Raw genomic sequence first — 72,089 nt, 5'->3', positions numbered from 1 at the left:
AAAGATTTTTTGTTCTACATTAAAAAAAGGACGAAGAGTTCTTTCCAATAATGCCACACAGAAAGAAGTTCAGTGAAAAGTTTGCATGCAAGATTGGTTAAGAAAATGCGAACGTATGAACTGTTGCATGAACCGTAAGATAACGGGGAAGTTCGGAGCCGAAACTCTTCTTGGGGGAGGGGGTGGTTTGGAAAACATCTTGCGCTAACACATGTATAAGGGGTGACGACAAGTGGTTTGCGTTCTTGCGAAACAATGTCGCCACAGGTATTAAAATTGTATGAGCCGTTCGAAAATTGTAACGCGTCGAACTCTTCGACTAGGCTCCAGAGTGTGTTCAAATCTCTATACAAAATGTAAAAAAAGTGTGGGCACGCGAGGTGAGCTTGTGCATGGCGTACAGCCAAGAAAGTTAACCTGGGCTGAAGGAAGGAAGGAAGGAAGGAAGCAACAAAAGGGAGAAGGCAGGAAGGTTGACCAGAAAGAAATCCGGTTGGCTACCTTACACTGGGGGATTAGGGAAGGGGACAAGAAAGATGAGAAAGAGGGAAGAGAGGGAAAAGAAAAAGAAGAGACGGACAATAATTTAACTGCAGTATGTAGAACCCCTCCGCATGTCAGAAGCGTTCACGTAAGCCCGTCTTTCTCAGGAAACACAACAGGAATTTCACTGCCATGTGGGCTGTCGAGGGATGTGGTCGTTGCTGTAATAGCACCTGCACAGAAAGAGGCCGATCATCCAGTCACCGCATTGCGTTGACAAGTACTTGTCTGTCTGAGGCAAATAAAAGACAGTGGCACAACAGGTGTTCGATATTTTGATCGGTGCTGCAAACAACGCATGCCGCATGCGCTATCAGTCATTCCGATTACGTTGTATAAGCTTTCGTGAAAGCAAGTCCCTGTCAAAGGCGATAGAGAAGCGAAGGTTCACGTCGATGTAGGTCGGGTGGAGTCCGCAGTTGTAGTGAAGGGTCAAGCTCGTGAAGTGTTGTACGTCGTGCGCGTGGTGTGTTCCACTCAGAGAGTGTGAGACTGCGGGACAGTTGACGAATCTGCCTCGCTGCGTCCGCTCTTGAAAGCGGAATCGGAACGCTGTTCGATTCATCATGCGACGTGCGAGCAGCATGATCTGCAGAATCATTTACGCTTATACTACAATGCCTAGGTAACCATTCAAAGACAATGTCGTGGCCTTTTTGTATTGCGAGCGTGTTCATCTATATCATTCAACATTTGTTTGGGTTTACTGTAGCGCGGAGTCACCTTTGTTTCACACATACATACATACATACATACATACATACATACATACATACATACATACATAAGTACGTACGTACATACATACATACATACATACATACATACATACATACATACATACATACATACATACATACATACATACATACATACATACATACATACATACATACATACATACATACATACATACATACATACATACATACATACATACATACATACATACATACATACATACATACATACATACATACATAGTGTCATGGACTAGAGACACAGCGCCTGTTCCTGAGGCTGGCTGTTAACTTTGACTTCAAATTTGAAAAGGTACACAAACCAACGCATTGAAATTAAAAACCGATATTTCATTTCATAGGATAGATGCCAGCGCTTCGGCTTCAACTTGTACCGTACGTCAGGGTTGACTGTGTGTCTCCTGGGAGAAACAGATGTTATAACACCTTCCCCTCGAGGGGAGGGGTCACGTTTGTTTGGACCGATGTGCCGTAGTTCATTTTAATTCATACTCAGGAGTGCAAACGCAGACTGGATCACCTTTCTAGGTGTTGCTCGAATATACCACCACTCTACAAGAAGCAGCTTGTGGAAAGGAACCTCCAAATGAATTACGCCAGAGATGTCAAAGCCGATGTCAAGATCGCTGAGCTCGCTGTGCTCAGCCATTGCACTCTTTTGCCTGTTGTCCTTGTGGACATCATTCCAGTGCTGTCGCAGTCTCTCTGGAAGTTTTTACTTTTTTCTCACGTAGGACGCACCACAATCCAATCAACAGTAAAGAATATCATTCCTTGTGTTTTTTTAAATGCGAAGCATTTCTTAGCGAACTTCGGCGAATTTCAGCGTATCTATCTATCTATCTATCTATCTATCTATCTATCTATCTATCTATCTATCTATCTATCTATCTATCTATCTATCTATCTATCTATCTATCTATCTATCTATCTATCTAGCCACCTACGATATTTAGCTCCCCTGTCTGTTGCGATAATGATATCGATACCAAACTTGGTATAGCATAACATGACTGTATGACGAGCATACTGGACTAGTCATAACGTGAAAATCATAACGTGTATGTCATGAATGTCATGATTAATATTTCATGGTCCTGCTGCTCCTGTGGTGGTTTCGTTTCGATGACATGTTGCAAAACTGGTGTGGTATGACATGGTTGCGTGGCGAACACAAACGACAGAACCTAACATGAAAATCATGACATGCATGTCATGTAACTACATTACTGCACGCCACACTCATGATGCGCTCGTGGCCGTTTCGTTAGCTTCACATGTACCACATTCGGCATTACATGACACCAACGTACGGCATAGCGAAACGACACATCCAAACATGGCAATCACCACGTGCGTGTCATGTAACAGCATTGCTACATGCCACACTCATGACGCGCTCGCGGCCGTTTTGTTAACTTCAAATATTCCAAATTTGGTATTACGTGGCGTCAATGGGTGATGAAGGTATGTGACTGGTGCAAACATGATAATCATGAAATGTGTGTCATGTTAGATCATCACTACACACCACATTCAAGGCGCCAACACATTTCGACGTTCGTTTTGTTGCGTCACGCTGGCGTTGCGACGGCAGGCGCCGGTCCTGCCATATACTTGCATACGTGCGCTGCGCTGCGCCGCTTTGATGCCTGCGCGTTTCAGCGCGTCCGGTATTTCTCCATCACGAAAAGAGGCAGACGCAATGCTGTCTTGGTAACGCATCGGGACGAAATGCAGCATGTCGCATTTTGCGTCGTACGCCATCGGGCCGCGCCAATGGACGCTAGTCACACCGGTCGCGCCTGCCGACAGACTATAGAGTGTTCACGTTTTGCTAACGTAGCATCGCTGTAGCCAGAGTTCGCGCACGTCAACGTTACGATGTAGTATATTGGGCCCTTTTTGATGCGCTTTCGGCAATTTCGCTAGCTCAACATATACAGAATTTGCTGCTACGTGACGTTAATGAATGACGAAGTAGCTCCATATTGTTACGAAGGCGCGACGCCAACACGGTCCCGAAGGCATTACTGCTACGGACTCCGCCGTCAAGGTGACCAGCTGTTTGGTAGCCTGTGTTACTCAGCTCGCGACTGCTTCTGCGGACAGCTCATAGACGAGCGGACGAGACGACGATGAGTTAAACCTTTATGTACAGCACGGAAATAGAGGCGCTACGAATTCGGCACTGGGGCCGACAGCTTAGGGACTCTAAGAGCCGAGATGTCTTCTCTCGCACACATCCGTCAGCTTCTCTCTGCTGCATAGGGCAACTGCTGGCGGCGCACCACTGGACTTTTTTATAGGCACTGAGTGGACTTTTTGAGTCACAACGTCCAACCAGAAGCGCCGCTGGCCGTGATGTCAGAATCTTCCAATAGGGACCCGCAACTGCGTGTGGTTGCACCGAAGGACGAGGGATGTTGCCACGCATTTCGTGAGACTCGCCAGACAGGAAGGCGCCGATTGCTTCATCAGGCTCGTGGGCTGAGGTAGTTCGCTGTGAGTTGCGTGACATACCTTCGTCGCCGCTCGATGACGTCGTCAAGTTGATCGCGTCAGGTGGGCTTGATCGCTGGCCTTGACACAGATTGCATTTGCAGAGGCATTGACGTTCGGTGTGGACTCCCAGGCGTAACAGCCACCTCTCCGCCACCAGACAATACGCCGGTAAGATGAGCTGCTTCCATGTGGCTCGGATGACGGGCGTGCTCGTTCGCCAGGTCCCTCCAGGTTTGCCTCCAGGGCCAAGGGGAGAATGTAACTTTAGTTTCAGTTTCGTTAACACATATCATTCTTAAGGACGGATCCCAGCTTCACTGCTTCTCGCCTCAACTTGCTGGCCAGCTTCGCTCGTCTCTTCTGACGATTTTCGGTCTCCGCACTTGTCGAGAGTTCTGCATTTTGTCAAGAACGGTTCGACAACAGACAACACACGACACAAGCAAGTGCCCTCAGATACCAGACAGAACACAAGACAAAGTATTGTACAACATATACCTAGCTACGTGTCTATCGGAATTTCTTTCCCTCCACATCAAGAGGCACATGTGGGACACAAGATTTCTAAAACGAGAACTCAGCTTTTTACACGTACAACAACGTAATGAAAGAGAATGCAACTCAAAGTTGGCCCCTTGAGATCACTCTGGACCAGAGCACTCAGCTAAGGCCGTGATAAGGACAAAAGTTTGCCCCAAATTGCCAGCGAGAGACCGAAAGGTGGAGAAGGTACTAACAAAAAAGCCCGGCTCAATGCATCTGCATTAGCGTTCAACTTTCCTTTTTTTGTAGCAAACGTCAAAGTTGTGCTGTTGGAGTATCATGCTCCACCTCAGTAGCCGGCCACTTTTAGGCACATGTTATTTAATCGGGTTAGTGGACAGTGGTCTGTTTCGACCACAAACCTCGAACCGCAGGCATAACAGGCTAGCTTTTGAACGGCCCACACGAGACAAGCACATTCCTTTTCAGAAGTACTGTCTGCTTCTTCCCAGTAGCTGTTTTCGACCTAAATACAAAACTGGCCTTTAGTTACCAGCACTGTCTTTCTTACACAATATACCTCCCATTCCGCGATCACTCGCGTCGCATTGAACGACAAACCTCTTAAAGAAATCGGGTTTCATGAGAACGGGCTTATCGCTTAGTGCCTGTTTCAGCTTGCAAAACGCATTTTCCTTTTCTGAGTCTCATACTACTGTAACCGGCTTGGACTTTCGATATGCCTCAGTTGGAGAGCTGGCAATGCTAGGGTAGGTTTGCAAGTAATGCTGATAGTATCCAGCTGGGCCCAAGAATGCCCTTATCTCAGATTTTGTAGTTGGTCATGGATAGTTCACGACGTTAGCTACCGTAATTTCTGGAGATCTACGCAGGCAATGCCAAACAACGTGTCCTAGGTACGACACCTCGCCGCACCCTAGGTCACATTTAGTAGGTTTCACGTTAAGACCAGCTTCTTTCAACCTGTTCAGCACGACGCGTAAATGCTCGACGTGTTTTCTCGGGTTGTTCGAGAAGTTGGTGACATCGTCCAGATACGGCAGAGCGAATTTAGAGACGCCATTAAAAACGTGGTCCGTTAAGCCTGAAAACCAAAAGGTTGCTTTTTCAATCCACAGCTCAGCTTGGGTGGACGATACGCTTCGAATGGAGAAACGAATGTGGTATAGGGGCTACCATGCTCCGTAAGGGGGACTTGCCAATACCCTCGCACGAGGTCTAATGTGGAAATATAGCTGTGCTGTGACACAGTTTCTACCCTCTTCTCTAGGTTTGGTATACCCTCGCACGAGGTCTAATGTGAATATAAAGCTGGACTGTGACACAGTTTTTACCCTCTACTCTAGGTTTGGTATCGGGTACGTTTGGTCTCGAGTTATGGCGTTAAGACGCCGATAATCGATGCATGGCTTCGGATCTTTTCTCGGCACTTGAACCAATATTAGAGGAGATGTATAGTCACTTTCGCCCAGTACTCTGACTCCCAACTCCAGCATTTTATCGATATCCTCTTTCATGATCTGCTTTTTCACAGGGGACATCCACACGGCTTGCTACGGATTGGCTCCTCACAAGTTAGCTCGATATCGTGTTCAATCACTGTCGTGCTTCCAGGATTGTCCGAAAACACGTCTTTAAACATGGAAACAATCCTTCTCAGGTCCTCTTTCTGGACTTCACTTAAGCTAGGCTCTAGGTTCAACTGGTTCAAGATTACCTACAATCCCCTGTCCATTACATCACTAGAGATCGAAATTTCTGCTCCATCTTCCTCTGAAGTATTCAAAAGCAGGTTTACGACCGCTTGACGTTGAACGTATGGTTTCATCAAGTTACTGTTGTAAACTTTGTTTGGCCGACTTGCTAATTTCACTTCATAATTGGTATTAGAAAGCTTCAATATTTTTTGGCGGGCACTTCCTAATGAACCTAAAGCTTGTTCTTTTTAGACGGCCGGAGCAGCATTACCTGACTACCTACTTCAAATGTGCGCTTCTCGCCGATTTGTTGTAGTAGTCCTTCGACAACACTTGTGCATCCTTCATGTGTCTTTGCACGAGACCTTTCGTTTTTCCAAGCCTCTGAAGGAGAACTAGAACATACGCAACTACATTAGGGTCTCTACCAATTTCTCCCATGCCTCGCGTAGCCTTCACAATGGTAATCTCAAGCTCCTACCGTACACAAGCTCTGAAGGGCTAAAACCAGTGCTCTCATCAGCTGATCTCAAAGCGAACATAGCGGGAGGAATACACGCTTCCCAGTCGCATTTGTGCTCATAGCAAAGAGCTGTCAGTATCCGTTTCAGAACGGAATGCATACGCCCTACCGGATTAGATTGCGGGTGATGGATTGAGCTGTGCACTACTTTTATTCCACATTTATCCGAAAAGGTAGAGGTAAGGCAGCTGGTGAAGACACTGTTAGTGGCGCATTGAATTTCAGCGGGATATCCGACGCGTGGACATACAGATAGCAGTGCATCGACGACGTGAGAGGAATTGAGCTCGTTAAAAGATATCGCTTCCGCAAATTTTGTGGCTACACAGAGGGCTGTCAGGATGTACCGAAAACCTTGCCTTGACTCCGGCAATGACCCGACAATATCAATTACTAGGCGCCGAAAAGGTTTTGTGATCATTGGCCCAAGCTTCTTGGGTGCCTTCCACTTGTCCGTGGATTTTCCCGCTCTCGGAAAAGTGTCGCATGAGCGTGCAAAGTCTTCGGCATCCTTCCAGCATTTCGGCAAATAAAACTCAAAGGAAACTCCAGCATTGGTCCTTTTTATGCCGAGATGCCCTGCCCACGCGTTTTTATGTGCCAGTTCCAACAATAGTTGGCGAAGACACGTTTGTGGCACCAAGAATTGCTCAAACTTGTGACCTTGCGCATTTGTGTAACTCAGATACAAGAATCCTGCTTTCTCAAAAAAGGTAACATTATTTTTCTTTTTTCTCAAGTTTACGCTTTTCATTAGCGCTTTATTTAGGAGGTTCTCACACTGCTTCCGATTGACCGTTTCTCGATCAACCCTCGACAGCACACTCCAACTTTCCGCTAAAGGTGAGAGCGTTGCACCCCTCTACATCTGACTCAATGGCGCCATGTCGTCTCCTCCACCTACAGAGACCGCGCCAGTCGCTACAGCAACGGGCCGCTGGAGTGATTTCTCAACTAACTCACACAGAGAATTTCCTCTTTGACTCACACAGAGAATTTCCTCTGAGACTCACACAGAGAATTTTCTGTCGACTCACCGCCAAGGTCACACAGATCAGCAGTATTTGCAGGTAGTGTTTCACCACATTGAACAAAATGAAGTTCCTGCGAAAGCTTCCGCACCTGCGATCGCGTGAGGGCCATGTACGTTAAGTTGGTGAAGGATTTACCCTCCTCTTTGAGAAGCTGCTCTGAGTTAATGAAAAATTGATAAGAAAAACAATCGGGAAGCGCGGCAGACACAGCCGCTTCGGTGCGAAGCTTACCAAACGGGCCTTCAATGACAACCGTAGCGATTGGTAAGCAAGCACTTTGCTCATTCGGTGATTTGTCTGATCTTCGCGCATTCTCCTGTAAATTCATCCGCAGACACCAACGAAGGCTGGACAACGTCAATGGTTAAAGCTGAGTCTCAAAGTGCTCGACATGTTTTCCCATTTACACTGATTTTTTGAAGATACGGCTCTAACAACCGTGTGTTCTTTTCTGATTGTCGGATTGTTGCGAAAGCAAGCTTTAGCTTACAGTTTATCGCAATGTGCCCTTCCGTTTTGCAGTTGTAGCATATAAGCGGCTTCCGTGATTCAAACGTCCTTGTGGTATCAGTGCGTTGTTTAGAAACCTCACTCAATTTTTCTGCTTCCATTTGCCCTTCCCCTACAGTGTCCTTCGTGAGAGACGGGTCCTTGCTGAAATTACGGTGCGGAGCGGGTTTCCGTTGATCAGGTCTCTTTGAAAAGCCCTCTTTCCTTTCATCCTTTTGAACGCGCACTGCCCTGCTATGAATCTTTTGGCGAGTATGATACTTCTCCGCTATCTCTGCTGCCTTGTTTAGCTGCACTTCACCAAGTTTGTCCTGCAGCCAGAGCTTGACATCCCACTCGATGCAGCGCTAGAATTGCTCCAATGCAATGCATTCTGCCACTTTATCGGAATTGTCATAAACACATTCGCCCTTGAGCCATTCAATTGTATCGGCTTTAAGACGAAACGCGAAGTCCACGTGTGACTCACTCCCCTTTTTAAAAATACCGGAAACTTTGCCGGAAAGCCTCGGGTGACAACTTATAACGTCTCACGAGCACTTCTTTAACCTCGTCATAGCTCTCAAACGCTTCCCTCGACAAGCAAGTTATCGCGTCGGACACTTCGCCGGGAAGAAGAGCTAGCAGGTTCCGCGCCCAAAGAGACTGCTCCAAAGCATTTCGCTCACAGACGTGTTCAAACTTGACGAGATACTTCGCCATGTCCTCGCCTACTACGAACGGTGGCAGTTGATCCCGAATTCTAATACCGCTGACCTGAATCGTCGAAGAAGCTGCGCTAGGCGCCTGCGAACACTGTAGGGTTGCCAATTCTATTCGTTTCAACTCGAGGCGCTCCTTTCTCGGCCTCCTCACGCTCGCGACGGTCGCACTTTTATGCTTATTTATGCTAACTTCTACTTCTCGCCTTTTAGCCTCCTCGTGGCGTGCTTTGATATCCGCCCAGGCCTCATCGACTTCCTCAGCTGACACTTCTTAATCCTTCATGATCTCAGGGATCGCTTGCTTTCATTTTCGACAGCCCAAAGTAATGCCAAGTTCCTCACAAATTTCGATAAGTTCCTTCACTTTAAGGCTATCCATCGTTCACACTACCCTCTTGCTGTTTGCCCCTGTTAAAAATCTACTTGCTGTACCCACTATAAAACTACTAGCAAGACACGCAAGCAATTTTAAATACTGGCGTGTTTACACCCTCAGCATTAACGTTGGTTTCAAAGCGCTTTGACTTGGCTTGAAACGATCAAAGCTCCTTTTAATGATTCACACAGCCCTTCTTCAAACTACTATAACCTGTGCTCGAGTAGTCTGTTGAACATAGGGGAAAACATCACGCACTCACCACATCGATGTCGCATACGCTGACCGATCCCGCAGCTGCCATCCACTCTTACGAAGCGCTCCGCCGACAAGTTTACGATGGGCCACAAGGACACCAGCCATGCCAACAGTGAAAGGGCTCGAAGCAACGAGATGTGTTCTCTCGCACACATCCTTCGGCTTTTCTCTGCTCTATAGGGCAACTGCTGGCGGTGCACCACTGGACTTTTTTATAGCCACCGAGTGGACCGTTTGAGTCCCAACGTTCAACCAGAAGCGCCGCTGGCCGTGATGTCAGAATTCTCCAATGGGGACCCGCCGCTGCACGTAGTTGCACCCAAGAACGAGGAATGTTGCAACGCATTGCGTAGGACTCGCCAGACTGCAAGGCACCGATTGCTTCATAGGGCTCAACGGCTGAAAGAGCTCACTCTGCGTTGCGTGACAGACCGGCGCCACCGCTCGATGACGTCGTTGAGTCGATCGCGTCAGGTGGGCTTCAACACAAGCCTTGACACAGATTGCCTCTGCAGAGGCATTGATGTTCTGCGTGGACTCCCAGACGTAACAACATATACTAAATTTGGTACCACGTGGCGTGAATGGATGAACAAGGTAAACGACGCATCCAAATATCATAATCATGACACGGGAATTTTGTATGGCATATTTTACCTCCACCTCGTAACGTTGTGCTGATTTTAAAGTGGCATATCTACCTTCCGCATTCGTGCTTCGCATATCATATTCGACAACACTGCGTCTTCCTCTTTTCGTGACGAAGTGACGCCTGATGCGATGACACGCGCATGCGTCAAAGCAACGCAGCGCGGAGCGCGCCTGCGAGTATATGGCAGGACCAGTGCATGGCGTCATGTTGTTACACGACATGCATCCCATGAATATCATGTTTGCACTAGTCGCATACCTTTGTCATCCATTAACCTACCATAACACCAAATTGTGTATATGTAACGCTAGCGAAACGGCCGTGAGCGCATCATGAGCGTGGCATGTTGTCATACGGTTACATGACATGCATGTCATGATTTTCATGTTAGGGTCTGTCGTTTGTGTTTGCCATGCCATCATGCCAGACCATTCCGGTTCTAAAACATGCCATGTGAACAAAACTACCGCAAGAGCTACAGCACCATGAAAAGTAAATAATGACAATAATGACATGCATTTTATGATTGTGTTGATATGACTAGTCATATATGTTCTTCATACAGTCATGTTATGCCATACCAAGTTTGGTATTGATACAAGTATTGAAATGGCCAGTAGAGTTAAAAGTCGTAGGCGAATAGATAGATAGATAGATAGATAGATAGATAGATAGATAGATAGATAGATAGATAGATAGATAGATAGATAGATAGATAGATATGCTCAAAATCGCCGAAGGTCTCTAAGAAATGCTTCGCATTAAAAAATTAACTTGAACCATATCCGTGAAGGACACCTTGACGGGATGCGAAGCAGGAGCGGTGCGCACGCCGTTGACCTGGCTGAAACTGGCGTCGATGCAGGTAGTGGAAGAACAATTTGAAGCGAAACTCAGTGTGGCCTTTACTCGAGTAAACGTTCCTTTTAAACGCAAAGCCGTAGTATGCAGGTGGGGTTTTGTGTGAGTTTCATCGCAAGTAAACGAGCCGAAAGAGTGTTTCCACTCAACGTGCGGTCGAGTATTGCGCGTGATGGAGTGGGTGAAGCGAAAGAGAATTGTTTCGCAAAGAGGTGGAGGAGCGCGCACCTGCTGCGGGTGAGAAAGAGAGTGACAACGCGCAGCTGCGTCTTGACCTACTTGGCATTGTTCCAACAACTGCGCGGGTTGGGGGGGGGAGAAATTGCGGTGCCTTTGTTCTAAACAGGCTAATAATAGGCTTGCTTGGCATCTAAAAAACGAAAAGAAAGAATTCCATCACCGGGCGTCAAACCTACGTCTCATGCTCCGCACAGTGCGGTGCAAAAACGCTACACGAAACCAAAAGGAGTGTGTTGCCACGCTTGCTAACGGCAAGCTATTTATGCTCACGGTAAACCGTGTTGCGGTCCTCAGAGCCGCAAAAACTCAACGAATTTCCGTCATCAATGGTGATATGGCAGGAAGGGCTCGCGTTGGCCACGCTCTAACCTCTCGCGTTTCGATGACCGTGTGCCTCCATGGAGCATGATCTCTCTTGCGGGTGCGCTTATCCCACTCGTGGCTCGGGTGAGCACGAAGTTCAGTTGGCTCGTTTTCGCAGCCGTGTTTACGAATAGATCATGCTGCTCACAAACGGTGAAGTAAGAATTGTGACAGTTTGCGGTTGTTTTGTGTACGCTTGTCTGTTCGTTTCTCGCATCATTTTTTCTGTTAGGGCAGCGCACTTTAAAAGCCGAGCTGCGATGATTAGTTCCCGCTCGTGCGGACTTTCTGCTTGAGCTGCGCGCTACAAAATTTCAGCTGCTTGGCTTTCTACGCACTACAGTACATTTTTAGGTGCGAAACATTTCTTAGCAAACTTCGGTGACTTTGGACGTATCTGTCTATCTATCTATCTATCTATCTATCTATATCTATCTATCTATCTATCTATCTATCTACTATCATTGTATCTATCTATCTATCTATCTATCTATCATCTATCTATCTTTCTGTCTATCTATCTATCTATCTATCTATCTATCTATCTATCTATCTATCTAGCAGCCTACGACTTTTAGCTGTTCTGGCTGTTCCGTTAATGGTATCAATACCAAATTTGGTATGGCATAACATGACTGTATGAAAAGCATAACAAACAAGTCATAACATGACTATCAAGGCATGTATGTGATGAATGTCATGATTTAAATTTCGTGGTCTTGCTGCTCTTGCAGTGGTTTCGTTAACATGATATGTTGCGAAATTGGCATGGTTTGACATGACTGCATGGCGAACACAAGTGTCACACCCAAACATGGAAATCATAATATACAAGTCATGTGTGTCATGAGTCATGACTACGCGCCACGTTCATGATACGCTCGCAGTCGTTTCGCTAGCTTCGCATATGCAACATTTGCTAATACTTGATATGAATGGATGACGAAGGTATGTGACTTGTTCAAACATGATAATCTTGAGACGCATGACATGTAACGACATGGCTACATGCTACGCTCATGATGCACTCATGGCTATTTTGCTAGCGTCACATGTACCAAATTCGGCATTACGTGAAGCTAACGGATGACATATGCAAATGACACGTCCAAACATGATAATCATGACATGCATGTCATGTAAATACATGTTACATGCTACGCTAATGGTGTGCTCGTAGCCGTTTCTCTAGTTTCACATGTACTGAGTTCGGTATTACGTGGCGCGAACTGATGACGCATTACTACTTGGCGCCACGGATAACTCGAAACTCGATAAGGAAGAAGATGATGTCGAAGCTCTCGTGCAGACTGTGTTCCATCTTGTATGCCTGCTTGTTGAATCGATAGTAAGCATATTTCTGCGACGCATTTTCCCCGTAACATTTTGGTGGAGAGTGCGGGTCCTTCTAGAATCAACATTCACGATGATTTTACGAAGCGGGCTATCCTTGTCTGCCTCTACGATGGCTATTCACGACGAAAACGAGGATTCGTTGGTACCTTCCCCAAGCGTGCCTCGTCAGACCATGCAGCGTCAAACAGCGTCGCATTCAGCCGTCACGAACCGCACAGTCGTTTTGATGACTCCACATGACCCAGGCACCTTTGCCGGCAACGACGACAAGGATGTCGAAAAACGGCTTCAGCTATACGAACGGGTGAGTTCAATATACAACTAGGACCCGACGCTCATGTTGGCCAATATTATATTTTACCTTGAGGGCCCGGCCAAAGTCTGGTTTTCCAACCATGAGGAAGAAATCACGAGTTGGGATATTTGCAAACACAAACTCATCCACCTCTTTGGCAAGCCCATTGGACGTCGTCGTTCGGCGCCGAAAGAACTCACGTGCCGACTGCAGTCCTGCACCGAGTCATACGGGACATATATTCAAGATGTGCTCGCCCTCTGCCGCACTGTTGACGACAAAATGCCGGAATCTGAAAAGGTCACGCACATCCTCAAAGGAATCGCGGATGATGCCTTCACTCTCTTTGTGTTTCACAACTCGTCTACAGTGGACGACATCATTAACGAATGCCGGCGCTTTGTAGAAGCGAAGCGTCGTCGTATTATTCCACAATTTTCGCGTCTTCTTAAAGCGACTGCCACGTCTACCTGCGAAGACGCCCGTCTTCCTTCAGCCGCAGCTACTTCCGACGATATTGTGCGCATCGTCCACCGTGAAATCGAGGCCACATCTCCTATTGTTGACCATGCTCGTGCCACTGACGACTCTCATGCAACCATTTCTTTAATAAAGTCCGTTGTCCGCCAGGAACTGGCCAACGCCAAAGCACAGATGCTCTGCCAAGTTAACAGACCTGACAAACTACTTAGTGTACCTGATATGCCCCGTGGTCCGTACAACCGTCCGCGTTACCGGAACTCGGCGGAATAGCGAACCTCCGATGATAGACCTATCTGCTTCTGCTGCAGACGAGCCGGCCACATTTCACGTCATTGCCGTAATTCCTGGAATTGGCAGCCATGGCCGCACTACGCCAACACCCGGCGCGCACCTAATGGTTCCCGCATGCCCATATACGTCGATCACGACAATGCTTCGCTACCCATGGCCGCTTGACCAAACCGCTCGCCTTCGCCATCCGGATGCCTGTCCCACTCACTTAACCGTCGCCGCTATCCCTCTCCCTCCTACCACCACCAGTCTTCAGAAAACTAGCGGGCGCAGCTCCTAGAGGGGAGTCTACCTTCACGATCTAACCTCAATTCTTCTGCGCATGCTACCCGGACACAAGAACCTGATCAACGTAAATGTAGACGGCACACCTGCAATAACACTCATGCTTACCAAAACTTAACAAAGCACAAGCTCTAACTCTAAGAAGATTACAAACAAGTAAATACATAACACTATTGTCCTCACACAGAGTCGACCCCGACACACCACCCACATGCCCCCTTTGCAACCATCCCTTTTGCAATTTCGAACACATGCTTTGGCTGTGCCCTACCCACAGCGCAGCACAACTAAATACCCAAGAGGCTTGGCAGGAAACCCTCAAAAGCCACGAATACAAGCAGCAACTACAGGTTGTCCAGAGGGTTCGGAACATCGTTAACAGCCTTCGGATACCAGCGCCATCCTGGGCAGAGCCTCCAGGTTGGAATAAGGGTCGCAATGATTCTTTCTCAGCCTCCTCAGGATATGTTTGAATGAAGTCATTCTCTCTCTCTCTCTGCATTAGCACTCGTTGACTCTGGCGCTCATATATCTGTAACGAACTCTAGTCTTCAAGCTCGGCTAAAGAAAGTGCTTACGCCTGCTTCTATCACTGCAGTCCGAGTAGCTGATGGAGCAACGTCCACTGTCACTGGAATACGTGCCGCCCGCGTCACTGGGGCTGGATGTCATACTTCTGTTTTGTTTTACGTCCTGGACCACTGCCCACATGAAATCATTCTGGGATTAGATTTTCTGTCGGAGCATTCCGCCCTAATTGACTATTCAGCTGGTGTTGTTCAACTTGCTTTGCCAGACGCCGTTAACCATCCTGCTCCTGCGCCGCCAAGGCTGTGCTCCGTCGAGTACATTCGCCTACAATGTCAAGCTGTGACGTATATAGACGTCTCTTCCGATCCGCCTGTGGTCGACGGAGATTAGGTGGTGTCACCTAACGCTATACCGTCCTCTCCACGTTCAATGTAACGTTGCCGCACACGATTACCACTATGAAAGACAACGTAGCACGTCTCTCTACTGTGAACTTTTGAATTTGTGCGCAAGCACTTCCCCGGGGAATATGCCTAGCAACACTTGCCTCGTCCAGCGACTACAACATTTCCGCTTTAACAGATACATTCTCACCTCCCAGTCTTGAGTTGGGCACTACCCGAGATGGCATGACAAAAATGAGCGCATCTGTACTCCCTGCTGAGCATGTGCATGCGCTTCGTGGCCTTCTTGCGTCGTATGAAGACGTCTTTAGTCTCTACGACCGATCAAAAGGCCAAACGACCATCATAAAGCATCAGATTAGCACCGGCGATGCAAATCTGGTACGTCAGTGGCCCTATTGAGTATCCTGTACCAAATGCCACGTGATCCAGAAAGAAGTCGGCAAGATGCTTGCTCGGAACATTATTGAGCCTTCTTCGAGCCCCTGGGCTTCGCCTGTCACCCTCGTCAAAAAAAAAAGATAACAGCTGGCGTTTCTATGTCGGCTACCGGTATCTTAACAAGGTAACGAAAAAAGACGTTTATCCCCTGCCACGAATAGATGACGCCCTTGACTGCCTTAGTGGAGCAAATTATTTTTCTTCCATGAACCTCCGTTGCGGCTACTGGCAGATAGCAGTTGATGATATGGACCATGAAAAGACAGCATTAATTACTCGCGATGGACTCTATCAGTTTAATGTAATGGCGTTAGGTTTATGCAATGCCCCAGCTACATTCGAACAAATGATGGACGCTTGCCTTCACAGTTTTAAATTGTCAATCTGGTTGTGTTACTTTCATGACGTCATTGCCTTCTCACCGACTTTTAAAACACACCTCGAGCGTCTTTCGACTATTCTTTCTGCCTTCCACAAGGCAGGGCTTTAGTTGAACTCGTTGAAATGTTACTTCGGCCGCTGCCAACTCATTGTCCTCGGTCACCTTGTTGAGTCTTCTGGTGTGCCTTCCGACCCTAAAAAAACCGCGCATTCAAAGATTTCCCTTTGCCGACCTCCACGAATGACGTTTGGAGCTTTCTGGGCATCTTCTCATACTTTCGCAGATTTGTGCAAAATTTCGCTCGCGCCGCGCGCCCTCTCACGGAACTACGGAGGAAAGATGTGACTTTTGTGCAAAAACCTGAACAAGCTAGAGTATTTGCTGAGCTGACCACCAGACTTATGACGCCACCGATTCTCGGCCACTTTGATATGTCCTCTTCAACCAAAGTGCACACCGACGCTAGTGGCCATGGAATCGGAGCAGTTTTGGCACGAAGACAGCATGGCTGCGAGCGTGTCATTGCATAAGCTAGCCGTCTCTTATCGTCAGCAGAACAAAATTACTCAATCACTGAACGTGAACGCCTTGCGCTCATCTGGGCAGTGGGTAAATTTCTGCCATATTTGTATAGATGGCCATTCACAGTTGTCACTAACCATCACGTCTTTTGCTGGCTGTTGTCCTTAAAAATTCTAGTGGACGTCCTGCCCGGTGGGCTCTATGGCTACAAGAATATACGTGCACAGTCGTTTACAAATCGGGCCGCCACCATGAAGATGCGACTGCTTGTCGCATCATCCATTCGACCCACCGGACGTTCCTGAGAGCGGCGAGTCTACTTGCGTGCGGGCACTTTCCGCCTTCGGACATCGGTGATATGCAACGTCGTGATCCTCGCTTGAGAGATATCATCCTTCGGCTGACTGATCCCACAACTCCTCCGTCTCTCCGTATGTTCCTGCTACGACACGGCGTATTATATCGCTACAGAATGCATCCTGACGAACCTGAGCTGCTACTGGTCATACCCAAACACATCCGTCAGACTGTCCTCGCGCAGTTACATGACATCCCAATGGCTGGTCACTTAGAAGTCTCTAGAACTTATGACCATGTTTGACGTCGCTTCTTTTGGCATGATACGTACTGATCCGTCCATCGTTATATCGCTTCTTGCAAATTTTGTCAACACCCCAAAAAGCCAACAATTCCAGCAGGACGCCTTCAGCCCACTCAGATACCATTAGAACTATTTTATAGGGTAGATCTTCACCAACTTGGACCTTTCCCTTTATCAGTCAGTGTGAACGGGTGGACAGCAGTCGCTACGGACTGCACCACTCGGTATGCCATCACGCGGGCCCTTTCTACCAGTTGTGCAACTGACGTCACCAACTTTCTCTTAGAAGACGTCATACTACATCACGGCACACCTCGACAACTACTTACCGATCGGTGTCGCTACTTCTATCACAGGTTATACAAGAAATATGGCATTCTTGCGCTACAAGACACAAGTGCACAACAGCCTATCATCCTCAAACCAACGGGCTCACAGAACGGCTAAATCGAACTATCACAGAAATGCTCGCCATGTACGTTTCCACTGACCATCGTGACTGGGACTTGTTCCTGTCATTTGTGACATTTGCCTGTAATACGTCCCGGCATGATACTGCAGCTTTCTCGACTTTTTTCTCATGTATGAACGAGAACCACGCTACGTTTTCACAAGCTCCTTTCTACCGTTGCCCACACATCGGACTACGCCCACTATGTTATTTCTAGAGCTCTACAGGCACGTAAAATTACTCGTTTGCGTCTTAGTGATTCACAAGACCACCAACGACTGGTGTACAATGCCCGCCACCGCGATGTCAACTTCCAGCGTGGTGACATGGTCCCTCTCAGCACGCCATCACGGTAAGGGCAAGTGGGCCTGTGCGAAAAGCTGACTTCACCATACTTGGGTCCGTTTCCTGTCGTGCGCCAAGTTACCGACGTGCCCTATGAAATTGAACCATTTCACAGCACCAGCGGCCGCTCGAGTTCTGACGTCGTGCACGTCTCTCGGCTGAATCGATATCACTCGGATCAACCCAGCACTGAGACGGTGTCTTCGCCGCCGGGCGTGATGCTACGTGGCGCCACGGATAACTCAAAACTTGATAGGAAGACGAGGATGTCGGAGATCTCGAGCAGACTGGATTCCATCTGGTATGCCTGCTTGGTGAAACGATAGTAAGGATATCTCTCCCACGCCTTTTCCCCGTAACAATATGTAAATGACACATCCAAACAAGTTAACCTCCCTACCTTTCCTACATTTTTTTCTCTCTCTCTCTCTCTCTCACGTCCAAACATGATAATCTTGACATGCGTGCCATGTAGCAACAAGACTGCATGCTACACTCATGGTGCGCTCGTGGCCGTTTCGCTGGGTTCACATAATCCAAATTTGATATTACGTCACGTGAATGGATGGCGAAGGTATTTGACTGGTACAAACATGATAATAATAAGATGTGTGTCATGCAAGATCGTGATTACGTGCCACACTTAAGGCGCCAAAACACTTCGCGTAAACTGGCGTTCGTTTCGTTGCATCACGCCGACGATGCCATGACAGGCGCCAATTTGCCTGGCATATACTCGCAAGCGCACGGTGCGCTGCGTAGCTCTGACGCATGCGCGTTTGACCGCGCCTGGCGACCTTCAGTCACAAAGCTAAGCAGACGCGGTGCTATCAAGGTAACGTCGTTGGCACAAAATGCAGCATCTCGCATTTTGTGCCGGTCGTCGCTGAACCTGGCCGACAGACGCTATCGCACCTAGCGTCCGACCATGGCCGCCTGCGTCGCGCGCCCTATCCCGGCGACCGTGGTCAGAATATCGAGTGCTCGCCTTTTGCTATAGCGTAGCGTCGCTGCGCCCAGCGTGCAGGTGTGTCAACGTTACGTGCGCTCGTCGCCGTTTCACTAGCTTCACATATACCTAGTTTGGTATTACGGCACGTGAATGAACGACGAAGATATGTGACACGTCCAAACATGATAATCATAATATTCGTGTCATGTGAAACATGACTACATGCTGCGCCCATAGCGTACTCGTGGCCGTTTTGCTAGTTTCAGATATACCAAAGTTTATATCAGGTGACGTGAATAGATCAAGGTAAATGGCACGTCCAAACGTGATAATCATGCCATGAAAGTCATGTACCGCATAATTTACATCCGCCTTGCAATGTTGTGCTGATTTTAAAGTGACATATCAACCTTTCTCATTCGTACTTCGCATATCAGCCAATTTCACTGTACGTGAGATCTGCCAATTTTTTTCTTCAGCATTTATTCATTCACCAGGTGGTGAAGCAATACACAAAAAAACCATTCATCTGCCTGTATGAAGACAGGTTTTACTTTCGTGCTATCCCATTTCCCAAACAGGTAGATCAGCCATGCTTTTTTTTTCTTCTGCATTTTGAGCTCACGAAGAAGTGGTGAAGCGTAGAAGGTTGCCCATGCACCTCTTCTATTCCCTTATGCGACAGCGCAAGCGCGAGCTCTTCGCTGCTGCTACACACTTGTTGCTTTCTGGTGACCCATAGTTACCCCTGCCAATGGGTTCAAGTTGACCCAGAATGTCAGGACTCCTTATCGTAACATAAATTCCTTATCAGCACAACACGTAGGCGAAATAGTATTTCTACGTTTGCAAATGTTGATTGAATGAAGACGCAGCCATTCCACAATAAACGATTACTGGCAGAACTATCTTGTAAAAATAACAAGAATGGTGGACCGTAAACATCTGAAATACAACATTGGTACATCGCACAAGAATGGCAAAATTCGTCAATTATAGTCTGCGAAAATATATTCCTAATGAATTGAATTATATTGGCCTAAAATAAAAACAAGTTGATTGGTAGCGCTGTATGTCCTGTAATGATCGGCCTGCCTTGGTTAATGCTGCTTTATCGCATGAGACTTGGTGGCTGAGCCTACCCTGATTTCTTGAAAGTCGGCACTCCCAGAGACTAACCAAGAGCGGTGACAACATACAAATCGTTCTTGTAGTTCTCCCAGGTCGTCAGCGCCCTCGTAAAACCCTTTGGACACGCCTGACCGGCTGACGAATTACAAAGAGTTCTTGGCTGGTGAGGCGGCTTGCTTTGTCGTCAAGGTGCCCCGCGAAAAAGACCCAGCGTCTGAGAACCGTCTGTGGATGCATTTCTCACGATCTCCGTGTCACCTTGATGCCGCTGTTTCCACACTTTGTGGTCTGCCTGGCGCCACAAACCCATCACTGCAACAGACTATGAAATTTACTTCCACGTAACACTGAACGTCTTCGTGCTGTGCTGTGTCGTGCGTGTTGTGCAGTGTTTTCTCCCTCCCCATGGGCTACACTGGGAGTGCCTTTTCCCCTTTCGTGGGTTGAAAAGGAGGTGGCGTTTCACCTACCCTTTCAAGGGCGGAGGTGAACATGGCAAAATTTATTGGACAGTCTTGGCCTCCATTGTCTTTTCCAGAAGGGTGTCCTGGGAATACCAGGACATAAAATGCGAGCGCTGCGGCGCTCCCGACAGACTCTCACAAGCTCGCAGAAGCTCCCATCATGCTTCCATCGAGACTTTCCAGGATGCTGCTCTCATCATGTAATTGCACGCTACCTGTATATACCTCCTCTCTTCGACATCTCCCCGAGACTCCGGCTGGCTCCGGTCCTCTAAGCAGAAACCCGACTACGTTAACTGGTGTTAGCGGTGTGATGCTGCTGACAACCGGAACACATGAACTGAAAAGCAGCGACAGCAATCAGGAGCAATTGAAACCCCACTTTCAGGAATTAGTTGAGGAAAACGTACCGCGGGACTCCGCAGCAAAACTTGACACTGTACATCCCTTCCTCATGAAAATTCAGGTGACCACAGAGGAACGCACGTGCAACGGCAAGTAGCTGTTAAGGAAAGTGTGTCTCCATTGGCCCGTGTTGAGAGTTAGGGTCCGTTAAGACTGCTCGCAACAGAAACTGTGGTGTCCCAAAACCTGTGCGAGCATTATCCTTCTCAGAACGACGTTGACATGCTTTTGAAAAGCCTTTGTTTTGGTGACGAATCAGCGGCAGCTCTAACGCGATTGATGAACTCTGAGTCAACTCATGAGATGCCAGAAGCAGAAAGCGCTAATGAAAAGCAAGTAGACTGTAAATGTTCAAGTGACGAGGCGTTTAGCTTAGCATGTGATAGAGGGGCGCTTCGCATAGCTCGAAATGAAGATGCGCTTAGAACATGGAGAGATGATTAAGCACTTATATTAGCGCAAGGTGATGACCCTCATCAACGAGGGACACCTGATGGCGAGCCGGCTGGCTTAGAAAGAGTCAATTGTACCGTCTTTTTGAAAGTGCAGACAGCTAGAAAAAACGACGAGGATACGCCAGTTGAGCCGCCCAGAGTTTTAAGCAATGTACTTCCGAGTATTATTGCTGAGTCGGTGAGCGTTCCATGCCGCTCATAAAGAAGGCGCCGACAAAAACGTAGAGGGAACGTGAAGGGTCAAAGTTGCCCTGAGAGAAGGCTAGAAATCCCAAGAAAGCTGGCTAGAAGTAAAAAGTTGAGGGTCTGGCAGAACGCGAGATTCGGCATGAAGCGTGTCAAAAAGGCGAAAAAATTGAGATGCAAAAATGGTCGCCTGGTTTTATCATCTTCTTTGCTTACTACACGTAGGAGCAAAGCTAGGTGGCGCGTACGTAAATATAACGACAGAAGCCGTCTCCCACCTTCGCGAAAAAGCCACCGCTGTTCTCGGAGGCCTCAAACGGGGACGCTCAAGCGTCCGTATCCCTCTTTGTCCGAGCTTGGGGGACGCTGAACAAAGTTCACCACCACTTAGTGCTTCAGAAGTTTCGGACAGGCTGGCTCTTTGTCGCTCCATCGCGATCTGGAGTCTAGAAAACTGCGCTATGATCGTCCCCCGAAAGCCCATCTAAAAGGGTGCCGCTTAATTTTTGGGACAGAGTAATGGTAAAAAACAGGTACCCATGTTTTGATTGTTTTACTTTCTAATGTTTGCTTATTTGCGATGAGCAAGGAGTATGTTAATTTTGAAAGCTTTAATTTTATTCTCATCATAACTGAAGACAGAGATACCTGTTGAACTGCACGTTTTTTTTTACATTTAACAAAACCTAAAACCCGAGTAGAGGGTTTTGCGGTAGTTGATTTTACTTACAGAGAAGTAGGGTGAAAATAAAAGCCTCTGTATAAACCTTTTGTAATTTTCAGCATGCTTGTTGGTATTCACATCAGTGTAGTGTAGGTTTTTTGTTCCTCTGTTTTTTATGATATGCGCGAAAGTTTGATTTTGAGTTTTATTTATGCAAGGAGAGAAGTAATTCATTAACTACTTCATTTTGTTTTGTTTCGCCCGTAGCAACTGCGCGCCTGAAACGCTGCGAATCACTCTGGGAAATGATACAAAACGTTAGGCTGTTGATTTGATTCGCACGCAGTAGATCTGAGTTTGTTATGACTTTGTCATCTGATTCTTATTTTCGCGAGTGAGCGCACGAGCTGAAAATATCTAGGCAGTGTTACCAGAACTGTCCCCAGGCATTTCTCGAGGTCGGTTGAGTGCTCTTTGTTTATTGTGCCTCGGGTCTTGCGTGGTATGTTTCTGGCGTTTGCTACCCATGGCTCAGGTCCAGAGTTTAGCACAGCCTGTGTCAACGTCTACAAGGGAGCATATCTACGGTCTCTGTGGAGTGCTTTAGTGCTGCAACGTCTTCAAGACCTCCTGTGGTTAAGGTTAAGGATGTCGTAGGTAGGCGGCGAATCTAGCCTTGCATAATTTGTAGACACTTGCCCCGCCCGGTTTCCTCTCTGGTAGCTGTAGCTAATGTCCTTTGGTTTTTAACTAAGCACGAGCGGGCTCTTAAAATAAAAACCGTGCATATCGCAACGCAAGCCTGTATAAGACGGTGGCCTCTGTGCTATTCCACATGCAGTATTGTGCCGGTACTCTTGCTCGCTGCACTATACCTAAACATGATTGTCACTTATCACCAGTCACATGCGAGGTTTGTAGGATTCAAGAATTTCAAGTGAAGTCGCGACACCTCTTTCGTGAAGATCGAGTGACCACGCGGAAATACAATATCAGTCACGCTGTCACATGAAGAGCCTAACAATTGCAGTTTCTCAAATAAACCTTGACGTTACTTTTTAGGTTCCCGACATTTAAGCAAATAGTGTTATATTTCACCGTTTTCTTCTGGTCTTCTAAGCAGAAACCCGACAGTGACATTTAAAATACAGAGTTAGTAACAGCAAAACATGAAAAGTAAGTATGCCAGGTATAGAAATTTTATAGAAAACACACACACACACACACACACACACATATATATATATATATATATATTGACACTTGTCGTTCCACCTTAATATGAGAGCCACAACACCGATCATCAAGATAGCAGCCTAAACATATTTAGCAAAAGAACAAGAAAAATGTATGTAAGCTTATACATAGAGGCGGTGTATTTCGCTAACGTGTACACATGTCCTGATGATATTTGCTATTGATAATACTTTTAGCAAGTGCGACGACTTGTTTGTTTTTTTCCCTGTGGAGTGGCTTGTCATTCCAGATTCTTATTCCAATAAATTCTACCAGCCTCCGAGCTTATAGAGTCACCGCCAATAGTATGTTGATTTTTGCAATTGCGTTTTGTTCCTTGTCGGACAATTTGGCCCTCGCAGTACTGATAAATTGAACAAATAGTTGTCATTGGCTTTACTAGTAATGCATTTTGCCATACTTAGTTTGTGTAACAAATCGAACTGAAAGATTTTCTGCTTGGAAAAAATTGGTCTGCAATCTTCACATCGTCGAGACAAACCAATTGTTCGAACGTTTCGTTTCTGTAAACGTCGGATTGGTTCTAGTTAAGTAGTGAATGTTCATGCCACTTATTCAATACAGTATATTAGGTGAGGTTGAACATATGAAAAGTACAAGACGCAGAGAATGTTTGTTTAAAAATGATTCCGTGCCTGGTAGTGTGAAACAAATGGAGGGGAATCGTAATCAACCGCACTATAGTTCTGAGGCATCCGCTCTACACACACAATAGACAGCAATTTATTTATTTATTTAGTACCCACAGCGCCAGAGGCATTACAGTGGGGGAGGGGTTTACAGTCAGTCTGGACAGATCAATGACTGAGGGGCGTGAAACCGGCATGGCTGCAGCTTCTTTTTGTATGTTTTTGTATGCACGCTTCTTTTTGTATGTTTTTATTGCAGTCCTGGAGTCAGAAATCCTCATTTGTTATTGTACGCCTGGTGTTGCAACATATATAAAGAAACTAAGAATCTTTTTTTGTGGGTGGAATAATTACCTATGTCTCACTTATTTTTGTACATTTGTTCATGACTGTAGGCTGATACATGTGCACACGTCGAATGAAAAATGTTCAGAGGAAGGGAATTGAACGCCCCTTCCCTTCTAAGATAATGATCTGGTTTTTCAGGTTCCTCTTCAATCACCGCTTTAAGTTCTGTTGGGTGTGTTCACATAATGTCGTCGGTTCATTTCCATGGGTGCACTTTATTTTCGCTTAAAAATATATATTCATCGAAGTCCCCAGGGTCGCAAACGAGTCTTAGTTTAGTGATAGAAAATATCGGATTGTGAAAAAAAATCGCATGTCTCCAGTGGAAAGAACAACTTTCCGTAAACTTCAAAATTGGAAGATTTACAAAGTCATACAAAAACACTAATGCAGCTGGAAGTCTCAAAATCTTTCGCTGCATGCTATGTACAAATTGCGTGTAAAAAAAGTGTTATCTTGTAGTTAGAGGCCTATAGGTGTATGTTTAAAAAATTGCAGGTACTCATGACACTTTGCGCAAGAAGCTGACAAAAAACAAGAAAGAGCGCGAGACAGGCGCTGTCTAGTAGCTGAAAGTTTATAGAAAAACAATAAGCGTGGCATATATGAACAGGCAAGAAGACACTAACACAACCTTATACCTCCCGACCTCCGTGCTCCCGACCAAAAATCTATAATCTGTGTACAGTAGATCGCGCCTCTTCAATTTTCACAATGAATATAGATACGTGGGGCCCTACCTAACTTCTGTCACCTATACAAGAGAGAAAGACACTCATGCGACACGCTCTTCTATGAGATCAACGGATGTGCGCTTTCAGGAGGAAACGTTTAGTGAGACGTAGGAAACAAAATCAATAAGAGACATTCAATGACACATGTAGTATCAGAGTACTAATCACACAGATGCGTTTAGGCTAATATTCTGCGTAGGTTTTTTGGATAGTTTTCCTCAAGAAACGTATAGCACTAAATGTTAAAGAGAATGACAAGAGGCCAAGTTTTATGAGCACTATTGGTATTAGCATGGGCTCTTGTAGAAAAACGCAACTGATAGAAACACATGCTCGGAAGTGCAATGCTTATAGAAAGTGTGTTCACGGTTGCACGATTCTACCTACAATGCAGTCTGGTTGAATTTCCAACAAAGATAAAAAACTGAAATTACCATCACCACCTTATGAGCATTCTCCCGTGATTATTAATTTATAATACGCACTTACAAGAACTCAGACATCTTTGCGCTCGTATAGTTAGTGCCAGTTCATTTTCGGCAGCTAATTTGCCAGCAGTAGAGACTGTCAAGGAATGGTTTGCACATCGATGGTTACAAAATCACCACTAACAGCCATAAGCATTAGCACAACTTGGTTAATCTTGTCAAATCTGCAGCTTAAACTTTCGCTCTGCATTCAGCAGGATGAATCGCGGATAACGTATTTCGGAGAAGTGCCACAATTTTCATCGTAAATAAACTTGCAGCAGTCGTCGCTGTTTTGCATCGCGTCTGTCCGTCTCCAGTAAGTGCATCCATAGCCTGGAAATAATAAATTCTTTGTGAGAAAGCAAACACAAGTCTTTGTTTTCAAGAACGGGAACCGTACACCTAAAATTATACCTACTATCTCTTTTTTGCGCCACAGTTTTTTGTGTCATCTTGAGCTATTAGAGAGACCCTTCTCGCAGTTACGTTTTTAAAATAAGAAGCCCCGATCTATAGCACATGCTTCAATGGAGCCCGCATGTCTTCGCTGATCCTGCACTTATTTTTCACAATATATTCTTGACGAAGAAGATCAAGAATCGTGGGCTAGTCTGAATTTTTCTCCCATAATATAGAAACAACTGACTAAGAATTTCTAATCACATAAAAAATACCACGAAAAGGACGCAATGCCACTCTTCCGTGCTGGAGGTCTTAGAAAGAGTTTGTAAGGTTTACCAAGAGACATTTGTCTCATTATTAGCGTGAGGCAAAAATGAAATGCACAAGGCATACACTGTCACAGCTTTTGATTGTCGCGCATACATGCGTAAAACAAATTTATATTTTCTTATCTCGCGAGAGGGTGCTTGGAGTGGTTGAAACTAAGTATACAAAATAGAAAAAAAAACGCTCAGCCGCAAAAGTTTTTGTTCTGGAAAAACCTTGTGTCCAAGAACGTTTCTGCACAGATCAGTTAGGAGCAAATTATCTTCACTTTAGGATTAATACTTTATTTTGACTTCGCCACAAATTAGCATGTATTTTTATTCAGGAAAACTTGGGGACGAGAATTCTAAGCAAGGGGAGAAATATGCAAACGATACCACTAAATAACAGAGTAAAGCAAGGTTCAAAAGACATTTTCCCGGCAAAGGTTTCAGTAGAGCATTGAAAAAAAACGATTGATCAACTTGTTCACAACACAATTCCAAGTAATTGATAAAAAACAATAATTACACAAATGGAATCGTGCGCATGTCACAAGCTTGGTGAAATGCTTCGCATAATTTATTCTAATCTCCAAATGCTTGTTGGAAAAAATAGCACCGGAAAATGTCAATCCTCGCGAAGATTCGCGTGAGAAAAAGATGATAGTGGTGCCAACTGGGTCTGTTGAACGAGGCTTTCACGTACGTTGCGGTGTCTAAACATGGCTATATGACTATATGTTGTTCCCTCCGTGTAAAAGGAACTTAACTCGACTTTTTTTCCTCCAATCTATAGTAATTTCAGACTATTTGTTGTTAATATAGCAGTGAGGCATTTGTTCGACATAAAATCTTTCACAAATAAATCCTGTTGTTTAAATTTCATTTTTTCTAAAAATATCAGGTTTATTTTGTGCGGATCTTCAAAATATGGAGGGGTACCTCAGTTTTTACCTAAATAACAAAAATAGCAGAGGAGTTTAACAGTTGGCATAGCAATGAAGAGCTTGTGGTGGAGAAGGTATAAATTCTGAAAATTTGCGTAGCATATGTTATGCGTAAATTCTAGGACAAGTGGAACGCCTAAATATTTGTCAAATGTAAATAATTGTAGTGAGATATTTTAGTAAGGTTCCTGATCTAAGCTACAAGTGCAGTCTGAGGTGACTTTTTGGGCGTTCTGCGGAAATACACAGAATTATTTTAATGAAAAGAATTTCCTAGTCTTCACCTAATTTCATCACATTGCCTAGAATATTTTATTAAAGTAACATTTGCCCGAATACAGGTTACTTCTATCAACAAAACACAGTTGTTAGCAAATGAACGAATTTGTACCGCGGGAGCTATCGCATTCAGAATGTTATGTGAATATTTCGAACAGCAGGAGATCTTGTACGTTGTCCTGCAGAATGCCAGACGCCACCAGAAGGCAGCTGGATTCTTGTTCTCTCATCTGAACGTATTGATTGCAGTTGCGTAGATAAGCTGAGATGCAGCATAAGAAGAATTTTTGTACGTCAATTTATAAAATCTTCGTAACAAATATATTGTGTACAAGTGTCTTGATTGTTTTACTGTAGTAGAATATTAAATAGGTCTGGCTGTTATTCTCAAGTAAAGCTGCAAATGCGTGAATAACATTGTCTACTTGTGTTGTAGCAGGACATCTTTTGTAAAAATCATGTTCATGATAAGTTAATACAGAGACTTCTATAAATTCGTTCAATTTGTAAGCTAATAATTGTTAATCGAAAAGCTTACATTATGATGATTTTATGAAGATTCATGTATACTTTTCTATTACTTTACTGTCACATTTTGTTTATTACATATTAACCCAAGCTGACTTCCAGTGTTCTGGCAGTTCCACCGAGAACAAGCCCCGCCGTGGTGGTCTAGTGGTTAAGGTACTTGGCTGCTGACCCGCAGGTTGCGGGTTTGAATCCCGGCTGCGGCGGCTGCATTTCTGATGGAGGCGGAAATGTGTTAGGCCCATGTGCTCAGATTTGGGTGCACGTTAAAGAACCCCAGGTAGTCTAAGTTTTCGGAGCCCTCCACTACGGCGTCTCTCATAATCATATGGTGGTTTTTAGACGTTAAACCCCACATATCAATCAATCCACTGAGAACAAAAAGACTTGAAAAATGACGTCTAAGTATTTTACAAAACACTCCGCAAGGAAACGCAGAAATATATTGCGAATTTCGCGAATATATTGCGTAACAATTTTTAGTGTTCGAGTTTAGCAACATTGTAATGACACCAGCATAGGAAGCAAAGTTTACATTTGGAGAATGGTCCGCATTTATGCTTGGTAGAGCCCCACTCGGAGCAAGAAATACTCGCATGAAAATGCTTATTGAAGCGCTGGGAGATGATTTAGACTCCAACCAAAGGTTTTGAAGAAACCCCAAGTTTCGAAAGCTACTTGGTTCCTTCCTCAGGGGTGACTGTGGGACTACGTAGCAGCAGCGTCTTCAAAGCACTCGCGGGGCGGATGATCCCCCCTCTCGTTCTGCCGTGAAGCGCAGTCCATATGTATGCATTGAGGGAAGCACCAGAGAGAGCGGTTGATGTTATGGGCTGTCCTCTGTATGTGCCACGACTCGAGGTATTAACCTTCTCCGTTTCGGCTCGCTTTGAAGGAGGGCCGTCACTTCGAAATTTATCCAGTGATCCAACGTCTCAGCATGTTCGGCGACTGCCCTGCGCTCTTTGTAGAGCTTCCGCATATTGTTGGCGTGTTGCTTCAGCCATTCCGGTAGGTTTTTCGTTTTGCCGATATACGAATAGGGGCACTCGGCGCACGGAATTTCGTAAACGATACCGGGGCTCCTGTTCATTGTTGGCCGGTCTTTCGGGCGCGGGAGGAGGCGGTCCATGCGAACACCTTCCTTCTTGAAGGTCCGCGCACACATCTCGCTGGTTGCCTGAGCGTATGGGACCGGTACGCGTTTCAGCGGCTGCCAAGCGCGATGCGAACACCTTCCTTTTTGAAGATCCGCGCCAAACTATCGCTAGTGCTCTGAACGTATGGGACCGGTACGCGTTTCGGGGGGCTGCCAATGTGCCTTCCTGTACGCTGGGCACGTTCCTCCCCCGTCCGAAAGACCGGCCAACGACGGACAGGACCTCCGTTGTCGTGTACAAAATTCCGTGCGCCGAGTGCCTCTCTTCGTATATCGGCGAGACGAAAAACCTACCGGAGCGACGGAAGCAACACGCCAACGATGTGCGGAAGCTCTACAAAGAGCGTAGCGCAGTCGCCGAACGTGCTGAGACTTTGTATCACCGGATAATATTCGAAGCGACAGCCATTCTTGAAAGCGAGCCGAACTGGAGGAGGTTATCACTCGAGTCGTGGCACATACAGAGGACAGCCCATAGCATCAACCGCTCTCTCGGAACCTTTCTTCAAGTGTATACACATGGCCTGCGCTCTACGACAAAACGAGAGGGGGGGGGGGGTTAATACGCCCCGCGAGTGCTTTGAAGACGCCTCTGCTATGTAGTCCAGCAGTCACCCCTGAGGAAGGAACGAAGTCGGTTTCGAAACGTGGGGTTTCTTCATAACTTTTGTTAGAGTCTAAATCATCTCCCAGTTTCATACCCAACCAGACAGACGTAAGTCGAATGTGTACATTCAAGGTATGGAAGTGCTGAGCACAAGTGGCCTAATCAGTTGCCATTGAACCATAGAGAACTAAACTCAGGAGATGGGTTTTGCTTTATGCTGATAGGTGGGGAAGCGCAATCGCTGTAAGTTTGATGATTTTTGTTTCGTTAGAAAACAGCTTGAAGCCACACGAACACATACGGAGCCAGAAGTATGAAAGTTAGCTGACACCATGTACTACCCACCATCCCAAGGCTCACTGATGCGCTGTGCGTTGCAGGTCTCATAGACACTAGCGCCAGAGTTCCCTCTAGGTATCGTTAGGAAAATCAATGCCCTGACCCATATTATCCCACAGAAAATTACGATATTTTACCTCTTTGAAAAGAGCACTAGCACACTACACCTTGACTCGTATACATCGGTCGAAACATTACCATATTCTATTACACTTACTACCTTCAAATGTGACCAGGCCATCCACAACGTTGAGTTAAATTAACGTTGTAATCTTCTACTGGTGGCATTATACAGTTTCTCGACGAAACAATAATTTTCAAAACGCATCATACGTGGCAGTCTCATAAAAGGTGAGATCAGGACCTAATGACTTTGGTTTTTATTATAAGCTGTCCAAACTGGCACAAACAGCAGTAGGTTTGATTTCTGTGCGCAAAGCTATTAATGAGTCTCGTTTCCACACTGTACCAGCCAGCCTTGATACTCCGATTATCTAATTACTGAATAGGTCCAACCAGAAGAAGTTATCTGTTGACTCGCAAAATCTTTATTGAAGAAATCAATAAATCAATCGTGAGCCATCACTGTTAATATATTACAACCATTCTCGAGGCCTAGTAAGAACTTGAAGAAGTGTTCAACTTTATATAAAAGCTTTTATGTCTGATGCAATTTCGAATGCTGCCGTTTCTTGGAATGATGAAGTGTGACGTGCGTCTAGTTTTTCACCTATGAACAAGAAAATTAGACTTTGCCAAAGGATTTTAAATTGTGAAAGCGAAAGGAATTAAAGAGGCTGCAGTCTAAGGCGAAAAGGCAAAGTTGTCGAATACTCAGAGCGCATTGCGTACGAAGTTGTCCTCCCTTCTAATATAAAATACACGCCATAGCTGGTGGTGAATTATTGAGATACTTAAGCCCCGGCACGGTAGTCTAGTGGCTAAGGTACTTGGCGGCTGACCTGCAGGTCACGGGATCAAATCCCGGCTGTGGCAGCTGCATTTCCGATGGAGTCGGAAATGTTGTAGGTTCGTGTACTGAGATTTGGGTGCACGTTAAAGAACCCCAGGTGGTCGGCATTTCATGAGCCCTACACTACGGTGTCTCTCATTGTCATGTGGCCGTTTTGGGAGGTTAAACCCCACAAATTAATCAATCAATTTAGATACCTAACAGACTGATTGCGCTGTGTCGCAGTTAAAAAACCCTGGCCATTTAACTTCTCACTGCGCACAATTTATGCGCACGGACATGTTTTGTGAGCGAAAAGATTTAACGTGGTATTTTCGGTCAGGCAGAGATAAGACTTACCGACGAGTTTTACAGGCACATAAGTGAAGGCTGCTTTGGCACTATTGCCATCACCGTCTCACAAAAAGAAATGAAGTTTTTCGAAGGCAAAACTATGCCACATACCTAATCTAAGACATGGGCTTGAGGAACTTTTGTGATAGGCCAATGTGACTTCTTCATTTTTTCCCCTTTAATCACTGAAGCCTCCCTAATGATTTTCATGTTTCTTCATTCTTCTTATTCTGTTATATAAATCTGTTCATTCTCCAAATTAAGTGGTTAGTTGTGCATTAAGCTATACAAGTACGATTATCAGCATGTACCTTAAAACTCTTTGAAATCGATATAACTTTAAGAATTAGTACAACAGTGATGGCCCATAGGCCTTGTAACATAGTTGTAATAATGAGCTCTAGTCACGGTAGCGAGGCGAGAAGCAGAGTGGTATCTCGTCGTTGAACTAGGTGTTGTTGAACGTCCCAAACCACAGGCCCTTCTCAACGTGTAATCACTTTTCACAATGAGTGTGGCCGTCCTTCAGCTTACTATTTGAACACACCCACAGATCACAGGGCGCTAAGACTCTGATTGTTTAGCCACAGCTTCTTTTGGATGTGTCACAGTTTTGGAACATAATTCACGCGGCTATTATGATTGTTTTACTTGCGATCGCATCATCAGCATAATGCGAGAAGCCGGGTTTTTTCGGGCAGAACTTATTCGGAAAAGTACTGTGGCCAGCCCGACAAACGACATTTTTTAGAAGGTCGCGAAAAGCATAGCCTAGCCCCGGCTATGCGAATAGGTACTTCAGAAGAAAATAGCACAACCTAAAGAGAGGGAAACGTTTTTCTTGTTCGTTTGCATTAAATGCTGCGAAAAATTCACCTACACTGCTGCACGACTGCTCAGATTACTTAAATAAACAAATCAGAGATCCAGTTTTTAAATTATCATTTTTGTGTCCTGTGCATAGCCACAGCGTCCACTATTTCGATGGAGGTGAGAATGCTTGAGGCCTGTGCGCTTAGATTGAGGTGCGCATTAAAAAACCCCAGAAGATCAAAATTTTGGAAGTGCTCCACTCCAGAGTGTTTCATAATCATGTCGCAGTTTTGGGACATCAAACCCCAACCATGAGTATTTATAATATATGAGCGTTATACTTACCATCTCCAGCATAACGGTGTCTCAACACGGAGCATGTCACACAGTCGGTATAGATGACGGAGGCCTCTCGTGGCGTCAGTTTTGCTGTGGACAATGTGAGAAAGAAAAAAAAACCCACAAGAAATTTCATCCATAAACTGTAAAAGAGGCTTATATAAGCTTGTTGAGCGGAATATTTTACTGTGTATTGTTAAGAAACGGAGTGAATGTGTGAAAAAAGGAAAAGATAATCAACATGTAAGCGATGTTATAAAACCTTAAATCTCGTATCTAACCTAATAAATGCCGCTAATTGTAAACAAAATCCTTGATGAGACTAATGCTATTTGGTTACACTCGATAAATGAAGATGAAATACTGAAGTATTTATCAGAAAAGAGGGAATAGTCGATAAAGTGCATGATATTCACTAAGCTGTATGCGAATGTCCTGATGTGCCTTAGGTAACTGGCACTAAATTGGACGTTACACACAATACTTTTTCAGGTTATTGTGACGTTTGAAACACAAATAGTTGATCCAGTAAAAACAGAGTTTTTTTTTTAGTGGGCGAAGTGTCCCTCGTTGTACGAATTACTCAAAAACATGCACATAATAAGCTATACGTTTGGATATATTGTGCAGCCGAGCGCTGCAAGTTTATATCTCCTTCAGGAATCGAACTACCATGTGCTAATAGTAAATTAGTAGAACGTTCTCTCTTTGCAATGGTTATCACTCAGCTAGCAAAGCAAATTGTCACACTGTACCGTAAGCGCGAGTACTTTTTTTACCTTCGTGTAACCTAACCGTCCGCTTAAAAAAAGAAATATGCCCCCAATCGTTTGGGACACGAGCACACAAGAACATCTGTGCATATTTCTGAAATATAGAGTACTTGTCGAAAAAGTTGTCGAAAAAGTCATCTTAGTTTGTAATTAACTTCCTTTTCTTTACCTTTACGCTACCTTTCGGGATTACACTAAAGTCATTATGAATGTTCTCACCTTCGTTTTGTTTGTACGCAGTCTATGTATTGCCACTATCTGGCACTAAACTGTAACAGGCTGCAAAGCGTGGTGAAGCTATGCTTAGCTTTTTCACGCCATGAACTTTTCTCTGCGTACTGGCCGACAGATGAAATAATATGATTTGCTAAAATATGTCAATGTTCTCACGCGTCTAAATGATCGTGAGCAGCGCACAAAATGAAAACTCGCAAGACAAGATTTGGTTCTCTAGTGTGTTTTAATTTTTTGAGCTGTCCACGATGGACAAGTTCCAACTCGCCCACCTTTTGTTCTACGACAAGAGATAGCTTCGTGGTCAGCTTGGTTGATAGAGCAACCACACCGGAAAGGCGTCGGCCCCCGGTTCGATCCTAAGACTAAAACTATCTTTATCGACTACGATGAAGAAATTTCTGTGTGGAATCCCAATAATTTACTTGTTCCTTTGGATGTCCCGCTACTGTGGTCCAGTGGCTAAGCTACTCGGCTGCTGACCCACAGGTTGCGGGATCGAATCCCGGCTGCGGCGGCTGCATTTTCTATGGAGGTGGAAATGTTGTAGGCCCTTGTGCTCAGATTTGGGTGCACGGTAAAGAACCCCAGGTTTTCAAAATTTCCGGAGCCCTCCATTACGGCGTCTCTCATAATCATACGGTTGTTTTGGGACGTTAAACCGCACGTATCAATCGATCAATTGTTTCTTTGAGCCGCATACAGTGGTTGTTCGTTTGCGTTAACTTTTTCACCACCTTGAGGGGTACCCCACAGATGATATACGAAGCTTCATTGAGTGCACTATATTAAATTTTGCCGACGCTATCGCCCTTGCTAGCGAACTTGGGTGGCGGTGCGAGGGGAGAAGAAATGGAAAAAGCTGCAATGAACCAAATGCGGTCGGCACCACTTAATGTGTGTTTGGAGAACGTTACAGATTTTCAGCACGAGGTACATTACAACAGAATAGTATAAAGCCGTCCCGTGAAGTGTGGCCGTGGTGACGAAAAATATGCCATGAACTAACTAATGACGTAGGAACAAACGCAGAGGCTAATTCTTTGAGGACCAGGTGGAACAGGCTGTATTAATGAAGCCGTCAATCTACTTCGCACTTGCAGACTGTCTCCCCGTGTGCGTGCTCTCTGCGCCGTACACATGATATTTTTGTGACTCTTTAGTCCTTCTGGCATGACCACGTTTGAAAGCGAAAGAGGAGTACGAAAAAAAGTTGTTGATTCCCCCCTTTACAGATCGATTTAACGCGAAAGTGAAACGTGTCCTCGCAGAAGTTGTTGAGCATTCATCATGAATGGTATCGCCACAAGGGCGAAGGAATGAATGCTGCAGTCACACATTGAAATATCACGCGAAGAACGGGAAGAAGCTCGAAACTTGCAGCGCACACATCAAGCATAAATTGCACAGGAAAGGGACATACAACGGACAAGCGCGGACTGACAACTTTTACTTCTCGACACTTAACGAAAAATCGTACGAAACGCACGCACGAGTAGACACCTAGACGAGCGCGTACAATGGTCCCATTTCTTATTTCTTCATGTGTAGGCCGCATGCCCCTTTCCTAAACGCGGCCGTGGCAGTGAGCAAAGAGACGTTTGTTCTCTCTTTCACTACTGTAACCTTAAAAGAATCTTGGGGTGGAAGAACAAGTTGTAAGCCTACTTTACCGCCTGCTATAGGGTGATGCCAACCTTTGACCCACTACATGCCACCAATGCTCCTCCGCCCACCAGAACACAATGTTGCCAGTTGAGAATACGACGCTATCGCTGCATAATGTGGCCCACACTGCGTGAACGCCGGGCTTCATTTCATCCTCGAGAATACGGCCCGGCGTCGGCGTCAACACGAAGCAGAAGATGGATCAAGTGTGAAATGCGTTTATCGGTGGCGTCGAGCGTAGACGTCCACACGAACCAGTAGATGATGCGTCAGGCGTGAAATATGTCCACCGGTAGCGTCCAGCATCGGCGTCTACACAAAACAGTAGATGCATCATGCGTGAAATGTAGCCGTTAGTGTGGTCCAGCGTCAGCGTCAACACGAAGCAGTAGATGCGTGGAGCGTGAAATGTGAACGTTGGGGTCCTCCAACGTGGGCGTCAACACGAAACATTTGATACATGAAAGTTCTATGTAACACAAAAAAATCAGTTATCCTAGAGGTGAATGATGACGAGTCGGGCGAAGCGGATAGATGGACGAATGCGTGGACGGAAGCCCGGAAAAACGCACGCGCGGAGGCATGAACATACACAAAGATGGACGAATGGATGGATAGACTGACTGATGGAATGGCGGATAGACAGACAGACAGATGCACGGACGGAAAGACAGGCAGACGCGCGGATGAACAGATAAACAGATGAACAGACTATGCTGCACGCCACCGATGGTTACAGTTCGCGCTTGATGCACATAAGTGTTCGTGTTGATGCGGAAGCTGGACGATGCCAGAATCGGTTACGTTTCATGCTTTCGCTCGACACCACGCTCGACACCACCGATGGTTACGTTTCGAGCTTTCGATGTTACGTGTTAATGCCGATGCTGGACGCCACCGACGGTTACATTTCGCGCTTGATGCACCTAAGGAATAGTTTTGACGCCAACGCTGGACGACGTCACGAACGGTTACATTTCGAGCTTCACGCATGTAATGTGTTGACTCCGACGCTCGACACCACAGACAGTTACGCTTCAAGCTTGATGCATGCAACAGGAATCGTTGTTAACGTGTTGACGCCGACGTTGGGCGATGTCACCTATGGTTACAATGCGCGCCTAATGCATCTAATACTTATCGTTGAAGCCGACGCTGGACGCCACCGACATTTCACTCGTGATGTATCGAAGGCTTTTCGCCTTAATTAGGTTTCAGCCTGAAAAGCGGCTTTTGAAAATACACTGGAAGTCACCAACAACCTTGCAGATCGCGAGTAGCTGAGTGGGGCAGTGGGATCGTAACGACTGGCCATGAAAAGGCGGCGCACAAAAAATTATGCTAAACTTGGTGAAAGTTGGCAACAGAGTGCCTGATTGCTCGCTAATTTCGGCTGAGTTTTTAGGGCACTTTCTGATATGTCTCCACCCTAACGAAAGTGGTCATGTAGGCTCCCTAAGAACACGAGGTACAGAGCGCCCTAATTCCGACGTAAGCGCACGCGAGAGCGAACTACCACGCTGGATATATTCCAAATGCACTTTAATAACTAGAGGGGACTCTGGCGCTGCAATTGTTCAGCGACCATGGGGATGATGAGTAGTAAACATATTTGCCTAGTCTTCGTACTTGCGGGCGGCGAATCGCACTTGTGGCTTCGTTTAGTGCTGTGTTTCGGTTTCGTTTTGAAGGAAAGGATGAGCTCTTTTCAGCGTCCTGACTCGTTTGAAATAGTAAGCCTTAAAGAATAAGGTGGTGAAGCACTACCGCTAAATTGTGGCAGATTTTTGTTTTGTGAGAAAACAGCTCCTAGCCACACGAACACATACGGAGCTAGAAGCAGGCCAGAAGTACAAAAATTTGACAAATCTGTGTACTACGCATCATTCCCATGCTCGCTGAAGTGCCTTGGGTTGCAATTCCCATTGATACTAGCGCCAGAGTTCCCTCTGGTGTATATTAGTAAACTCTAAGGACCAAGCGATATGGAGACACGTGAGCACATTGATGTGTGGGAGACGGGGGGGGGGGGGGGGAGCGTGGCACAGTGACCTTCAGAGCGCACATGCAGAATGCGCTCGTCATGCCATCTCGCTACTGATAGCGAACGCGCTCAAGTGCCGAGTTCATAGGACGACCAATGGTACATGGTGTATATAATTGGACCGTCGATAACGTTTTTCGAAAGGGTCGCTCGGTGGCCTAGTGGTTAGCATCGAGCTCTGATGAACGTGAGGTCGGTGGTTCCGCAACCCGGGGCGGCCCTTCTATTTCTCGTTTCCTTATTTACAATAAGTTAGTAAATATTATACAATGTTATCTATGACGGATATATGTGTTGTAGCCGAGGTGGACCCCGACATACAACCATCGCGTGTTAAAAAAAGTCTTACAGGGTGCTTCCTTCACTTATTTTTTTCATTTGTGTTCACAGTAGTTGAGTGAAATGTTTTTGAACACGGAAGTGTTTTATTCCGGGGTCCACCAAGACTTCACTGATGTACTTTCGTTAACAATATCACACTAATAAAATAGACGACACCAAATGAGAAAAAAAATGCCGCCCACACCTTCCCATGAGGCAACTCGAATCAATGCGTCGCAGTGTGGTAGGGGTATCGAGTGAATGTTAGGGTTTGGAAATGCTTATTTAGTATTTCGTCGTTGTTATTCTTATTAATTGAATGAATGAGAAGCGTCGTTTTCAACGAGTTGTGGGACGCTGATGTTCGATCCAGTGCCTGCATATAAGGAGTGTCCAGTGAATGCTAGTGCAGCACGAGCAGTCTGTATTTACCAGCAGACGCTGCCTGCGCCGGCCTTGCGAGGCAAGAGAGTCGGGAGCAAACAGTTGGCACGATATGCGATGCATGAGCATCGCAGCGCATTAACGATGTGAATGACGAGTGGGCGAATTACCTAAGATTCATCGGTACAACTAAGGTATTAAAGGACTACAGTACAACCGTGGATCGTCTGCGATTATTGCCCTGTACATCAAAGACGGCCGTCCATTTGTCTTTGCGTCTGTTTGTTGAAGGACTGAAGCTCTAGGCGTAGTTTTGCATTTTCTGCCCTCAATTTAGCCATCTCCTCCTGCAATAGTTTGAGCTGCTTTTGAATGAAGCTTTCAGGGGAGGCTACATCAGCCCAGCTCACCTCATGTCCAGGGCCAGTCCGAGGGCTGGGGTCTTGATGAATGCTTTTGTTGCGGCTTCGGCTGCGATGGCGGCTTTTTCGGCTTTGATGTCTTGTGATACTGGGTGAACGTCCTCTAAAGATGTTCTTGAAAGATGTGCTTGGGTCGAGGAATTGAGCTGCATCCTGCTGGAAAGTTTGGAGTGTGTGCTTTGCTTTGGTCTTGTAGAGCTGTGGGCACTAGAGTGAGCCGATGGGGTGGTCACTGTTGCACACCACACACTTATGTTCACATTCGTGATCAAGGAGTGGGTTCGGAATGCCACACATTGAACGTAAAGGCTGAGGGGCGCCTTGGCATACGTCTGGTCTGTGGCCACGTTTGCGGCAGAGATTACAGGCTTCCGTCTTATGACGATAGGGTAAGCATCTGGTGATGCCACCCTGATAACATATGTAGAAAGGCACGCGCTTACCTCTGAAGGTCACCAAAATGGACGTTGTGGAACCCATGTGACGTCCGGTCAGGATGAGGCCTAGTCTGTCATAGTCCAATGGACTTGACAAGATGGTTTCAGATGTGTGTCATAGGAATACTACGGATGGCCCCTCGGCAGGTATTTGATGGATCGCTAATGTGGGGGACAACTTCAAAGCTGCGCTCGTCCATCTTGATGAATTTGATACGGTGGTCTGCTTCGGTGCGTGCCGGGTCCGGTGTGTTTATGAGCAGAGTGTTGCTTACAGAGTTGATGTGGTATTGGTTATGTAGAGAGCTTGTTAGCGTTGCTGCTTTTAGGACGGAATGTGTGAGCTTCGGAAGTGGAGTGTCAGCACAGCTGAGGCTTCCACGTATTCGCAGGACTATTTTGTAGTCGTTCGCTGGAAGTGGAGGGGGTCTGAGGGCACTGCGATGAGTCGATGGGAGAGCTTTGTGTGACTCTTTTTGCGAAGTGACGATGGCAGGCGTCGATTTCTTTGGGGATGAAGCGGGCTTTCTGGCCCTGGCATACACTTGACGCCAGCTGCCTTCATCATCATCGAGAGCTTCGGCGGAGGGAAGCTCCAGTGCCTCTCCTTCGTGGATGACCATGTTGGCACGCCTATCCGGTAGGCCCACCGAGGTTTTCGAACGGTGCCAAAAAGTCAATCTTCGTGAATGCAAACTGCGAAGCACTCACTTGAAATCACTTCAGATGATGTGGTCGATTCCGTAGAAAGCTTCACATCTGTTGAAGTTGCCATTGAATGACTTAAGCAGTCAGAAACAGTAGTTTTGCCGGAGCGCTTACGAAACGCGGCCGCTCCCGGTGGCGTCTATGGCGCGTCTTACAGCGACCTAGTCGGGCATAGCGGCCGCGGTGTTCAGTAGCGCGGCGGTGCGTGCTCTACGACGATCCTGGTTGTAGTCACGGTGCATGGTACGTGAGAGTGGAGGTACTTGAATGCAGTCCCTGATCGAGTGAACAGGGTACATTCTTGGTGTATAAAAGGAGACGTGAGTTTCAGGTGTAAGTTTTCGTAAGTTTTGCTCTGAGTCCACCTCTTTTACTAGCAACACGTCTGAATTAATGTGATATGGATTCTGCTTTGGCCGCTATGCGCTCGAAGCTGAGATTATTTCTGGCGTCCTCCTACAGCATTGTGTCCTGAATTCTTACCGAGGTGACTTGTGGTATGTGCGTACCGTCCACAGTGTGTAATTTAATAGGTGCGAGGGTGAGCCACATAAGGCCCTGTTTGGGCCTGCCAAGCAGTGATTCGGATTTAGCATCTTACGATTGCAAGCCCGTTAGGTCGAGAGAGTGCTAGATTACGTCAATTGCTTTCTGTAACCTGCGTTCCACCACACCTTCAATACCACCCTCACTCCAGATGGTGATGTCATCTGCGTAGAAGACGTGGCCGAGGCCGTCGATCATGCCGAGTTCACGCGAAAGTGCACTCTAGGCAAGAATCAATAAAAATTAGAAGAGGACAGCCTCTTCAGTGATGCCCCTTCGACCTATTTCATGCGTCTTGGAGCCTAGCTATCCAAGTCGGTTGATTTCTTTCCGGTCTCTCAAGAATGAGGGTATGCATTCGTAAAAGCGGGTGCAGAGGCCAGCTTCGGTTAAAGACCGTATCGTATGATGTATGCGTGTTTAACTTTGTCAAATGCCTTTTCGAGGTCTAGTGTGGCGCCACCGCTTCTCCCTGAAGAAACGCTTTCACACGAATTTCCACGCAAAACATTACGCCGTTAATAACGCGTTTTGCAGTTGCACACCACATTCGATTCTGAATCGTTATTAGGAGTGCCTATTCCACCACTTATGTTAACAGTTAACCCTATAGGAGGGCCAATCATTCGTGCAGCATTGACCTCAATACTGTCCATGAATGCTGCCCATTTGAATCTTCTGAAATGAAAAGGGCCACTGGCCCCGCCACGGTAGTCTTGAGGCTAAGGTACTCAACTGCTGACCCGCAGGTCGCGGGATCAAATCCCGGCTGTGGCGGCTCCATTTTCAATGGAGGCACTATTGTTGTAGGCCCATGTACTCAGATTTGGGTGCATGTTAAAGAACCCCAGGTGGTGAAAATTTCCGTAGCCCTTCACTACGGCATCTCTCATAATCATATGGTGGTTTTGGGATGATACACCCCACAAATCAATAAATCAAAAGATCCACTGATTCCTTTTATGATGAGGCGATCGTCAGGCAGATTTCAAGCGCCCACCGTCAAGCACCGCGAAAGCGCGGAAAACGCTTGGCACGGTGATTTTATTCTGTCTTCTAGAGGCGGTGGCGCGCGTCTGCTCCAGCGCTTGTTAGTAAAAAAATATGTGCTTTATTATAATTATTACGCATTCCGATGTGCTTCTTAAGCAGTTGATCGCAAAGTAATGCGTCGTGCTTCAGAGTTGCGGCTGTTTTCTTGTTTGAGCTGCTCAGCGGCACAAAACAGCTTCGCGGCATCACACCACTAAAAAACCATCTTCTGACAGACATGCGCATCAAGGAATTTTACTAGATCACAGGAATAATGAAGCAAACTGCCCCCCCCCCAAACTTAGTCACACACAATATAAGCACGAGAAAGCACACAAAAAAGTTGACAGATCCCACGTACTGTGGGAATCAATAATAGGCGAAGTATAAATGAGGAAGGTTGATATGTCACTTAAAAATGAACACAACGTTACGAGTTGGAGGTAAATTATGCCGTAGATCACTTCCATGTCATAATTATTATCTCTTGAAGTTTCATTTACCCTCATTGTATGTTCACGTCATGTAATACCTATTTTTGTATATGAGAAGCGTAATTTTGAATATAGCAAGTGTAATTTTGTATATAGCAAGCGAAACGGCCCCGAGAACGCCATGAGCGTAACATCTAGTATTGTTTTACATAACATGCATATCACGATTATTATGTTAGATGTGTCATTTATCTTCATAGTCTATTCACTTCACCTGTTACGAAACTTGGTTATGTGGAGCTAGCAAAATGGCTGCGAGCGTGCTATGACCGTAGGATGTATTCATGTTCTACACGACACGCATGTCATGATTATCATGTTTGGACGAGTCATCTACCTTCTTCGTTCATTCGCGTCACGAAATGCCAAATTTGGTATATGTGAAGCTAGCAAAAGGGCCGTGAGCTTTTCAAAATCGTGGTATATTGTCATGTTGTTACATGACGCTCATGTCTAATTATCATGTTTGCACAAGTCATACACAATCTTCGTCTATTGACGTCACGTAACAAAAATTTTAGTATTTGCGAAGCCAGCGAAACGGCCGAGAGCGTATCATGAGCGTAGCATGTAGTGATATTAGTATATGGCACGCATCTCAACATTATTATGTTTGCACCAATCATGTACCTTCTTCATACATTCACGTCCAGTAATACCAAAACGAGTGTATGTCAAGCTAGCGAAACGACTGTGAGCTCACCATGAGCGTGTTGTGTAGTCATGAGCAGTAATAACATGAAAATCAAGACATGCATGTCGTATTTTCACGTTAGGGTCTGTCAATTATGTTGCTTATGCAGTCTTGCCATGCCGTAGTAGTTTTGCAAAATGTCATGTGAACGAAACCACTGCAAGAGCAGCAACACCCTTTATTGTAAATCATGACATTGATGGCATACATGTCATGATATTCATGATAAGACTAATCCATTACGCTCGTCACACAGCCATGTTATGACATACCAATTTTATGACGACACCATAATCGAGACAGCTAGGAGAGCTAAAAGTCTTAGGCGGCTAGATAGATAGAGATATTTGATTGATAGATAGAAAGATAGATAGATAGATAGATAGATATAGATAGATAGATAGATAGATAGATAGATAGATACGCTTAAAGTCACCTAAGTTTGCTAACAAATGCTTAGCATTTAACAGTACACAGGCACGCACTAATCTCCACGCAACCCCATTGAAACACGAAGGGCCATCCGCTTCGACGGGTGAAGGGTGAGCGCTCTCCCCTAAAAGTGATCAAAACTGTCAACTCTGCCCAGACGCGCTCGCCCATTGACGGCGCTGTAGGCCGCACTTTGTTTTTAAAGGTGATAGTTTTTCTTGGGGACCAACGACGCAAAAGATTTGGTCTGTCTGTCTGTACATTCGTTTGTTTGTGCTCACTTAACGGCACTCTAAAAAGCACCAGAATGACCGGCTGATTCCTCAAACGGCCGACCCCATCTGCAGCGCCCACCAATATTGCTCATGGTTCAGCGTTCATACTTGTGCGATTCACAACTAAAATTGAAATATTACGCATACCTGAGGTAGCATAACAACAAGTCAATATTTTGTAAGTATGACTTATAATTGACAAGGCATACATAAGCAATTCTGAGGACCGTAGCGTTCATAACACTGCGCTGACCATGCAACAATCGCACGAAAGGCAAGTTTTTCCAACGCTTTGCTAACGCGACACGGTGGTGGCACCTACCCGTCGCCTTGCGTTCTACACCTTATCACCTCCGAGAAAGGCGCGCACAGCGTGCGCGCGCTTCGTTTTCCAAGATAACGGCCAAATGGCGCTCAAATCTCACGTGTGACGTGACTTCATGCGATTGTTCACGTCCGCTGCACGCTCGAGGTGCTGTAACGCAGCACCTCCAAAATACTATTCACCGATTTTTTAGCGCAGAACTATAAATAATCGTTTTGTTCACTTTCCCCAGATGCAAGATTATCGTCTTTCGACGATATTTTCAGTGTAACATGCAGATACGGTGCAAATTTTTATCCTACGGCCGTGGTCGTGGATATAATGAACAAGAATTTGATGTCATGGTCATGCTGCATTTGTGTACTTTACAAAGAGCTCTGTGAAAGGACAATTTTGGATGCTAAATGAGCTGTTGTGGAGCGTGCACACTAATGTGGCCGTGGCGCAATGGATAGCGGGTCAACTTCCTTTGTCGGGGAGGGAAAAGTCGTGGGTTTGACTCTCGTTCGCTGAACTTTGATTCTTCTTACAATAAGTCATCTTAGTTTTGGTGTATCTGACCATAAAACACTTCACTGTTTTAAAACAAAAACAAAGAGCACAAAAGTGCGAATTGGCACCTGGAACGACATGGGAGTCGAAAGAGCAAAAAAGTGCGAACTGGCACCTGGAACTACATGACAGTCGAAAGAGGTTGTGCATAGACGAGCTAGTGAGTGATCCTTTGTGAGCGCGGAGCTTCTAATTCCGATATGCAGTTGTAGGCAATTCATAATCCAGTATTCTGCTTGAGGAACTTTCGAGCAAACGTGCGTGTGCATGTACGTCTTGTTGATAGCTTCAGTGGTAGATATAACGTGATGCACAGTTTTTCCTCATCAACTTTTGATGTGTCTATCATGTTTTTTAAACAGGCAGTTTGAACAGGATGTAGTGACATCTTTTTTCCAATTTGAATGGTACCCTGTCTTAGTATCCTCCTCTTTGCCTTTTTGCTTTTCTCCCAGCACACACGCTAATCTTAACATTTATATGTTAGTGCCTTGAACGATTTTGCAGTATTTAGCTGATAATATGCTAGTTCATCACTGCATATAGATGCTTGGAGAGTTCTAGAATTCTTCCGTGTAAGTATTTAAAGCATGGTAAAGGCACCGTCTTTTAGGTTGCGTTTTGTTATCTGTCTCTCCACGTATTTTTACGTTCTTACGTTTTTATGTTCGCCGTTTTTTTCTTACTGATCAAACTGTGTGACTCTTATTCTCTTCAAGTTAAATGAATTTGTATACGTTCCTGAGAGATTGCTTTAGTCGGTGGGCAGTACTGTCGAAATATAAGCAAGATATACATTTTTATAATTGAAAAGAGTTGATATGTTCGTAAAACATTGGGTTTCGCTATGATAGATTAAACTTGTACTTACGGTCATCTGGAATGAACCCGAAGGTATCCTTGGCTACGTAGCAGTCTGAAGAATCCAGGTTAAGGTGACCGGTTCTGTAAGCCGATGAAAAATGTGCGCAGAAAAACACTTTAAAAGTAGAAGATTGGTGCTTTTACATAATTACTACGCGTTATTTCACTGCGTTTGTTATGCACGTACACAGCAGACTCGCCTTCAATGTTTTTTTATTTGAAGGAAGTGTCTCATCAAACAAAAGTGTTTATAGTTCATTATGAGCCTCAGTTTTGGTTATTTCGTGTGTATATCTTTTATTCAAGCAACTTAGTTTTCAGCATGCGTTTAAGGTAAATAGAGAAGACAGAAGCATAAACAGACGTATAAAGTAAAAAAAGTTATGGCTTATTTTCAACCCTAAAAATTTCGAAAGGTGAGCTTTGTAGCCCATGAACCACGGTTTGGCCACGTCCGGCAGATAGCACAAAGCGTAGCTTATCCTAGCCCCACCGTCTGATTTCTTGTGTACACGCACTCGCTTCCACTTCGAGACCCGTTCGTAAACATCCTTGTCGTCAATGCGCAAGAAGATAGAAGGATCTCGTAGACGCCATTAACAAGCGCAGGGTAGGGTAGGTGGTGTTATGGTGGTGCCCTACTGTGTGCTTGGAGGATTTGAAAGAATGGCACCTGCTTTGTTGGGCGTGGTGAATTGTCGGGTGAGATTCCGATGTTAAATTGTGGTTTAAACCCAGCCACCCCCATCACATGCCAAGGGGTTTATCAGCAGAAATGTTCGAGAATGGGCACATGTCACCATCGTTCGCCCAAGTGCACGATGTGATGGCGCTGAGTTACAGAGCAATGTCACCAAAGCAGCTATTCACTACAATTACGATCACTGCAGCTACAGAGTGTCACTGCTCTTTCCCTGCTAGGAACACTCTTAGGAATAACTTAAAATAAAAAAAATCAAGGCACAAAAAGTTTCTGCCATCATACATGCAGTGCCTTCGCTATAAAACATATACGCGTGCAATCTCACGACAAGTGACTTGACCATTTGGCTCCAACTTCCGGTTTTTCAGCTTCTACATATCTATGAACTACCTTAGTGAAAAAAGCGGACTAAACTTGTTTATGACGCTTTAGAAATAAGAAGTTGACATTCAAAAACGATTATGTTAATCATGTAGCTTTGACGAGATTCATATTGCTATATGAAGTGATGATCAGGGTGCACAGTTCATTTATAAGAATAAGTGTCACCAACATACATATCAGTGTTTTGAGGGCTCAGTTCCTGCGAAAATGGCCAACAAATAGTTGGCAAGTAGTAGTTTGAAGTTCGCATTTGTCTTCACAGTTACAAGGGGCAACAGAGAGAAATAAATAAAAGGGAGAGACAGGGAGTTTAACGTGGAGTAGTGGTTTGCTACCCTGTACAGGGGTGGGGTAAAGGGTCGGAAAGATGATAGAGATAGTGAGATATAAAATAAATTAGAAAGAAATTCACATGTACACACATTCAGGGAGTTACGAACACAGTCGTTTGGACAGGCCGGTTGAACGCAAGAAGCGCAGGAGCGCCTTCACAGCCTTCTTCTACGACATAAAGTGCGGTCGGCAGCACAGACTTCTTTCTTCCAAAATAGTCTGGTTGTCCAGTTCGTTTGGTGCATTGCACAGTGACTATCTCTGCGAACAGTATTGTGGGCATTCACACAGAATGCGCCAATTGGTCTCGTGACCAAGTTGTTTCTGTAGAGCGGAATTGATGTTTGATTGCTTTTAGTATGGGCAGAATGAGCAGCTTGATCGGCCCGTTCATTGTCAATTATTCCACGATGACTTGGAAGTCATTAAAAGGCTATTTCATGTCCTTTCTCAATGAATTATAGAGTCTTTACTGCAATCTCGAACACCAGCTGTTCGTACGGGCCATGGCGGAAAAATGATAGGACGGATTGCAATGCCGCCTTTGAGTCACTGAAAATTGTCCATTTTTGTGGCTGTTGATTGCCTATGAATTGCAATGCGGCACGAAGAGCTGTGAGCTCTTCCCCTTGATGTCGTAAGGTGGGAGGTTTAGAATTTTCTTGTTTTGTCTTTTTGTTGGTATAACAAATGATGCCATTGAACTCTTCTGTAAAACAGAGCCATTGGTGTACACGTGTAAACAACCTTCATACGTCTCGTATAACAAGAGCAGAACAAGCTGTCTAAGAGCACGTGCCGACATGCTGACTTTTTTCTGGATGCCAGGTATAGTTAGCCTGATGTTAGCCTGAGTCAGGTACAAGGAGGAGTCGAAGGCATGGCGGTGGGTGTGAAGCATGTTGACGAAGAGTCGTGATATGTGGTTACCGTTTGGCAAAATTACGAACGTGGCCTGTCTGCTGGTAAAGAGAATAGGTGGTGGCAGTGTGTTCGAGCAATATGCCTTATATGTGTCCTGAGTGCCTCAACGACAATATGTGTCGTGATGAGGTGGTCACCAGCGATTGCTGTAGTAGCAATTGTCCACGCACTACGAGGCAAGCCGAGGCAAATCCGGAGTGCCTGGGACTGAACACTCTGTAACGTTCCTAGGCTTGTTTTGCTTGCATTGGTCAATGCCGGTAAGCTGCACCGCAGAGAACTGAGAAAAAGTACCCAGTACAGTTGTAGCATTGCACTGGAAGACATTCCTCAAGTCTTCCCTGCAAAGAACTTCAGTAGATCACATTTTTTCATTAACCGTTTTTTTCACGTACGAAACGGGATCGCTCCTTGAAATATTCCAGTAAATTATGACGCCCAAAAACTTGTGCGATCGAACGTATGGTACAGTTTCAGCATTGATACTTATGCTGTATTTATTCATTGGCTTTTGTGTAAAAGCTACGAGGGCGCATTTCTCGGAAGAAATTTCCAAGCCTTCAATTTGGAGTTAACGTTATGTTTCAGTGGCAGCTTTTTGGATTCTCTCTCGCAACTACAGGCGTGTTACAGCAGATGCCCAAACGCTGATATCATCTGCGTACATTGATAACTTGACTGTGCTTGTCAGATGCTCACTGAGAGCAATCAGCGCAAGGTTCAACAGCACGGAGCTGATCACGCCAACCTGGGGGACGCCACGGTGGCTGTAATGTGGAGAGGTTTGACCGTCTTCAGTGCTCAGAAAGAATGATTGCATTGACAAATAACTACGTATCCAGAGATGAATCCGACCACCTACTCCTACATCTTCGAGAGCGGTGAGAACTGCTTCATGCGTAACGTTGTCATCCATCCCTTTGATGTCTAGGAACAGAGATGCACAGAGACGTTTACGGCCTTTCTCGTGTTGGACGTAAGTGACCAACCAGGTCGACTACGTTTTCAATCGATGATCGTCCACGCCGAAATCTTGCCATGTAATCTGAATAAATGTTGTTGCACTCCAAGTCCCACTCCAGGCGTTCCAAAATCATCCTCTCCATAACTTTGCCTACACCACTGGCCAATGCGATCGGGGGATAAGATGAGAGCTCCAACAGTGGCTTGCCTGGCTTCAGAAGTTAAACTAGGCGACTTGTCTTCCAGCGTGTCGGGAACGTTCCATCTTGCCAGGATTTGTAATAAAACTCCAGGAGCAGAATTTGCGCGTGTTGACCCGGATGACACTGGGCCCTATAAGAAATTCTATCGGGCCCTGGTGCCGACGTGCGTCCACACAAAGTTAGTGCTGCTGTGAGTTCAACGATGGAAAAAGGCATGGCCATGACAAAATCCAGTGTTTGTGGACAGTTGGTCGAGGGCAATCGGGTATTGGGCATTGCGAGTGCCCTAGATACTCTGGCAAAGAAATATTCTTCCACGTAAATGCCGCGTCTCTGTTCATAAAGTGTGAGAGCCCTGAATGGTAATCACTGAGGGGGTTTTGTGCGGGGACCTCGTACCGTCTTCCACAGTCGTGATAAAGGTTTTCGTGGGTCAAGCAACTCTCAAAAAGCGGTCCAATGTTGTGACTCGAGTTTATTTATCCAGTGCTGAATCTTCTTTTGTAAACTTCGAGCAATCCGTAAGTTTTCCATTGCCTCTGTGCGTCGGTATTTTCGTTCATCACGCCGTCGGATTGTTCGAAGTCGTTCTAACTCGATTTAAAATTCCGTTACTCTGGGAGAGCATGTGAGGGTACACGTATTGTCGTGTATTGTGCTTTTAATTATCTCCTCTATGTGAAGTAATCTGTCTGCTTGACTTTGCTCTTCCATGCGAGTCTAAAATTTCAACCAGTCCACTCTTTTAAAGCTATCGGGTATCTTAGCATGGGACAATCCTTTGATTTTGACGTAAGTGGGAATGTGGTCACATCCAAGCGTTTCCACCTCTGGAAACCACTCAGCATGTCTGACGAACCCTCGTGAGACTAGGGCCTGGTCAAGGCAGCTGCTGTATTTCGAACCACGCAGGAACGTTGGACTACCAACATTTAGCAAGATAATTTTGTTGTTGGAGGCGAAGGACACTAACTTTCTTCTTTTAACATCAGTCTTCGAACTTCCCCAGATTGTGTTTTGAGCGTTGAAGTCGCCGATTATAATGCGTAGCTTAGGAGTTGCTGACAGGGTACCTTGTAGTCTTGTATGGTCGAAACGGCTTGACAGAGAGAGGTAGGCACCCACAACCGTGACGGTAAGTCTCTTCTTCACTGTTATAGATATTTATTGATTGTCGTCATGGAGTGACACCGGCTGATGAATGTAGGTGAGGTCATGGGGAATAAACATCAGAACTTCGCTATTGTCCGAAGCTGAAGACATGAATGACTCATAACGAGATAGTCCGAATTCGTTCAGCAAATTAGGCTCGCAGAAGACAATGATGGGGAACTTATTGGTTTACACAAACCGACGGAAATCGGCGATGCGTGATCTCAGTCTCCAGGTATTTCATTGAAGAGTCGCTGCCTTTCGAACCTTTTCTCTATAGAACAGTGGCTGGTGAGCCATTATTTACTCAAGCGCTCCGCGTACTGGACTCAAAGCGTCCAGTAATTGCAACGTACTTCTTGCTGACGATGTGTGCATGCTGTTTAACAACAAGCGAATGGCGTTAATTGAGGGTCGCAGAAGAGCTATCACTTGCTGATCTGTGTTCCACAAGGCCTCCATTGCAGCAGCTTGCTCTGAAAAAGACGGCTTCTGCTGCGACTCTTCTGCGCGTTCTGTGCGCGTAAGTGGCGGCCTCTTTTCTGCAGCGACTGATCTGCCCTTTGCTCTTTTCTAACGTCTGTGTTTTCCGTGCTTTAAACTGCAGCTGGCGATTTTTTCTGATGCGTCGACTTACTGCCTGAAGTTGGGACTGTCCGACGTGAAGACCTTCGAATGCGACGTTGTCTTCGCCGGATTTTCTCACCAGCTTCTTTGTGGGTTGAGTTGTCTCGTACCATTTGCCTCAGAATAGAAAATTTATTTTTTATGTGCGGACATTCTTTGGAAGAAGCCTTGTGAGCACCCTGACAGTTAGGACACTTCAGTGTGGTTGCGCTACAGTTGTCTTCCGCGTGTGATTCGGCGCACCAGGGGCACGCTGCGGAGCTCCTGCAAACACCCTTTATATGGCCGATCTTCTGACAGTTGAAGCATTGCACAGGTTTAGCAATAAACGTTCGAACTTGTTGACGAAAGTGGCCAACCTACACGTAGGCGGGAAGACAGTCACCTTTGAACGTGACTCTCACACAACGTGTGTTACCAAGGCGTTGAACGCCGACAGTGGCGTTGCCTTGTCTCGCTGGTTTTATAGGTGTTGGAAGGTCTTAGTTTGGGATTTGCGAGTTAATATCGTAAATGACTCCTGATGTGGTCGCACCATCGGCTGGTATGATGGACCTAACTGCAATGTTTCCCAGTTGTGTTACTTGTTGGAGCATGCTCAGCGCACTCGGGTGCAGCACGTCGACAGCCAGGATGTTTGTTCTTTTATTTAGCCGTAACGTCTTTGATCTCGTTCGGCACAATGTTCTCGAAATAGAGCGAAATCACTTGCCTGTTCAGAACACGCAGACTGTCGGTAGCGTTCATTGGCACGAACCGGCTGGAATGGGACCATCGATGGGGCGCTGTTTTCACGGTGGCCGTACTTGACAACGACGATGGATTGACGATACGTCACTTGGCCTAGCGGTGCAGGACAGGTTGAAAGCCGTCATCTGTGTACTTGTCGCAAAATTCAGAGTGCAGCTCAGTGTCATCGCTCTAGCTGGATCTGTTTCCTCGCTTCCTTGAGGTAGTGACCGCGGTTGAACCGGAGTCGGACGTGACTTCGTGAGGTTGTACATGCATTACCGCAACGTACGGGGCAAAACACCCCACAACTGCAGCGAAAAGTCTAGAAAAGCACTGAGACGAGCGAGATGTGTTCTACGAAGAATCACTGCGACTTTTTCCCCCTACTAGGGACAAAGAGGTTGTGTTAAGAGTATAGGATAATTTTATGGCGTAGGATCTTGGCAACTTCTTTGAGACTTGGTCTGTGTGGTGTAATTTGTTTCAAAAATCCGCTTCATTAAACAGTTGAGACGACATTTCTGGCAGAGCATGCGAATCGATTATTCCGGCGCAAAGTGATGACGTGCCGATTACGTGGGTGAATTATTAAGCGATTGCAGAATTGCTGTAAGTAAAAATCTCTCAATTGAAGATTTTTTGCCCTGAAACTGAATGCGCGAAACCAGAAATAAGAACCCCTTGGTTTCAGTAAAGCTTCTATTACCTATTCAGATTTATCCCAGCTGCCTAGCAATCTTACTTACAACTTGATTGATTGATTGATATGTGGGGTTTAACGTCCCAAAACCACTATATGATTATGAGAGACGCCGTAGTGGAGGGCTCCGGAAATTTAGACCACCTGGGGTTCTTTAACGTGCACCCAAATCTGAGCACACGGGCCTCCTTCATTTCCGCCTCCATCGGAAATGCAGCCGCCGCTGCCGGGATGCGAACCCGCGACCTGCGGGTCAGCAGCCGAGTACCTTAGCCACTAGACCACCGCGGCGGGGCTTACTTACAACTTGGTATACGTGGTTGCTAGTCAATGGTTCTTTGTTGCTGGGATTATAGTTCTTACCTCAAATATCATCTGTGAAACATTATTTCATTGTAGATGCAAACACAGAAGTTTGAGTTATTAAAAAGAGTTCAAAAAAGTAGGTTGATTAGGCCCAATGGTTAATAACTATAATGCATCCTATTTGAAATACTTTTTAAAATTCAAAATTTCTGTCCACTTCTGAAAACGTACCGCTGCTAATCACAGTATGTGGCAGCACTTATTTGAAATGAAACATGGCCTAGATGCGTTGTGAGTTTACTATATCAGCATATCATCAAAAATACTGGGCGGCAATTCGATGTACGTCTAGAAGTTCACTATTCCAGCTTAAGAAAGACTGTTCCAGCTAAAAAAAGGCTTTTCTGGACATGACGCATAAGACCAGTTCCGACCCGTGGTGTTACTGTCCGTATCATTTCGAGGCTGACTGCACTTCACGATGCTAGCAGTTACATCACTATTGCACGCTGCTGATGCTCCTTCAAGGTTTACCAAAAGTGGTTCTTAGTTATTTTTTGAAGCAAAGTACTGCTGCACAGTGCAGTGCACATGGCTACAAGCTAATGTTTTCGATTAGTATTTGTGCCTCTCCCTGATTCATCTCTCTCTATTTCGTACGCTTAGATTTTCTACGAGGTTTTGCACGCGATCAAGTGACTTGGAGAAATGAACAAGGGTTTAATAACTTTATTTAAAATGAAGATAAAGAAATATGACTGATCGTACGCCAATCTGAGTGCGACGTCACTTACATTTTTCCATTGCCAGCGAAAGTATATATGGCTGGAGAACTGAAGTTCTCATATCTGCCATACATTGTATATTTGACGCACTTCGCAGTTCCTCCGAAAATTGGGTCGGAGTAATAGTTCCTGTACATCTGGTACCACTCTCCAACATCAGGGTAACACTGCAAGAAAAGGGAAAATCTTTGAATGAGGCTGCACTAAGGATGATTTCAGTAACGAAAAAACATCACCAAGGAGACCGCGGTTCGACAATAAAGAAGAAGTTTGGACGAAAAAGTTCCGTTTGCAGGATTCGAACCGACGACTGAATACGTGAAAATAGCCGGTGCATCTTGGACACACAGCGCCACGTACTTAGACATGACAGAGATTACATGCACACGCCTTTTTTCTCGCTCTTTTCTGCCACAAGACTCTTAGAGTGCGTCCCCACTTGGCTTCGGAGGAAGCGAAAGCGGCGAATCTCTCCGGAAACTGCCTCGTTTCAGCGCCCAAGTGGTCGAAAAACCACGTAGCGTGGCTGATGCACAAAAAACGGTCCAAGACCAATTTTCCCGTCATGCGAAAACGCATCCGGTTTCCGCTTTACTGCTCTAGCTGCGCTAAAAGAAGCTTCGGGATCTAACCAGCCGGCCGCCGATTCAACATGGCGGCAAAGGCATTGGCGGTGGCTTGCTTCGGCTCTAATCGCAAATAATCCGTGAGCCCGATGGAGCTTGACGGCCTCAAAGAGGACTTGTTCGTCGCGAGCCTCGTTTGGATTACGATCGCCGAGAACACTGGATGTAGACGGTGCAGCAGCAGTGGGTCGGCATGCCCCAACGTGTCTCACGCTTATGTACACTCAAACAATCCACCGCCGCGGCTTCCGTTGCGTTCCCTCGTGTCGTTTCTGCTGAATTATCAACAACGTTTAAAATAGTGCAAGCTCTTTTTTAGTACTTGGCGTAAATAGCTAAAGTTTGGTACAAAGTTTTTTTGACCAAAAAGCAGACAAAATAAATTATTTTTGTAGTTAGTGATGGCAACGGCGGCAGGATGAGGCAGAACGAATGTGATCGTCTTTGACGCTAGGCTCGTCGTTTCCCAGCTGCTCTGGCGATTTAGTTTTAGCTTCACTTTTCAAGTGTGAGAGCGCCCTAAGGGCACGTTTATATTTGAGAAGAGAAGCGACAACGAAAACGTCGGAGAAGCCGGAAAACGACAAACTCACGCGTCGAAAACTTTCACATTCATTCTGCCCCATTCTTTAGGGCTCATTCACACTTGAAAAGTGAAGCGAAAACTAAATCGCCAGAGCAGCTGGAAAACGACGAGCTTACACACACGTAAAAGACGTTCACATTTGTTCTGCCCCATCCCGCCACCACTGCTGTCGCTACTTACCACCTAATTGCGGCTGCTTTTTTAGACCTAAATTTATTACAAAATTCAGTTATTCACGCAAAGTGCTGAAAAAAAAGTGCACGCGTCTTTCCAAACGTTGCTTCGGCAAACACGCTAGCAGAAACGACACGAGCGGACGCACCTGCAGCAGCGGTGGGGCATTCGTCTGACTGTAGACAGCCTGAGACACGTTGGGGAATGCCGACCCATTGCGGCTGCATCATCTACATCCAGTGTACTCGGCAATCGCAATCCAAACCAGGCTCGCGACGAACACGTCTTCCTTGAGACGGTCAAGCTTTGTCGTGCTGCACAGGTAGTTTGGGATTTGAGCAGAAGCGAGCCACCGCAGATGCCTTTGCCGCAAAGTTTAATCTGTAGCCGGCTAGTCAGATCATCTGGTTTGAGCCTCATGCAGCCAAAGCCGTGAAGCGAAAAGTGACGTGGCTCAAAAATTGGCATCGAAAAGATTTTTTTAAATGCGAGTTTGACCGTATCTATCTATCTATCTATCTATCTATCTATCTATCTATCTATCTATCTATCTATCTATCTATCTATCTATCTATCTATCTATCTATCTATCTATCTATCTATCTATCTAGCTACCTACGTATTTTTGCTCGCCTGGCAGTTTGAATAATGGGTTCTACACCAAAAATTTGGTATGGAATAACAAGACTGTAGACTGTATGACAAGCATAGGTGACTAGTCATAACATGAAAATCATGACATGTCATGGTCTTGCTGCTCCAGCGCTGGTTTCGTTCACATGACATAACGCATACCTGGTATTGTATGATATAACTGCATGGCAAACATAAAAGACAGGCCCTCACTTCTACATTATGACATGCCTGTCATGTAAGAACATGTTTATATGCCATGCTCATGATGCGCTCGTTGTCATTTCGCTAACTTCACATACACCAAATTTGGTATTACATGACGTGATCGGATGATAAAGGTATATGACTGGTGGAAACGTGATAATTATGATATGCTTGTCAAGTAGATACATGGCTACGTGCCACACTCATGATGCGCTCGTGGTCGTTCCGCTGGCTTCAGATACAGCAAAATTGGTATTACGTGACGTGAATGAAGGATAAAGGTATGTGACTGGGACAAACGTTATAATATCACATGCGTGTCATGTAAGACCATCAATACATGCCATGCTTAGAATGCGCTTACGGCCGTTTCGCTAGCTTCCCATATACCAAATTTGGTGTTACGTGACACGAGTCCAAACATGATAATTATGACATGCGTACCATGTAAAACATGACTACATGCTACACTCATGGTGTGCTCGCCGCAATTTCACTACCTTCCCATATAGCGAATTTGGCGTTACGTGACGTATGTGGATGATGAAAGTACTTAACTGGTACAAACGTGATAGTCATAATATCTGTGTCATGTACGAACATGACAACATACCACGCTTATGATGCGCTCGCGGCCGTTTTGCTAGCTTCATATATAGCAAATTTGGTTTTACGTGACGTGAACAGAAGACGAAGGAAAATGACTCGTCCCAACATAATAATTATACAACATGACTACATGCTACTCTCACAATAAGCTCGTGGCCGTTTCGCTAGCTTCACATATGCAAATTTTGGTATAACGTCACGTAAATCGACAAAGAGCACAAATGCCCGGCGACAACCTGATAACCATGACGTGAAAGTCATGTATGCAGCACTATTTACGAGCACCTTTAACGTGTTGATTTTGACGTGACAAATGATCTTTCCGAATTCCTTCTTCGCATATCATCGACTGCCACTGTTCGTGGGTACTACAAATCTCTTTGTTCCAGCCGCGCGGCGCGATTTTCGGCCGGTGAGGTGACGAAGCGAGTGACTTGCCGTTGAGTTTCACCACTTTCGGTCCCTTCGAGGCCAAGTGTGAACATGTCTTTAGTTTTGCGAGGTCGTCTCGCTGTCCGAAGTGGTAGAATGAAGCATACCAGGGCCTTCCTCGTCAGCTGAGGCTATGCGCAATCGTTACAATTTATCGAAGCCCGTCGGTTTGTGTGACAGTTAAATTCGGTGGCTTTGTAATGAGAGGAGTGTACTTTTGTCAAGGTATGAAGAATATGCGTGGCAGTAGGTTTTCTTAAAGCCTCACTCATGGCGTATATTTATTTAAAAAAACGCTCCGAGGCTCCGTTGGCTGTCGCACCCTGTTCTTCACACGCCTTGTAAGAAATCGCTGCCAGGCTTGATGAGATAGACGTCGTGTGTCGCGGTGCTTTGAGGACTTAATAATAAACAGCAACGTTTAATATGCTCTTTCGATGACATAACTGCATGAGTTTGACCATACGCGGTGCTCATTCATATCTCAACAACTTCAGCTATGAGGTAATTATATATTGTTGACCAGTTATCATTTCACCCCTGCACTATAGTATTCACACATTTCTGGCTCCGCTAATTAAAGAAACAATTTTTTTGTAATTCATTGCTTATTAATCACTTAGTGATTACATAATCATTGGGCACCATTAAACCATTACAAAATACTGACCCTTTTTTTGGAGTTTCATGGTTACTGATTGATTACCACTTGGCTACTGATTGGCTACCCATTGGCTATTACAAATCATTGGCTGTGCATTTGGGAAAGTCAAAGTTCTAATACCAATGTTTTAAACATAAAAGTTTAGTGATAGAGTATCCATTAGCTGTTCACTAGACATCAATTTGCTATGAGACATTACCAGTTACTAAGGTAAGCTTAACGAATCTCTATCAAGTTCAGGTAAAATTGTTCAGGCCTCAGTTCTCTCGCCTTACACTATATAGGCTATGGGCGATTTTTCGTTAGCATTTTAGGGACAAACGCAAAATGAAAGAGCTCCGCTGTTAGAAGCTTCTCTGAATAACGAGCAATATTTGATCGATATCACCAATCTGATGATCAACTATTATGAGCAACCTCCCTGTCCTTCCTCTCTCATTCCTCCTCCTCATCACTTTGTTCATTATTTAATGACTAGGCAAGGAAAGGAAGCGCATGTCTGATTGATACCTTCTTTAGGAGTTTTGATGCTTCACTTGGGCTAAAGTATATCAGAAATGTCTAAAAAGGCATTTACCACGCCTGAGGACAAAACTTTGTGAATACCGAATCTGAAAAAAGTTACAAATATATCGCGGGTACAACAAAGCATTAAGAGCTTTACCAGACGGTATATTTAACGCTTGCATTTTTTGGCACAAGTTCGGCTAATTTCATTCCGGTCGTCATTAGGCACAGTCTTAACCGCTCACTCTGCTGGTGTCTTGGTACTGTTGAAGGTCACTTCGATCTTCTGGGTAATATAAATTGTCAGCTAAGACACCATAAAACGGCAGCAATGACACTACACTTAGGATTAGCAGCATGCTGATCTGATCGGAAACCGCACAAGGTAGTTCAAAAGACCACACGTAATGCGTGCCCCCGGCTTATAAAAGCTTCAGCTGTCCACGTGTGTTGTCGAGTGCGTTAGAATCTTTTTTTTTTGCTGAGGCAAAGCCGAAACCTGTTAGTGAGTTTCATCAGTGCCAATCACCTTTGGTTGTATTTAGCAGGAAGTGGAGCATTTGGCCTTATTACTAATCAGCTAGAATAGGAAGTGCACATCCTGTGATTCTTTAGAATGTACAATAAAATATTTTGTCAAAGCGATTCCGGAGGTGCTTGACATTTTGTGTTTTGTGTTTATGGCTTATTTTCATTGACATTAGCACAAAGTGTATGTGATTGGTGCAGATTGATGCCTATTAGGTCCCGCATAATTTTCGAAAGTGCAGCATGCAGTTCATCAGCGTATCTTGGTGAAACGGTTTCGAAATGAGAAAAGATGAATCATATTCCAGGAGAAAGGTTAATCGTGCTCAGACAAAGAAACTTGAACACATTTTTTTTTGCAGAAAGGAGGGCCAAGGATGACAGAGATAAGTAACAAAAGTAATGTTAACTCTGATAACAAAGAATAAACGAGTAAGGTACATCACTGCGTAGACGTTCAAACTCTGCAATGCTTGAAATGCCCTTTCATTTCAGAGTGCACAGGCCTCTAAAATATACCTTCCATCTGATTGGGACGGGGAAGCAAGGGTACAAACTGCGTCTTTCGGCCCACATTGAAAACCTGTTCGTCACACGAATGAAGCATTCCACCGTCCACTATCATGGTGAACTACGGTTTTCGAATATGCGGGCACGTGGTGTGTGCTGGCATAGAATAGATGCTGGAGAATACCGGAGCGCCAGACCGCTACACCAGGATGTTTTCCATGCCCTTTACCTGCTAGTAAAGTTTTCATATATATTAAACAAAAAGTACCGGCCACCAGTAACAAATAATCCTGCAATAATTGTAATAGGGCTTACTTCATTAGAGTTCACACACACACACAAAAAATCGAGTTGACCGAGGAGCATCTACAGCAGCGGCCACGCCTGTGTACATCACGTGAGCAGCCGGTTTATTGCTCTACGCTGCGCGGAATTTGGGCAGAATCGAGCTCTGACGTAGTCAGCCTAAGAGCTAGATTGCGTATGCTTCTGATACACCACTTCAGAGCCCGTAAGTGCCCCAAGGTTTCGCCACGCAGAGAAAACCTCAATGCTCGGAATATTTTCACACACGTGACCGCGGCTGTACAGTTTACTGTATGTTATTGCCAAAATTATTATCGAAAGCGCTGCCTGTTGAGAGGCTATTGGACACCTCTAAGCTCGTAGCTGGTGTTCAGGCCAGTTGTCACTACAATTTTATTTGTTTGCGCATACCAATTCGTATGCAGGAAGCATGGCGCATAGGCGACCAACCTGCCTCTTGTGATCTCCGGAGTGCCATCGGTGACATGCAGCCACACCCTTATATGTTGTAGTATTTCGAAGCCTGTATTTCTTGGCAAATAAATTAGTTCTTGTCCCATACCTAAATGAGTGTGTGTACTTACTTTTTTTGCTTCTACTGTGGCTGAGTACGTTAAAGTGTGGTGACCCACGATGTTTGGAAAAAAAGCAGTCATGATAGACGAGGAAGAAACTTCAAGCTCATCTACAACCTACGTCTTGTAGTTATAGCTTCCTCATTTCTGGCCCAATAAGCTCACGGTATCGTTCAGTCAAGTCGAGGCCCGGTTCGATTTTTGTCTAATCACATCGCCGGAGCCGAAATATCTCCGCATCGTTGCAGCACTGCCGCCTGACGTCGCCGGCGACATAGACAATATGCAGGCCTCCACTCCATCGGAGAAGGTCTGCGACGAACTAAAAAGCACCATACTGAAACTTCTTGAGCTGTCCGACCGCAGCAGGCTGCAGCATCTCCTATCTCATGAGGGGCTCAGTGACCAGCGTCCTCGGAAACTACTCCACTGAGTTCGTCAGCTGCTGGTCCAACAAGAATCAAAGGAGAGTGAACAGCCAATGCTTCACGAGTTTTTTTTTCGGAGACAGCCACAGTCAACACGAATAATACTAGCTGGCTAGTACTACGTGACTTTGTTTTATTGCCGAAGTGTCTGTTGTCTATTGCTGCCGTGTGAATGTCTGGACATGCAGATCGGTTAGGTCGCCTATAGGCTAGAGTTGATGGAGTGGCTGCAGGTGTTGAAAACCTCGCCCTGTCTAACAAGCACCGTCTTGCTTAACATTTTTCGTCATCTCGTGCTCGAACCCCACAGCACCACGACCACTCAAGCGAGACATATCAGAGCATCTGCTGGTACCACCGCTGTCTTAGAGAGCAAGCCACTTGCTCATTCCAACCACAATCATTGGCGGGACGCGCACCGGCCAGTTGATAACGGCGGACCTAGGAGCATGTACCTTCGTCGACCTAGGAGCATGCATAGTTTGCCAGCTCTTACTGCCATGTTTAATCTCCCAAACACAGCGTGTGAGAAGCTTCATATCGCCTCCAAGCTCAAGTGACCGGTAAGTGCGTACGATTCATTGAGTGATGTGATGTTTGTTGCGCATTGTACAGCGCAACCGTGCTAGTTCACTGATTGGTCGCTGTATTGTTAGCTAACAACAACATAACGACTTTACTAGGAACTAATGTTGTGAGTGGGATAAATACGGGTTCACATTAGTTGGTTGAATAGGGTATATGAATCGACAAGTCTGGGTTCTCGCATAAGAGTTGGAGAAGTGCTCACGAGTTTACCTTTGGCTTTCGGTGACCGGAGGCGTACGCTTGCTGAAAGCGCGTCCAATCAATGCGTTTTGCTTATTCCGCGGACAACATACACTAGAAGAAATGCTTGATGGATTTTAACTGACGCCACAAGGATGTTGGAAGTCATTCGTATTTACGGGAATCGTGCATTCTGACACTCAGAAGATATGACGACACTCAGTCGCGCGGGGTTGCTACGCTAGGTCTACTTTTTGGTGGTCATTATATTAGTAGAATTGGACGGTCGAAGTCGTACTTGCTGGGGCTCATCCGGAAGCACGTCGAAAATGATAATTTGTGCATTTCATCACCACAGGCACTTTCACTGTTAAGTTATTGTAAGCTGAAAGAACTGAGTGTGCAGGCATTGCCAGATTTGCGTTTTCAGCGTTCCGATATCAGGTGGCAGCTGTAGTCAGGTCTACCCGTTGGAAAGGGCAACTGCAAATCAGAGCTCATTTCTTTCTCGACAACTGCAAAGCGATATAACACATTTGCTATCGCTGTTACCACCTACGCCTGCAGTTGTCGAGAGATCAGGATACAACACATAATGGATGTCAAAGTTATGTAAATACGTGCACAAGAAGTAAACCTATTAGGCGCTGCGCTCCAGAAAAGCTAAAGTGCTTCATAATGCTGCTTGAATAAAAGTAGGATTCCAGAAACTGTAATCTTCGAACTGTCTTCTTATGACCACAAACCTATTTCTGTGCACAATTACATTTTTCTGTGTATTGACTTCCCTGCACAATTACACCACACACAAAAGAGAACAACGTGTGGAGGCGAAGCAGTGTGGAGAAGGTTCGCTATAGCGGAGATGGTGTAAATTACTGAAAGGACAAAAAACAATGTATTGAGATTGTATGCGCGAAGAGAGAGAGAAAGACGTCTTGTAAGGGGTGGTACTACGCCAGTAGGAAGCCTCCCACTGGCAAGTATTAGTTTTATGGGCACGTCGATGGCCGCGTAGTCGGGGACGTTTCTGGGCAAGCATTGCACGAGTTCCTGCAATTTGACGGGCAGGTTCAAGACTTGGTTCTTGATCCCGTATTGCCCGTTGCGGTGCATGAGGCGTCGAATGCTCATGAGCAGCAGACGCACTGTGATGCGCCGTTCTTTTACCTGATTGAGCTCGGGCAGATGCTCGGGTTTCACCGGGTTGCTGTAGTCGTTGATCACGCTCATCATGGGCAGCTTGCCCGACGTTAACGCCTCCATGCAAGTCGAGAACGCCATGAATTCAGCATGGCTGCCTTCGTTGTTACTGACCCGTATGTCACAGCACGCCGACGACCGCGTCCCGCTGTTGTTCGTTCTGCATGCTGCCGACCTCGGTCAGCTGGTTATCGAACGAAGGCCGGTCACACACACTGCCGCTTTCGCCGAAGCTCCGGTCGAGAAAACCTTGCGTTAACCTTGCGTTCACGCTATCATTATGGATCGCAGTAGTTGCTTCCAACCTACTCGCGTTGCCTCGTCGATTTGGGATCTGCCACTCGACGTTTTCGTTTTGATTCGGCTTAGTGTTGCTGCACCCCCTCTGGAATCTAGAGAATAGAGAGGGGGAGTGTGGGAAAGAAGAGAGAAGAGAGAAACACGCATGCGGAGATCGGGTGTTGATGCCACTAGAGGGAGGGGCAAAGTCCCGGCTTCAAGCCGCTTCGCATCTAAAACAATAGAAACAATAGATTTTACTTAGCACCATGTGCTTTTGCATAATGTGACCATCATCCACCATGGTTTCATCATACCACCGTTATCAAGCTTGTTCACCAATACTTTCAACAAACACGTTTTTTCTCACGACCATCAGCCAGCATTTTCATAATCACCGTCGTTGGCCGTTCACCACTATCACACTAAGGCAAAATTGCCCAAAAAAGAGTAACAAAGCCCAATAGGCGCGCGATGAACGGATAGACCGTTGAGGAGCAACCACATAGAGAAGCGTGCAGCACGAATCCACTTATTCTCCCGGGAATCGCAGGCAGCGCGAAAAGTGTTGCCAAGGTGACTAGCCCTCCTTCTTCCCAGAACACATTTCTTTCTTCTCCTCTGCTGGCTCACTCTTTCCCCGTATTTTGCCGGCGTCGGTTCGCGTTGCGTCGCGCTCGGAGTGCTCGACCACGGCCGCCTGGATTCGACGATGTAAGAATTACGACGTGGTGTTTGTGTGTACACTTGGATGAGCGTGGGCTGCTGCTTTTGCATTTTGCTGCACCCATGAAGTCTGGAGCAAGCCTCGACACGTCACCACGCCGCGCTGTATTTCTCTGGCTTCAAGATAGTTACGACCAACACACAACAGCAACAGTTGGGGAGGCTAATATGGCAGCCGAGAAGTTAACAGGCCTATCGGATATATACTTCAGTCCGACTCAGGGCAGAAAACAGCGCTGGATTCTAAGGCGAGTAGGTTATCATTCTTTATTCTACTCTACTTGTCGCATGTGCGATACGGATCGCGCTGGCCGGCAACCTGCTCGGTCGTGTTTTATATCGCACGCACGAAAGACATTTCGAAGATCAGCTTCGGCGTCTGCAGTTTGCCTGTGCTTTGCGACCGCCTGGAAATTGGCCGCCATTGTCGTTGGCCTCCCGTACGCTCGCTCATCGACTGTTCGCCTGTCTTCGCTGCAGCGATGAGCTCCGCGCTGACGATATTGGGCTGACACCTCATCGCTGTGTTGGCAGTCGTCGAAAACACGTTGCAGGTTCTCGTAAAGAGCTTGGTTGTAGTATGTCGCGCGCTGTAAGTGCACTAGCACGGGCTAGCGGGGCTTTCGCTAGCGTCAGAACTCACTGAAAATTGGTCGCTATTAAGCCTAGTTCACACTGAAACATCTGCTTTCTACAGCGACCGAAATTCCCCTGCCGCCGAAACGTAGCGTCGTTCACACTGGACGCGTCCGAGCCGCCGAATATGCCATCCACCACCGGGTGAACGCGGGATGGATGTGCTGTCACCCGGTTGTTGTCACGGCTCGCAAACGTCACTACGATATCCGGTAGAGTATACTTCGATGATTCTCGTATGCAGGAAGCAAGAAAAGACAGTACTGCTTACTTTGCTGGCAAGTGGCTGTCTTGTAATGCACGAAGAGCAGAAAAACCACCGACGCCAGCGGCGTTGGCGGGTTCGTTTTGCTCTGCAAGACCGCAACAAGCTCGGTCACCTCTTTCACGAAATACGGAGGCGAAGTAGGTACAGAGTATAGGTTAGACTACCGTTGGTTTCAACATTCAGTTACGTGCACTGCAGCATAACAAGTGAGTAGGGCTTGGCCGCCATTTTTCAAAATTCCTTGACCAGCGCTCATATTGGTCCGTGGTGACCAATTCGGCGGCAGTAGCCGCAAAAATCGGTCTGAGAACAATCGGCGCGGAGAGGGCCCTTTCGGCGAATCTCGCCGCCGCCGAACAGGATTCGGAGCACTTTCGGCGGCCGGATTGCTCAGTGTGAACGCGGCCTTACAGTCGGTCGCAAGCAGCTCGGCGCCGTCCACTGGCTGCGGCGGCGGACTCGCGTTTGCGCGCTGCACTCGCTCGAGTTTGTGGAAAAGGGCCGTATTACCGTCGGTTTCTTCGGCGCTAGCTCCAAACCAGCTCGGCGATGTTTGTGGTGGCGGCCAAGCGTACTCTCGCTCTCCTGTTCCAAGTTCGCTGGTGGCAGACACTCGGCGTGCAACGCCAGGTTTGGAATCGCGTTCGCTTGCTCGAGCTGAACGACGTCGCTCGCTTAGGACTTGCCGACTTGTTATCGGCACTGAGAATCGCGGAGTTGTGGCAACGGCCGCCGCTTCTAAGCTGTCACGCTACGGGGATTGAAATGAGTCTTTGACGATGTGTGACATCACTGTGAAATTATTAGCATATCTCACGTACGTTTTTATTTCATCTTGCACGTATCCCTATTGAAAATCCCGGGTTGGTGGATACTGGAGTCGTTGCGGATATTTATTTATTTATTTTATTTATTTTCACACTTACTGCCAGCTTTTGAAAAGGGCCTTTGGCAGGAGCGGGCAGAAGAAATAAAAAAATGCGAGAACATACGCAAATACGTCCACAAAGCAACCGCAACAATGAGTGGGAACAAAATAAAAATAAAAATATACAATTACGCAATCAACAAAGTGACAGCAGGTACTATCAACAACTTGTTTGGTACCAAGCCAGACCTACACTGATAGAAACAATTAATAATATACAAGACATGACTGGAAAGAGCAGGATAAATCTGGATTGTACAAAAGGACACTGTAATTAGTAACACCACCGAGGTGCACCGCTAAAACAAAGCAGAGTTACAATGTGACACACTCAACAACAACAAAAAAAATAACATCAGAACGACATTATTGTTTCACAATCACATATCAGTTGCAGATGTTGCGATACTAGGAAAGCGGAGTCACGACAAAGATACCGAAAAAATTACAGATAATCTGACAATGCGTTAGCAAAAGAATTTAGTGTATTACAATCAATTACATTGGATGGAAGTCGATTCCATTCACACGTTGTTCTCGGGAAAAAAAGAGTTTTTGAACGTGTCTGTTTTACCGCTAAAATCATTTATCTTTTTCGTGTGGTGTGATCGCGTCGAGCGCTTACCAACCCGGTCGATAAAATTACTCTTGTCTATTGCCAGCTTATCATGGTAAAGGGAGTACAAACGCCCCGCCGCGGTGGTGTAGTGGCTATGGTACTCGGCTGCTAACCCGCATGTCATGGGATCAAATCCCGGCTGCGGCGGCTGCATTTCCGATGGAGGCGGAAATGTTGTAGGCCCGTGTACTCAGATTTGGGTGCACGTTAAAGAACCCCAGGTGGTCTAAATTTCCGGAGCCCTCCACTACGGCGTCTCTCATAATCATATGGTGGTTTTGGGACGTTAAACCCCACATATCAATCAAAGGGAGTACCAAAACTTGAGCCGTTCACGCTGACGTCTTTTTTGCAATGTATCCGGCTCTGATTCTGCCAAGATTGAAGTTACAGATACTTGCCAGCGATAGCAATTATGAACAAACCTGATGCCCTTCCTTTGAACGAGTTCTAGTTTATCAATGTTGTTTTTTGTGTACGGATCCCATATAGCTGATGCATATTCAAGGGAGGGCCTAATGAAAGTTTTGTAAGCCAGTAACTTTATTTCTTTGGTTGATTTTCGCAATGACCTTCGAAGGTATCCAAGTTTACGCATGGCTTTATTTGTAATATACGAATTGTGTTCATTCCATCTAAGGTCCGAGGTAATAATTACGCCTAAATATTTGTACCTTTCTACAACGGAAAGAGTGTCATTATCTATGGAATATGGAAAGCTTAGGGGATGCTGTTTACGCGTTATTGACATGGCTACCATTTAAGTCTTGTTAAAACTCATTTGCCACGTTGAACACCAAGTTTGTATTTTCGCTAAAGAAGAATTCAAAAGAACTTGGTCGCAGCGGCTTTGAACTTCATGATAGAGGATGCAGTCATCTGCGAATAGTCTAATTTTAACTGGTATATCCTGTACTATGTCATTAATGAACACAAGAAAGAAAAGTGGCTCAAGCACCGAACGTTGAGGTATACCGGATATAACTGTCTCTGCTGGAGAGCACGTACCATCAATTGTTGCACATTGTCGTCTTAAATTTAAGTAATATTTTATCCATAACAGAAGTGTATCGTTCTTCAGTATGGGTTGAAGTTTTAAGAGCAGCTTTTGGTGCGACACTCGATCGTACGCTTTCTCAAAATCTAGAAAAATAATATCAAAAACAACAAAAAAACAGTGGATATGGTGAAAATATTAGTGGATATGGTGGAAACTGCAGTGGGCATAATGGCTGATGACGGAGAAAGTGGAAAAAATGACGGCAGATGGTGGTGGTGGTGGCAAGCAAATGATGGGGACGGTGCAAAATGCCGGCTCAAGTTGGTGAGGCAAAACGTGTTTGGTGGAAGGGTTGTTGAGCAAGTTGGATGACGGTGGCTTAATGGAAGCTTGGTTTACGATGGTGGCATAAGGAAAAAGCACATGACAGTTTGTGAAATAACTTATTTGTAGCGTTTCATTCTTCATTGCGCAGAGATATATGTTTGCGGTCAAAAGAAACCAACGCTGTTCATTACGCTGTCTAGTGCGTTTATTTTTTTATTCCTGTGGTGTCAACAACGCTTCAATTTCTGTGGAGCATAGAATATGTGGCCGGGATTATGTTTACATTTCGTGCACGTACTTACATCAGTTAGACATCCGCAATATGTTTCTTTGTTGTGATGTTTAGAAAACTAGAGTTGTCACTGGGAACAGGACAATAAATGTTTTATATTGGCGCGCAGTTGTGGACAAATAAATGGGCTTCAGTTCGCAACTGCCGCTTTCGATCATTAGAGCAGAATACAGCGGTCACTTCATGTCGCCACGCTAGAAACACAACTGTGGTATTTCTTGCACACTCTAATGTTTGAGCCGTACCTTAAGTTAACAAAGTGCGTGCGAATATGTAAAAACTTTCACTTTCGACATGCGTCGAGATGAGCCCCAGCGAATTTGACTTTCACCCTTTCGTTCGACCACCGTGATTTCCACCAAAAGTTAGTCACGCCGACCCAGCCCGTACAAGTGTTATCGGCGCTTCTGGGTTTCAGAATACACAATTTTGACGAGTAAAATTGACAATACAGCCCAGCTGGGGCATCATTTAACCTAAATGAAGCCTTTTTTATTGTGTATGGTGTCCGCGCAAGAAGCGACAAACATCGATGCGACGCGCTTGCAGCGCTTCCACCAAAGGCACGCCTCCCCTCACCGACAGCCGCCGGTCGCACTCGCCGGCACTTCACTGGCTCTTATGCGAGAACATAGACACGTCAATTCATATGCGCACTGAACCAATATGATAGCATAATGTTTCTGGCGCACTGCATTCGTTTTGACCAAGCCGTTATGTAGTTGTTCCTAACGACAAAGCAACAGCGGTGCGCTGTCACGACTGCGCTGTGCGTTGCGCGAAAACCATCAAAATCAATTGTGTTGGCGTATCTATCGAATGAGCATAGAAGCGTCATAAAGGCTGAACTGATATCGCCCTTTGGAAGGGGCGAGAAACGGATAATAAACTTGCCAGTAACCGCCGATAAACTCTACCTGCTCCTCAGTTCACTGAGTTGTTCTTTTTTCCTGCGGTTAAATTGTAACAAAAACATACCGCTGTTGCCATTATCGCAGTGGCAATTGTTACAGGTTGCAGTTGTTCGTGTTTATGAAATGTGCAAATTTCAGTAGCAGGTGCAGATCCCGTCCCTCTCAAGTAAACGACAAACAGGACTAAAGTTAAACAGTGACTTTGTGAGATAACTATGTCTTTTAACACCTGTGTCGCCATCTGTTGGCGTGGCGCAGTGGTTAGTGTGCTCGGGTCTAAAATCAGAGGTGGCAGGTTCGATTCCGCACTGTCACACTTTTTTTTTATGGGTGCTTTCTACATCGTTTTTATACAAATATTTTTATTATTTCTTTATCGACAGCTCGTCACGGTGATTCTGACGCTGCTTCGCGCTCCAGCATTGCCGGCTGGAGTGTGCCACCCACCATCCGCTTCACCATACGCTGCCATACTCCATGTGCCACCAACATTTCCACCGCCATAATCCACCAATATGGTGGAAGGTAGAAACCACCACCCCTATGGTGGACGTTTTTTCAATAGCGGTATTTCTCATATGCATTTGTATTCATCCTCTGTCACGTGTGACTCACTATTTTACATTCTTATTGCGCAGCCGTGGGCACACAGCGTGCTGAAGACTGTGTGCGCTGGCGTCTGCGATGCCTGTCATCCATCTCTTTCGTCAGAGCAGCTTATGAAGGAATGTGCGAGATGTGAAGATAAAGTTATTTTTGTGTCATATTTTAACGCGTCTTTTTTTATTAACGTGCACGTACTTTTCATATGCGTTCATTATCATGTTCTGTCAGGTGTGTCTAACTATTTTTACTATATTATTGTACGTGCAGCAGTGGGAACAGAACAGGCAGAAGGCTACGTGCGCTGGCGTCTGCAATGCCTGTCATCTATCGCTTCCGTTGGAGGAGCTCCCCAAGGAGTGAACAAGATTTGACAACGAGACTGTACTTGTACACTGCACCATGAATCCACTTAAAAGAATGTAGAAACTTCATGTGTATGTAGAAAATAAAAGATTTCGATGTCTCACTTTTGTCTTTCGTTGTTGCCGTGACTGCGAAAGCAGTTACACATAGGTGGGAAACTACTTTTTCGCGTGTTCTTTTCTGCGCTATTTGTTGCTCACTGCGCAGAAAAACAGGCGAAAAAAGTTTTAGGCCTGGCGGAAAATAAACAAAAAAGAAAGTTTCAACTGGGGACAAAAAGTTCATCCGGTTGGAGTATTTGAGTGGATCAACCGTTCGTCCGGGAAGGTGCAACTGTGAGGACTATTGGTTGCCTGGTAAGGTGTAAATGTGGGGATTAACAGTTGCTCTATAAGGTGCAAATGTGAGGACTAAATGTTAGTCCTTTGAGGTGAATTGTGGGACTAACCGTTACTCACTAAGGTGTAAGTGTGGAGACTAAATGATAGTCCCTTGAGCTCATCTGTGGGGACTAACTGTTAGTCCCAGTGCCGTTAGTTCTTGAAGAGATTAATGGTTGTGGCAGCCCCCTTAGTCCCCAAAAAGACAAACCACACACTTTTAACACCCTTTTGCCTTAGAGTGTACCACCAAAAGAAGCTTTGCATCACGACCGCCATCGGCTACCACTTTTTCTCTCTCTCGCTATGATTAGCTATTTTGACAACCATAGCTTACAGCATGTTCACTACAATTTCCACCACATCCACCATTTTTTCGATAGTATCCAAAAACGATTCCAGCATTCATTAACCCAGTAATTTCAATAAAGGGGTCATAAGTTATTCATCCCTTTACAGTTGTGCTGACAAGCCTAATCGCAGCTGTTGAAGTTTATATCTTCCAACTGGGGAGTACATAGAAAACTTTCACATGTAGAAGACATGGTTCGTGCGGACGCCTGAACAATACAACTTTCCAACAGCGCCTATAGCTGAACTGTGAGAGGACTTATAGTCAACGGACCAATGCGGAAGTTTCGGCACAACAACAGACCCAGTTCGTGATGCACAAGCAGCAACGGCACCCTACGGATATGTCAGCCTTCCAATCCGAATGCGAGCGACAACGGCGAGACGAGGAAGAGGCATTGTAAGCGGAGCAGCAACAAGGTGGCAATGGAGGAAAAGGGTTCGCTGGGGCCCACGTCCGCGTTCAGCTGGAGTTTCTCGAACGGTATTTCGGCGTCAGCTTTGACGTCTACAACCACCTGTGGTCTGCAATTTCAGTTGTGCTGATTAGCCATCTGACGGGAGTGCTTGCATGGCGTTTTTTTAAATATTTTGTTCCAAATAATTTGCACAAAGCATCTCATCCACCGTGAATAAAGGGGTTGAGTCATTCGACTGACAAAAAAGGTGGGTCAGTGTGGATGGGGTTAGCTTATCTCGAAACACTATGTCGTCAACTGTTCACATAGAATTCGGAAACGCCGTATTGTAACGTGGAAAGCTCTTTGGAATGATGTATGATATCCCACATGTATTTTGAAAAGCTTTGTGGTCGAAACTAGGCGTCGGTATAGTTTAGAAGCCACTCAATAAAAAGCCCTGCCATCTCCACGGAATGATGAGTGGGGTGAAGCCGCAATGCTTACCAGTAAAACCACAATAAATTGGCCCACACATGATATAAAGACTCAAAACGTTCTTACAGGGGTGATTGTATGTACAAATACATACAAAATGTTCTTTATTTACACATCAATAAACATATATATACCCTCATAATCACTCAAGATGTAATAATTTACATATGTAGAAAATATATTCAGGAATACTGTACGGATCACCACACTAGTGGAAGTGTTTTACAATTGTGACTACAATTTTATGGTCGGTGAAGTACGTGGCGAATTGGAGGTTTCAATTCAATCTTCTAGAAAGCAATGTCAGAAGAGGTGTCTCTGATGGTAGCGGGACGCTTGTGGTCGAACGAGTTGCATAAATGACCGCAACGGGGCACCATGTGTGAGATTAGCGAGCAATCGTGACCGCCATAACGTCAACGAGGGTAGTCTTGGAGCTATCAGGTGTTCTTCGACTGGGTGAAGTATAGTCATGTGGTTTGGCTTCGAAAAATTGTGGTACCCGTGCGTTACTCTCATGGTCGGAACCTTTGCCGCCACGAAAGATTGTTTGCGCGTGGAGCGAGCGTGGTACTCAATGCAGTCGGTTGGTGGTGCCGATGACGTGGCAGGGACTGGAAACTCACTGGAGCTTGTGGTAGCATCGGCACAATACTAGTCTTTGAGGTGTAAGCACCAGCGGTCGCATACCTTACAGCAGTTTCCGAACGAGCGATCTTGGAAGTCACGCTTTAAGCGCGCGTCAGCGCCATCAACTTCAGGTGACGACCGCTTTCGGCGCTTGACAGCAACTCCTCGCGGCCGTTTTAATTCGGGATTTTCTAGCCACCGCTTGCGTGCCGTCTCTGCTTCGCGGGCTCTCACCTGGGGATCCACTTGTCAACGAACCCGCTTTGCTTTGGGAGTTCAAGAATCTCGCTCCTGCCGCCGCCTGCGCATTGATTCTGGTACGGCTTTGCGATTACTGCCGACGCTGGCGTCTTCAGTCTTGTTAGCTGTCACCACATCGTCTTGGTGGCAGGCCCGCATTGCAGCCGCGTTAGGAGTTCTCTGCGCCACTGCCTTTGCTCCCACCATGTGCTAGGTGAGTAGCTGTGTGCAGGGGTTGTTACGCCTCACACGGCCGCCGACACTTGCGTCACGTGCCACCGAGGTCACGTGCCACCAAGGCTGTTCAGTACCGCATTTCTGAGCTCACGGGTGCTTTTGCGCAGAGCTGATGAACGAGCGGAAAAGATGACAGTGAGTAGGGGCAAGGTTTATGTACGGCATAGAAACGGAGGCGTCACATATTCAGCACTGGGTCCGATAGCTCAGGGAATCTCTGAGCCGAGATATCTTCTCTCTCACCCATACCTCGGCTGCTGGCGACGCGATGCTTGGCTGTTTTTATTGGCCCCGGGTAGACCCTTACGTCAACAACATCCAATAAGAAGCACCGCTGGCCGTGATGTCTAATTCCTCCAGTCAGAAACCGCCACTGGGTTGCACCCATGGACGAGTGATGTTGCCACGCATTGCGTAAGACTCACCACACTGGATGGCGCCGATTGCTTCATCGGGCTGCTATCGGGCGCGTGGCTTGAGGGAGCTCGCGGTGCGTTGCGTAAGACACACTGGCGCGTCAAGTTGGATGACGTAGTTGAGGTGATGGCGTCAGGCGGGCTCGTTCGATGGCCTTGACACAGATTGGTTTTGCAGAGGCAGTGTCATCCAGTCTGGACTTTCTGGCGTAACAGCAGCCCCGCCGCCAGACAATCCGTCGAAAAGACGAGCTGCTTCCCCATGGCTCGGATGCCGGCCGCGCTCGTTCTTCAGGTCCCTCCAGGATCGCCTCCAGGGCCATGAAGAGGTTGTACCACGAGGCTCAGTTTTGTGAACACATCCCATTCTTGAGGATGAATCCCAGCTCCACTGGCTTGTCGCCAAAACTTGTCGATTAGCTTCGGTCGTTGCTTCAGGCGACTTTTGGTCTCAGAAGTTGTCGATGGTTCTTCAACTTGTCAAGAACGATTCGACAACAGACAACACAAGACACAAGAGAGTGCCCTAGGTTACCCGACAGAACACCAGACAAAATATAGTAAAATA

General features: G+C 45.8%; 1 protein-coding gene across 1 annotated transcript; it reads right to left on the bottom strand.

Moving 5' to 3' along the window:
* Positions 1–12,774: 12,774 nt before the first annotated feature.
* Positions 12,775–57,475, bottom strand: LOC119180117 (uncharacterized). Its single transcript, XM_075870071.1, has 6 exons — positions 57,341–57,475; positions 52,667–52,824; positions 44,853–44,926; positions 32,647–32,730; positions 13,249–13,397; positions 12,775–12,939 (listed from the first exon to the last, which is right to left on the bottom strand). The coding sequence occupies exons 1-6, from the start codon at positions 57,452–57,454 to the stop codon at positions 12,775–12,777; spliced, it is 744 nt and encodes a 247-aa protein (XP_075726186.1). The 5' UTR covers positions 57,455–57,475.
* Positions 57,476–72,089: the final 14,614 nt, after the last annotated feature.

The sequence above is a fragment of the Rhipicephalus microplus genome, chromosome 7 (assembly GCF_043290135.1).
Source record: "Rhipicephalus microplus isolate Deutch F79 chromosome 7, USDA_Rmic, whole genome shotgun sequence".
Lineage (NCBI taxonomy): Eukaryota > Metazoa > Arthropoda > Arachnida > Ixodida > Ixodidae > Rhipicephalus > Rhipicephalus microplus.
This window is presented reverse-complemented; position numbering and strand designations above follow the sequence as displayed.

Coding starts and splice junctions, on each gene's coding strand:
- LOC119180117 (XM_075870071.1), bottom strand. CDS start 57,454: ATGCTGCTAATCCTAAGTGTAGTGTCATTGCTGCCGTTTTATGGTGTC. Junction 44,927..52,666: donor TTCGCTGGCAATGGAAAAAT/GTAAGTGACGTC, acceptor ATCGGCTTACAG/AACCGGTCACCTTAACCTGG. Junction 32,731..44,852: donor CGGGTTCATTCCAGATGACC/GTAAGTACAAGT, acceptor CATTGTCCACAG/CAAAACTGACGCCACGAGAG.